General features: G+C 41.0%; 2 protein-coding genes across 3 annotated transcripts in view; both read right to left on the bottom strand.

Moving 5' to 3' along the window:
* Positions 1 to 5,210: 5,210 nt before the first annotated feature.
* Positions 5,211 to 24,703, bottom strand: ednrba (endothelin receptor Ba). Its single transcript, XM_054768756.1, has 8 exons — positions 24,480 to 24,703; positions 20,341 to 20,803; positions 19,625 to 19,737; positions 14,321 to 14,525; positions 13,739 to 13,888; positions 11,295 to 11,428; positions 11,105 to 11,213; positions 5,211 to 8,716 (listed from the first exon to the last, which is right to left on the bottom strand). The coding sequence occupies exons 2-8, from the start codon at positions 20,752 to 20,754 to the stop codon at positions 8,579 to 8,581; spliced, it is 1,263 nt and encodes a 420-aa protein (XP_054624731.1). The 5' UTR covers positions 20,755 to 20,803; positions 24,480 to 24,703; the 3' UTR covers positions 5,211 to 8,578.
* A 24,767-nt stretch (positions 24,704 to 49,470) lies between these two features.
* Positions 49,471 to 61,465, bottom strand: part of LOC129177614 (kidney mitochondrial carrier protein 1) — a 13,031-nt gene continuing 1,036 nt past the window's right edge. Inside the window, exons 3-9 of one of the 2 annotated variants that reach the window (XM_054768929.1) lie at positions 60,512 to 60,606; positions 60,278 to 60,363; positions 57,891 to 57,986; positions 56,300 to 56,424; positions 54,991 to 55,114; positions 53,779 to 53,859; positions 49,471 to 51,452 (exon numbers count right to left, since the gene is read on the bottom strand). In XM_054768929.1, coding sequence (XP_054624904.1) covers positions 51,411 to 51,452; positions 53,779 to 53,859; positions 54,991 to 55,114; positions 56,300 to 56,424; positions 57,891 to 57,986; positions 60,278 to 60,363; positions 60,512 to 60,606 — 649 coding nt within the window. In that variant the 3' untranslated portion in view covers positions 49,471 to 51,410. Of the gene's footprint in view, positions 51,453 to 53,778; positions 53,860 to 53,881; positions 54,235 to 54,990; positions 55,115 to 56,299; positions 56,425 to 57,890; positions 57,987 to 60,277; positions 60,364 to 60,511; positions 60,607 to 61,465 lie in introns of those variants that run through there. The other variant, XM_054768930.1, reaches the window with a different exon arrangement.

Raw genomic sequence — 61,465 nt, forward strand, 5'->3', positions numbered from 1 at the left:
CATATACTGTAGACCAGGGGTCACCAACGTGGTGCCCGCGGGCACCAGGTAGCCCCCCACGACCACATGAGGTGCCCGCAAGCCTGCTTTTCATTCAGGTTTCCAGTTAATAATGAAAGAACAGTAGAAAGAAATGCATTGTGAAATACAAACTGTGGGTTGTGGACACCAGCATTTTGTTAATGCTCTGGTAAAACAAGCATATTCGCTTTGTTTGGGTTTAAAATAAGCTCTGAAAATAAATGTTACAAAAATGAGAAGCTCTTGGCCATTTTCATTTTGTAAAAGTAGCTCTCACAAGGAAAAACATTGGTGACCCCTGCTGTAGACAAACCACCATTCACACTCACGGACAATTTAGAGTCGCCAATTAACCTAACATGCATGTTTTTTGGTTGTGGGAGGAAACCGGAGTACCCGGAGAAAACCCACACGCACACGGGGAGAACATGCAAACTCCACACAGAAATGCCCAAGGGGAGAACCAAACCCAGGTCTTCCCGATCTCCAGACTGTGACTGTGTGGCCAACATGCTAACCACTAGACCACCGTGCGGCCCTGATTATGACATGTTCTGATCAGAACTTTGATTCTGGTAATGGTGTGATGGGGTGATACTTTTACTGGTAATTTGTGCTCTTCTAGGCGGTGTGAGGCTCTTTTTTGAGTTTGGTTCCCATGAAGTATCTGAAGAGCATTCAGGCAAAACACACACACACACATAAGCACACGCCCATGAACGTACTCTACCAAATTCAAGCATATTGTTTATGTTCCTCTCAAAATATTGGTGCCAAGACTTCTCCCTGTGCCGTCATTCCAGAGTGCACATCTGAAGCTATGAAGCAGTCCAATATATTGTGGCAAACTGTGCTTTTAAATCATTGCTTTGCTGTCAGATGTGCTGCATTCAGGTAAGATCAAGCAAAGCCGGCAAAGGTAAACGACAGCTGTGTACCTTATGCTGATAGCACCTTAAATGTTTCCGTCTTTAAATGCCAAACATTGCAGTCTCGCACGCAGAATAAATCATCATTCAGTGCAAGGTTAAGAAAAGGACACATTCCTGCTTGGCAAATATGTAAGTGCAAAGTGGAATTCACAGGAAAATACACTTTGCTGTAAAGTTTTCAGCAGATCAGGTTGTGCAAATATGCAAATGTAACATTGTCGGGGAAGAAAAATGTGAAAGAATGTTGGGTGAAGGAAACTGTAGATTGGGGCCAAACCAAGTCTGTTTACACCCAGACCCTGTGAGCCAGAAGCTAGAACTGTCCAATCTCAAATCCCAACACTTGTGTGTTCTTAAGGGGAAAGTACATCATGTTTTGAGAACCATTTCATGTTGTGTTTCAACCAGCAATGCACTTGACTATTAAGTCGACAGCTGAGTGTGTCACTGCTATCATTAATTCATGCATGCCTGTTATCACAGCATTAACTGCTCTTCTTGGCATAGGCAGAATGTGTGAAGAACCAATCATTACATGACATTACTGCAATCGACATAATCAAACTGAACTGCATTAAGCATAGCTGAGCTAAATCTTCATTTTTCAGCATACCAAGCGGGAATGGGCAAATGGAGAATGAATTATCACAAAATTAGATGTTTTCTTCTTCGTGGCAGAAACATATCCCAAAAATCTTCCCTTTCCACAATTAAATGTTGATTCCAAGGGGGGAATAAGCTGGGGTATAGCCAAGCTACATGTCTTCACATTCAAATGAACAAGTCAACTGCAACAAAAATAACTAGTAACACATGCGTCAAAGGTGCCGAAGCCTGGAAGCATCCATGTTCCCTCCCCTTCCTTGCTGCTTCACTCTCCCTCCCCTCCCCATGTAGGATTCTCTCTGGCTGAAGTCAGCTATAAGTTGACTGACACTTGTTATTGTTTGTGTATGTAAATGTGTGTTCCGGAAAATTGTAATATGCCTCATGACCGCACATGCTGACTCTCACCCCCTTGATTCGTAGAAACTCGCACATGCGCAACAAGTCTCCACCCCCGGTGAATTGGATACTCGATTCACGCAGCGCGCATGTGCGATTTTCGAAAGAATCTGCACTCCTGAGTCAGTGAAACTCGAGACTTTGTCGCGCACCCGTACATGAAGCAGAAAAAGATGTAGTCTTCATCAATCCGTGGGTCACTGAAACCTTGTCTTCGTCGAATCTTCATCACTCCAAACTTGAGTCTTCGTCTATCACCAGTGAGTCAGTGAGTGAGTCATTGTCAACCCATGAATCAGTGAAACTTGGGCCTTCATTGAGCGCTCATGAATCGGTGAACCTCAATTATTGTTAACTCATGAGTCGGTAAAACTGGAGCCTTTGTCGAGCACTCGTGAATCAGGCAACTCCTGCCTTCACCTACCCGTGAGTCAGTGGAATTCAAGTCTTCGTCGAGCAAGATCCATGAAAATTGAGTCTTTGAGTATCCTTCACTCAGTGAGACCCAAGCCTTCATCACATCATATCATGAGTCTTGAGTTTTCGTCAAGCACCCGTGAGTCAGTAAAACTTGAGTCTTCGTCGAGAACCCGTGAGTCAGCAAAACTCGCACCTTGTTCAACCCATGAATCAGTTAAACATGAGTCTTCATTGAGCACTCGTGGATCAGCAAAGCTCGAGTCTTCATCAACTCATGAGTCATTGAAACTCAATTCTTTGACAAGCTGTGAATTGAGTCTTTGCCAAGCACTCGTAAATGAGCGTACGCAAGGCTTCATCAACCCTTAATCGATGAAAATTGAGTCTTCTTCGAGCAACCTTTAATCATGTGAAACATAACTCTTAATCACATCCCCCCATGAGTCAGTGAATCTTGAGTTTGTCGAGCACCCGTGAGTCAGTGAAACTCGCTTCTCCTTCTACGCATGAATCAGTGAAACTTGAGTCTTCATTGAGTACCCGTGAATCAGTGAACCTCAACCTTTGTAAACGCATGAGTCATTGAAACTCGAGTCTTCGCTGACCACACGTGAGTGAGCGAAACTTGAGTCTTCGTCGAGAACCCATGAGTCAGCAAACCCGCATCTTGTTCAACCCATGAATCAGTGAAACCTGAGTCTTCATTGAGCACTCGTGAATCAGCCAAGCTTGAGTCTTCATCAATCCATGAGTCAGTGAAACTCAATTCTTTGACAATCCGTGAATTGAGTCTTTGCCAAGCACTCGGAGATCAGTGAATGCCCGTGAGTCAATGAAACTGGAATCTTCGCCGAGCACCCGTGAGTCAGTGAAACTTGAGTCTTCATTAAATCAGCTCGCGGGAAAAGCTATAATGTTACCAGAATGAAGTCAAAATATGGTTTCATCCAAGTCATCATTTACAAGAAGAAAGTTGAAACAGTTCATTCATTTTCTTTGCCGTTTTTCCTCACAAGGGTTGAGGGGGTGGTGGTGCTGGTGGCCTATCCCAGCTGACTTTGGGTGAGAGGCGGGGTACACCCTGGACTGGTCGCCAGCCAGTCGCAGGGCACATATAGACAAACAACCACTCACACTAACATTCATGAGATGCCTCAATGGCGATACGAACCCAGATCTTCCAGATCTCTCACTCACTGTCTCACTGCAAGACATTTATAAATCTAGAGTCCTACGCAGAACACACAACCTCATCAAGGACAGCACACATCCACAACACTCATTATTCACACTCCTACCGTCAGGCAGACGCTACAGGAGTTTGTAGTCCAGGACCACAAGGCAACCAGCTTTTACCCATAGGCCATCAGGCTTCTCAACAAAGCACTCACACACGCCGCACGCAACACACGCACACACTCATAGCACTTTATTTATTTATTTGTATTATTTATCTGTATTAATGTCTCTTCTGTTGTTGTTGCTTAATTTATTGGTTCATATGTTTCTTATGTTCTTATTCTTTTTCTCGTGTTTTCTGTCTTTTCTTGGGAGAATGAACAGAATAAGAATTTCATTGCATAGTATAACTGCCTGTTTTACTATGCATATGACAATAAAACTCTCGAATCTTGAATCTTGAATCTCGTGACTGTGTGGCCAACATGCTAACCACTAGGCCACCATGCGGCCCTTTAAATAAAATAATTAAATAAAAAAAAAAATATATATATATATATATATATATATATATATATATATATATATATATATATATATAATATAAAAATGAAATAATACAAATAAAGTCATAAATATTGAGAAGAAAAAAGTCTGAACAAAATAAAGATGTAATTTTTGGAAAATTCGTTTGGGGAAGAAGTTATAATATTATGGGAATAAAGTCAAAATATTATCAGAAGAAAGTCGCAATATTACAAGAAGAAAACTGTGAAATATCATTTCAGAAAAAAAGTTGAAATCTTTAGAAAATAAAAAAAAAACAGCAAAAATGGGAAAAGAAGAGCACAGACCAAAGTTCATGCTAATAATAGGCTTTTTCATCCAAATCACAAAACTGAGATGCCGTTGCATCCTCATTTTTCACCCTGTGGCCCTCGGTGGAAAAAGTTTGGACACCCCTGGGGTACGGCTGAAGAGCAGATTGTTGAGGAGGGGTGCTGAGCGATCACAGGACAGAGAGCTTGTTTGGTTCTCTGGCCGCTAATGAGACATGCGTGACGCCGGATTAGCCCGCAGGAACATTCCCAGGTCAAAGCTTCCTGTGTGTGTTGTTTGTGTGTCATTGAGAAGGGAGAGATCACAATAATGTTCTGTGTTCGCCTACACCATCACATGATACCGCCTGCCTTCACACTTAAATCAATCACACACAAACACATCAGCCACAATAACAGGCAGCACTAAAACACTTTATGCAGACTATATTTATTGTAAAAAGATAGATCGTCTTGTTTCTTGTCCAACCAATTTATGGTGAACAAGTCGGATTAAAATGTGGCGATAAAACACATGAGATCGGGCTCAATAGTGAACAGGATAATACAAAAGCAGAATGCTCTCACAGCTGTAATCACACATCAGTAGTTCAGTCACAAGAGAAACAACCTAATGGCATACATGTAACAGGGGATTAAAAATGACATCAAGACAAAATATAGCAAAATACATGAAGAAAAGCAGTCCATGCAGTGCAGACTGAATGCTTTAAAGTCATTGTCACCATCCAGGCTGCAAACCAGATCAGTCGGGATAATAATTCTACAATGATATCGTTTGGTGAGTCCACACTGGCTGTGTATCTTTTAAGTATGCTTGAGTTCATTGCTTTTAGGGAGAATGTTGTTTTGAAGTGTTCTGTTTTTTTGTTGTTGTTTTTGCTAGAGTTGGCACAGATGGGGAAGAAAAAGTATAGAGGATATGGTACAGGGGTCCTTAATTACATTAGTCCAAGGGCCAGAATTTTTCCGGGCAGACACTGTGAGAGCCAGATGGTATTGTTAAAAAAAAAAAATTAAAAAAACAATGGAGATATTATGTTATATACTGTATACAATGGAACTTCCGTTAGCGCACATTTTTGCCTCAGTTTGCGTACATTTTCCGGTCAGCCTACAAAATGCCGCACATCTTGTCGTGTCATTAATACGCTGCGTGAGTGCAGCTGTGTTCTTAACGTATTTCTACCACACAATGTCCTCCCTTGTTAGTAGCTTGCTAATACGTGAAAACAGGAATCTCTGTGATCCATTTATGATGTCATCAGCAGCTGACTCTGTAGTTCTTTGCTCACAAGCGCGGTTTCGCCACAAATGCCAAAAATGTTAACACAAAACACATTTTTATGGGTTTCCAATTATAATTTTACATGCATCGGCCCGTTGTAGTGAAGAGGGAGCTGAGCCGACCTACGTTCCTACCCTCACTTATGGTCAAGAGCTTTGGGTGGTCTTTAACGAAGGTAAAAGTAACCATGTTTGTAAGTATTTATATACATTTTGCATTGTTTTCTGCATGTAAAACTATAATTATAAAACCAAAATCTAGGGATGTCCGATAATATCGGCCCACCAATATTATTGGACCGATATTGGCATGAAAATGTATCTGTCCGTATCGGTATAATGAAACCCGATAATAAACATATTGCTGTATATAGGGCTTTGAGCTCCTGTATTTTCCGGCACGCAAATGACCTCATCAAACTGCCTCTCAAGCATGTAAACAACCGTGAGTGGCTAGTACCAAACTAGCTTGCTCTGTCCATTCCATCCATCCATTCCTATGCCGCTTATCCTCACTAGTAGGAATGTTACAATTCCCGGAACTAAGCGGCGGTAAAATCTGACACTGTGGGTGCGCGCTTGATTAGGAGAGTCCTTGGAGATGTCCGTGAAAATGTTGCTTTTTCATATGATCTCGGGTGTATTTTCATTCGTATACATGTTTGTTAGGTAGATTACTTCTTCCCCTTCAATTTCTTATCGGATTTGTACTGAGTGCTCGACTCATACGACGGCTTTGAATGTTAAGTCCAACTTTAAGCCTTTCAAACTCATGGATCGGAGCTTCAGGACAAGATGAAAGTTACTTGTATGTAGGATATAAATTTACTTAAATATCAATCTACTCTGTTGACTTTTAAAACAAACGTCAAAGCCTAAGCGTTGTTTACAGCCATGTTGACGGGCTAATCGGCGATGCTGTATCCATTAGCTTTACAATAGACATGTGTTAATTCCACCACAGGAGATATGTGTGTTCCACATATCGGTATCGGCTGATATCGGTATCGGAAATTGAGAGTTGGACAATATCGACATATGGGCAAAAAAGCCAATATCGGACATCCCTACTAAAAACGTTTTTTGTGTTAACATTTTTGGCTTTCTGTAACGGATTCATTGGGTTAGAGTCGGGCCTTCTGGAACAGATTAACGAGGCTAACCAAGGTTCCACTGTGTTTATACACCATAAATGCCCCGCCCGTCAATAATCAGGAGGGATCGGGGACGAAATGTGTCAAAGTTCTAATGTTTCGTCTGAAAGTGCCTCCGCAGGTTATATTCCTTCGACACAGCGTTTACTTTGGCACAAAGTAAATTAGAAATGTCTAACTACGGATATTGGCATGAAAATGTAACATCGGTCAATATCGGTATCGGGTTTTTTCCCTATAATGAAAACCCATATGGCCCTTTAAGCACCACTAGCAACATTGCCGTCGCCATGACAGTCAACACGCAGCATAGACTTGAGACGATGCTTTGGTTCACCGTGTTCGGGGTGGCAGGACGTGGTGGGCTGTCAAAACACCGCTAATGGTGGGCGGGGTAGCTCGTAGACATATGCACATAGATGCCGCATCGAGTGCTGAGCCGTACGCCAACGTCACCACCATATTGGATTTGAGCGGAGAAGGTGACTCATTCATGTGCTGCAAACCAAATCCCAGGGAATTACATTTCACAGGTGAGACTTAACAGTTAGTATTTGGCCCATAGACTGCATGATTTGACCATTATAACGTCGTTTTGAGAGCATAATTTGCCGACGCTGCGGAAAACACTGCATTCCCGCACGCTATTCATTCATTCATATGTCTATGGGGTAGCGGGAATGTGAAAAAACGCAGAAATAGCGGCAGGCGGACGCTCACGTGAGGTGTTGTTTACAGCCATGTTGAGAAGCTAATCGCTGATGCTGTATCCATTAGCCTCACAACAGACATGTGTTCATTACACAAGGGGAGATATGTGAAGTTACACATATCAGCCTCGGTATCAGTTGATATCGGAATTGGAAATTGAGAGTTGGACAATATCGGCATATCGGATATCGGCAAAAAAGCCGATATCGGACATCCCTAAAATGAACACATCGTCTTCTCCACTGTATTTGTGGTAAATGCGGTGGCTGTTAAAAGTCCCAATTTTCAGTATCTACTATTTTCTTTAGAGTTGATATTAAATGCGAGCCTTGTGACGCGTACGCTTCGCTGTCGCCCCCTGCAGAGTGGAGGAAGCACTGCATGAACGAGCACTTCTCTCGTTAGACCAGCGGTCTCGATTATTTTCTGTCATGCCCCCCTCCAGGGGACAGAATTTTTTTTCTGCGTACAAGCTTTCTGATTATCAAAATAGACTTAAAAAACAACTTCCAAGTTAAGTTTACTCACGGCCCCCTGGGGGGCTGGCACCACTATTTGAGAAACACTGCGTCAGACTGAACGCTAGGCATTGCTTGGGTGATGTCTGGTGGGCCTGTGGGCCGCCTGTTGAGGACCCCTGATATCCTACCATGCAACTATGAAGTCATTTTGTACAACCCCGCTGCTGTTTCTTTATTATCTTTATCTACTTACCTACGGAGGTCCTCCCTTGTGTCTGACTTTCCATCTCCTAATACTGTATTCATCGACGTCCTTAGAACAACTCCTTGTCTTCCCCCTCACATTCTTTGAAAGAAACATTGTGCAGACTTTGTTCTGGGTTAGAATGAGTCAGATGTATGCATCCTTACTGCTGATATCTTCTTCTGCAGTGTATATACAGTATATAGAGGGGCCTGAAGTTAGAAGCGTATTCCCGGGCACTTTTTTGAAGATGTTGTGGGTGACGCCTGAGCCTCAAACGTGGTAATTCTTCTTCCTTTTTCCTTTCATGGGTAGCTCACAATCCTCATGCTGTAGTAGACTTGTTGGTCATGCGGGAGTTGCTCTGGTCAGATGCTCGTTCTGTGACCTTCAGCTTAAGGCATGACTGCTTCTCGTCCATCATCAGCATCTCGGCGGGCAGGCACCAGCAACACAGACAGGACTGGGAGAACGTAATGAGAGGGAATGTAAATCCAAACAAGACATTTTCGCATTTATCTGCTGGGTTTCACGTGAGGTCACATTCGCTGTCCTTGCATGTGGAAATAATTCAAATGTGTACTTCGGAAAATGTTACGACTAAGGTCTTCCTGATCTCCTGACCGTGTGGCCAACATGCTAACCACTCAGCCACCGTGCGGCCCCCTCATGAAAATGTGAAACGCAGAAAGAATTGCCTCAGAAACAGAAAACGATCAATTTGTCATTTCCTCATACTGCTTCAGCTAAATTAGTGGTGCCGCCCGGGGGCCGTTTGCGGCCAGTGGCTGTTTTTTTTATTGGCCCGCAGCACATCGTAAAAATAGAATTTAACAATAAAACTAAAAAAAACAGCAGAAATGAAAAAAAAGTTGTAATTATACAAGAATAAAGTCAAAATGTTAAAAGAAAAAAGTTGTATGCTAACGAGAAACATTTTACAAGAATTTACTTGTAATATTAAGAGTTAAAATAATGTCATTTTATTTGCAAAGAGTTGAAATATAAAACAAATATGGTGTTTTTTTAAAAGTTGTAATATTATTTAAAACAAAAGTATTTTGTTTTTGGAAAAATTTCCAGCATGAAGCGCCTTTTTAAGGTCATGCCACAGCATCTCAATAGGATTCAGGTCAGGACTTTGACTAGGCCACTCCAAAGTCTTCATTTTGTTTTTCTTCAGCCATTCAGAGGTGGACTTGCTGGTGTGTTTTGGATCATTGTCCTGCTGCAGAACCCAAGTTGGTTTCAGCTTGAGGTCACCAACAGATGGCCGGACATTCTCCTTCAGGGTTTTTTGGTAGACAGCAGAATTCATGGTTCCATTTATCACAACAAGTCTTCCAGGTCCTGAAGCAGCAAAACATCCCCAGACCATCACACTACCACCACCATATTTTACTGTTGGTATGATATTCTTTTTCTGAAATGCGGCCAGATGTAAAGGGACACACAGCTTCCAAAAAGTTCAACTTTTGTCGTTTCACACCACAGAGTATTTTCCCAAAGGTCTTGGGGATCATCAAGATGTTTTCTGACAAAATTGTTCAAAAAATGTTCAGCAGTGGTTTTGGTCTTGGAACTCTGACATGCAGGCTGTTTTTGCCCAGCGTCTTTCTTAAAGTGGAGTCATAAACACTGACCTTAACTGAGGCAAGTGAGGCCTGCAGTTCTTTGGATGCTGCGGTGGGGTCTTTTGTGACCTCTTGGATGAGTTGTCGCTGCGCTCTTGGGGTCAATTTGGTTGGCTGGCCACTCCTGGGAAGGTTCACCACTGTTCCGTGTTTTCACCATTTGTGGATAATGGCTCTCACTGTGGTCGGCTGGAGTCCCAAAGCTTTAGAAATGGCTTTATAACCTTTTCCAGACTGATAGATTGCAATTAATCTCAGTTACGTTATGTTTTAATGGGTGGGGGGCAATCACTTTTTCACACAGGGCCATGTAGGTTTGGATTTTTTCTCTCCTAATAATAAAAAGTTAAATTTAAAAACTGCATTTTGTTGTGTTGTCGTTGACTAATATTTAAATTTGTTTGATGATCTGAAACATTTAAGTGTGACAAACATGCAAAAAAAAAGAAAAATCAGGAAGGGGGCAAACACCTTTTCACACAACGGCTGTGGTGGCTGTGATCTAAATGTTTCAACTGTAGAAATGCCCAATTATTAAGATTACATCACGATTAGATCTGTTGAAAACAAAGAAAACAAAACAGAAAAGCAGCATATAAAAGAGGGGGAAAAGTCTGCACCACGTATTGGAATTTGTGAAGCAATCGCCGTGTTGACACATGCCCGCCTCACTGCCTCACTATGTTGGCTCAAAGGTGGGCAGGCGAGGTGTTCCTGCCACCCCATGATGGTTTTCTGCCAGGAAGAATATCCTCTATGGAGGACGGTGAAGTGTGGCGGGGTCTGCGGCTTCTAGCAGCCTGGAAATAGTGCGTAAAATCCATCTGGTGAGCGGGCACCATCACCCTGGAAGCCCGGGGGCTTGGCTGTGGCGCTTACACTTTGTGAAACAGTACTGATTTGGTGTATGAACGCAAATAGACATGTTCATTTTCATCTGCTACATTGATGTATGACGCGGAAGATACGCTTTGACTGCTGTTCAACCGTCTGGCCTTCATGCAACACACCATGCACACTCAATTTCTGTGGGATGCACTGTTATTCGCTTTAATCTGCCAAATATTGTAAAACCATACCGAGCACGTAAGCGGGCATAGCCAGTGTGTGCCTGACGGAAGTGACGCGAATGCCTCCTGGTAATGTGGTTGAAACCCAGCAATTCAGTATATCTCACTTTACGACACACACAACTCTGTGATTAAGCTGCAACTTACCCTGAAGCAATTTTTAAAGCGCTTGCTGACCATGTAGAGGGCAATGGGGTTGATGCAGGAGTTGACGGACGCCATGTTGATGCCGATGTAGTCTAACACTAAAAAGAAGCTGGAAATAGCGGATAAATGTACGTCATTAATACTGCACTTGCATCAAATGTTATTGCCCTTTATGCACTTCGTTACATACCTGAGCAGCTCACAGCGGTTTGGATCTTTCTCGTCATAGATGGTGAGTTTTAGAATACGGCTGAGGTGGAGAGGGAGCCAGCACAGAGCAAAGACCAGAACCAGGCAGAACACCGTCTTTGCCACCTCTCGTCGCTGCACACAAACACACATGCATCACTACGCTGACCGACGATGCCGCCTTTCTGGCACAGATGAGTCCCCTGGGGAAGTTTTTGTTACACAATAATAACTCATCTTGTTTTCATAGAGAAATAAGATTTGATGATGAAAAGTGGAAGTCTCATGTTTGGCTGGATGAAAAGTATAACAGGACATAATTGGATTTATTAATGGGACACACTTGATGGTCTGGTTCTGAGGAAAAAAAGCCTTATTTTTTTTAGCAGTGCTAAAGTGGGTTTTCATTTGGTTTGGTTTGTTATGTCCTACTTAGCTTGTCATGTTTACTTAGTTATGTTAGCCCCATTTTTTGTTTTAGTATCATCTGTTATGCTGTTATCGTTTCTATTTTAGTAAACGGCAGAGGTGGGAGCAAGTCAGTCAGTATTTAATCTCAAGTCTCGAGTAAGTCTCAAGTAAAGACGTGCAAGTCCAAGTCAAATCGAGAAAAGACAGGGTGGGAACAGGAGCACATTTTGCTCACCACACTCACTGAAAATCTCAAGTCAGCGGACTAAAGTCCAATTCAAGTCCCGAGTCATTGATGTCAAAGTCCAAGTTGATTTGCAAGTCTTTGATGATATTGTCAAGTCGAGTCCAAAGTCATCAAAACTGCGATTTGCGTCTGACTCGAGTCCAAGTCGCATGACTCGAGTCCACACTTCTGGGATGCAGTTTTGTTTTTAATCCGTGCCAAAACGTCTGACAAAAATCGAAACGTGCAAAAATTGAAGCAATCTTTCCCATAGGAGAAATATAAATCCATTCCCACAATAATTTAGTGAATTTATTCTTAGAACATTCAAGCTTTTTCTGCAAACAAATTTTCTTTATTTGTTGTTTTGTTTGTCTGTCATAATATTACTGCTTAAAAAAATGTCTATAATATTTAACCTTGATGCTACTAAAATGACTTTATTTTTCCTCATAACATGACATAGTTCTCCTAAAGCTATGACTTTTTCTCCTTATATTACAAGGTTTATATTCTTTATTCTTGTAAAATTACTGCAGATTTTTCCATTTTTGCTGCAGTTTTTTTTGTAAGTGTTCTCATTAAATTATATTTTTAGAATGTGTTGCAGGCCAATTAAAAAAAACAGGCGCGGGCAGCAAATGGCCCCCGGGCTGCACATTGTACACCACTGACTCAGCAGCACCTCTGCTGGTTACAACCGAGAAGTGCACTCCATTATGCCTCAGTTGCTTTTAATTACAGTGTTCTCTCGCTCTATTGCGGGTCACCTTTTGTGGGTTCGCTGTTTCGCTGAATTTTTTTTGTGCTACTTTTTCTTATTACAGCGTAGCTGTTCCAGGCCGAGCCTGGCCCTTTAAGTTTGTGGGAAGTTGAGTGTCTCTCTCTTGTCTGCACCGCCCATTGTTTTCTGCATCCTGATTGGCTGTAGACCATTGTCAGTCAATCTCCTTCGTACCGCCCTGCCGTGTTTCCTGTGTCCTTGCTAGCTTGCTCTCTTGCTGGCTTGTAAATGAATCTTCGGTTCGAAGGAGGAGGACTGCAACAGGCGTGGAATACACGTGAGTGACTTAATAAGTTCTTGTGTCCGACCTGTAGGTTGATCCTTAAAATTCAAACGAAGGTTTGAACTTTTTTGAGAGTGTTTAAACAAGAGAGAAAAGACAGAAAATGTAATTGCCTGTCTGAGAAACGTGTATAAAGTGTATGCTGAGGGCTTTTACAGCCTTAAAACATAAGCAGTCATGGAATAAATGATTAGACCATTCTTGCTCCTTCAGTTTATCAATCCATTTTAATGCCTGGTACAACTAAAGGTACATTTGTTTGGACAGATATAAAGATGATAACAAATATAGATCATAAGAGTTGAATTTAAGAGCTGATATCCAGCAACTTCCATGGTTTTTTTGATGATAACCAAAATCACTTAAGTTGTTACATTTATAGCTATAGCATTGCACTGCCAAAAAATGTAACTCTTGTGAGCTAGTTTTGTTGTCATTGTTATATTTGTCCAAACAAAGGTACCTTTAGTTGTATCGGGCATTAAAATGAACAAGAAACTGAAGAAACAAGGGTGGTCTAATGCTTTTTTCCATGACTGTAGAATCATTGTAGAAATATGAAGGTGGCTACTTCGTGGATTTCACTTATTGCGGGCTATTTTGGGAACCTATCCCCCGCGATAAACGAGGCAACACTGTAATCCACAATCCCTTCCACAACATCAACCTCATCCTGTACATCTTAATCGATGAAAAGCCACCCGGCAGCCAGCAGCCAGTTGAACAGAATAAGGTGCAAACCTGTTTGAGGTGGTCACTGAGCGCTATTTGAACCCCATTCTTCTTCCTCAGCATCTCGCAGGTCATCAGGGTGTAGAAAATGGCAGTGCAGGCCAACGGTAGACAGAAATATGCGCTGAACAGCCACCAGTCCTTCACTGATTTATAAAACTAGGAAGAATAAAGTAGATCATCAGCATGGCATCGTGAAGAAACACCGGAATCATTGCCTCTCTGACGCTGGGCGTGACTCAAAGACACTCCATTTGACAATTCATTTCTGATATAAACTCAGTGGAAAAGTTTAGTATTGATATTTCAAGCGATATCAGACACAGTTGAACAGTGTTTCAAGCCAGCAAAGAGAGTGATTGCTTCTGAGATGCATCGCTTCATTTTCCCTCAACTCTCTTTAACCTCGCTCTAACCAGGAAGTCGTCCCAGTGTGAGAGCACGCGGGACGGCTTTGTACGCCACCCGGCGCATCTGCATGTGTCGTGTGTCTCCGTGTGTATTATTCAATGTGCCCGTGCAGTTCAACCGCGCGCACAGCTGTGTCAACAGACCGCTCGTCCGCATTGAATTACGTGGCCGCGAGCTCACCCTCATAAAGTCGGTTTTCTGCATGGGATGCAACAAGCAGATCCTCAGCTGTTCGCCTTTGTAGTCCATGGTGATCATGTCAAAAGCGATGGCCTCGGGCACGGCCAGGATAATGGACAATATCCAGATGAGTGCGATTTCGATAGCCATCCACTTTGGAACGCCAATCCCTTTGATTCGGCTCCACGAGGCCACAGCACGATACCTGAAGGACGATCACATGAGTGAGGCAAGCTGACGGAGAACAAGAAGGCCTTTTGTATGTGCTGGGCTTAGAAGATACTCAGTGGAAGCAGTTTAAATGCAGCCTTGACGCTTTTCTGTGCTAAAGTTCAGATTTCTAGCTTCTTATAGAGTCGACGTGCTCACGCTTTTTCAGCCTGAAAGCTACTTTTAAAATCGCCATGTCCCAAATATCTACCTCCTAGTATAAACACAGGGGATATGTATTTAGTATATTTATAAATATCACTGTTTATGTACATCTACCTCTCATTGTAAAGCCTATTACATACAGTGGTGTGAAAAAGTGTTTGCCCCCTTTCCTGATTTCTTATTTGTCATACTTAAATGTTTTAGATCATCAAACAAATTCCAATATTAGTCAATGACAACACAGCCGAACACAGAATGTGTTATTATTTATAAACATCAAGTATTCAAACGCCATCCGTGGCCTGTCATCTCCTCCTTACAGTCAGTTTGTAAACATACGGACCGTCTCTCAGAAAGTAACACGAGGGGCCGTATTGATTGTGTTTTTCCTCTACGGAAAAGCGCTTTTAGTCAGAGTGCCTTTTCAGCCACAGCTGCACAGGAGTGGAACTCTCTCCCCCAGAACATTAGCGAACTGAGCTCATACACTTTGTCAAAGAAACATCTAAAAAACTGGTTCGTAACAGAGTCGCACGGTGGCCGAGTGGTTAGCATGCTGGCCACACAGTCAGGAGATCGGGAAGATGTGGGTTTGAATCTCCGCTTGGGCATCTGTGTGGAGTTTGCATGTTCTTCCCGTGCGTGCGTGGGTTTTCTCCGGGTACTCCGGTTTCCTCCCACATCCAAAAACATGCATGTTAGGTTAATTGGAGACTCTAAATTGTCCATAGGTATGAATGTGATTGTGAACGGTTGTTTGTCTGTATGTGCCCTCCAGGGTGTACCACGCCTCTCGCCCGAAGTCAGCTCCAGCATACCCCCGTCACCCAAATTAAGATAAACGGCATAGAAAATGGATGGATGGTTCATAACACATCATTCATGTAATCACCAGTGCTAACACTAATAGTACAGCGCAAGTCTTTTCATGTTATCCCACTTGTGTCTCCGTCGACTTGGTTTATGTTTTTGTATGTATTTTGGGTGTTTTAAGTGTTTTTGAAAATGTGTTGGTCATTTTATCCAATGTTTTATAAAAGGTCAAAGGTCAGTTTTGTATGTACAACAGGGTTTGTGTAGTTTCATCAATTTTTTTTTTTACTAAACTTTTATATTTGCATTGTTCTGTTTATAATCCTTTTAGGGAGGCAATTTTTAAACGTCTGTCCAGGAACAACAGATGAAAAATAGCCTTTGGCTAATTCTGGTGCATTTGCTGCAGTGCTATTGAATGTACACTGTCCGTGTCAAATAAACCATCCATCCGTCCATCCATCCATTTTCTATACCGCTTCTCCTCATTAGGGGGGGTATGCTGGAGCCCTTCCCAGCTGACTTTGGGCGAAAACCGGAAACCAGAGTACCCAGAGAAGACCCACACATGCACGGGGAGAACATGCAAACTGACATTCGAACCCAGGTCTTCCCGATCTCCTGACTGTGACTGTGTGGCCAACATGCTAACCACTAGACCACCGTGCGGCCCCTCAAATAAACCAATAAAATAAAAATAAAATATTAAGGGACTAAAAAAAAAAAAATCCAAACCACATTGCGCTGTGTGAAAAAGTGAATTGTAAGTAGTTCATGGTGTTATACATTGTCATGTTGATGTAAAACAACCCTTTTTTGTGTTGTTTTTTGTAGTTGTTTAGATGTTTGAGCTGTCACAAAAGCCCAAAATATTTGTGTCAAAGTGAAAGTTATGCTTGAAATGTATCTTTTGGGGAAAAAAGCTGTTTTTCTCTCTTTTTTGTTGAGAACTGATGTTTTCCTGAAACTTATCTATGTTCTACCGCTAAAGAACGGAAAACGGTAGACACAAACTTTCTTTTCTGATGAAAGACAAGAGTCTAATCTTTGCTTTATTTAGCCATAGAAAACAGTATTCTGATTGCCTTGAAAAATCATTAAAAATAATGTAAAATGGCCAGTATTGGAGGGGGTGTCTTTTGAAAAATGGCTGGGATTGAATGAGTTCACAATAAAAAGTTTCATCCAAAAATTGCATTTTGTGTTCAGTTATGTTGTCATTGACTAATATTAAAATTTTTGATGATCTCAAACATTTAAGTGTGACAAATATGCAAAACCAATAAGAAATCAGGAAGGGGGCATACACTTTTTCACACCACTGTATAGAAAATGTAACCAGGTCACATGAACACGATGATTAGTATTTCACATTCACAGTTTCAAAGTTTACAGGTCATCAAAATAGTTGCTGTCTTTCAGTAATTAAAAATGTTCTTGAATATGGGAATACGTATTTACACGTAATCCCTCGATAGTTCTGTACATAACCTCAGTAGTATGTCAAAATAGCTACGTGGCGTTCATTGTACGCACAGTTCATGTTACGTCCAGTTCGCATTTGCTCTCAAACATTACAGATATTCAAGAAATGAAAATGATTGTGCAAAGGAGAAGTCAAGGCAACATATTTAAAAGGTTTCAGCAATGGGCACATTTTCCGTTCAGTCATGGAATAATGTGTAGAAAATACACATTTGGAAATTGGAGTTCAGCACAGCCGTCAAGCAATTGACTTTTTTTGCAAAGATAAAGATGAAAGATGAACGTTGCATTTCCGTGCGTTCGTCTGTCCACCACTTCATCTGTGCTGCAGAGAAGCAGCAGCGAATCAGGAAGGGAGCTGAATGTCAGCTGACTGATGTCATATGACATCTACAAAGTGACGTTTACGACGTGGGTGACACGTGCGATCGACCCGCACTACCTTCACGTCACAAGGGTCGATCGCGATCGACGTAAGGAGTCATTTGTCATCAGTCCCTAAATACACGGGGGTGGATTTTAATTGGCCAGTCTGCTATATGCTGAGTGCCAACATGTCAAACGCACCTTGTGAATGAATTATCAGTACAGTCACACTTCAGTTTTGTACGCCACAGTTTTTGGATGATTCATTTGTAACGAACTAGTGCGTTTGCCCTGTACTGTATTGTTACGCGAAATCAAGTGCCCAAGCGAAGCACCCTACGCGTTGCTGACTCACTGTCGGTGCATTGTTTTATTGAGTGCGCCTGCTAAATAACCCGCCATGGGGTCAAATAAAGGTGCGAGTGGCAGCAATTTGATAAAGAAGGTGAGAAACACTATTGAATTCTGGATAAGGATTTACGGGAAGTCCACATCAACAATAAGTTCCATCAACTCGTCATTTATAATTATTCCGCATTGTTTTCTGCATGCAAACTATAATCATTCTCTATGAATTGTATTATTTTATTTTTTTTTTATGTGGAACCATGGTTAGCGTCGAAGATCCAACTTGAACCAAAATGTACTCTAACCGAATACATTTTTCCTGTAAAAAAATATGTAAATCAAATTATTCCATTCCAGAAAGCCAAATATGTTAACACAAAGCATGTTTTTAGTTTTATAATTATAGTTTTACATGCAGAAAAAAAATTCAAAACGCATATAAATGAAGAATAAAACAGATAAATGAACATTCAAAGTTGCTAGTCAATAGTGTTTCTCATCTTCTTTATCAAAATGCTGGCACTTTTGTTTAATGTGGTGTAACTGTGTTAGTTAGCTAAGAACTACAGAGTCAGCCGCTGGTGACATCATAGACAGGCGCCTGAGCTGACCTCTGGTTCCTGTTTCCTTGTATTGCCAAGCTAGTAGGCTGCTAACAAGGATGTTTTGTGTTAAAAATACATTAAGAGCACATTCGGGCTAATGCAGTATATTAATAAAACGGCAATGTTGTGCGCTAAACCGAAAATGTACGCAAACAAAAGCAAAATTTTGTTGTAAATTGTTGACATGCTAACTCAGGTTACACTGTATTTTCACTGGAAAAATTACCTTGATTTTTGTACACTTTGGTGTTCCTCAAATCTTATGGAACCAATTAACAGCGGAAACCTAGGTACCGTAAATCCCAGTGTATAAGCCGCACCCACAAAATTTAGAGGAAAAATCTGATTTGTACATATAAAAGCCGCACCGGATTATAAGATGTATGTGTCCACGTCATAAAATGGCATATTGTGGCGCATATGAGTCCGTGAGGACCGGGCAGTTCTTTATTTGACAGGAGCCAATCATGAGCTGTGAAAAAACTCACAACGAGCTTGTCAACCCATTGGAAATTGCAGGAGGTCATTACTCAATATATCTTGGAAAGAACATTCAACTCATCACACAGTAACTTTACACTCAAAACATATACCTAATAACTATACAAACATGTACCAATACAAAATGAAAAAAACCCCAACATTTTAAAGTTTTCCCATAATGCATTTCGTCGGAGCAAAGCATTTCATTGGATGACAAGCAGCATAGAAAATGGATGGATGGTGCTGCAATGCTGCTTCTGTCCACTAGAGGAGCCCGGAGAGAGGTTGACGTCATTACAGCGCCCCAATGAATGCGTTGCTCAGACACAATTCATTATGGGAAAACTTTAAAAGAGTCGTTTTTTTTCATTTCAAACTCGTATTGGTACATGTTGGTATATTTTTCAGGTGTACGTTTTGAGTGTTGAGTTGCTGTGTGGTGAGTCCAATTGTTATATTGTTATACTGTTACATATAATTACTTCCTGCGATTTCCAACAGGTTGCCAAGCTCATTGTGAGTGCACTGATAGCTCGTGTTTGGCTCCTGCCAAAGAAAGAGCTACCGTTTCCTCACTGACTCGTGAGCGGCACAGTATTTAAACAATTAGTAGCAGTTCTGAAGTAAAGGAGATCTCACGAGATTCGAACTTAGCCATTAATTAGCTGCATCGCTGTATAAGCCACAGGGTTCAAAGTTTAAGAAAAAAGTAGCGACTTACTCATGGGAATTTACGGTATTACACAGAAGTAATTGGTCACTGCCTTGACAGTGAAACTCGGGCTCATGTGATAAATCGGACTGAGTGAGCTTGAAAAGATGGGCTTGCCTGTCGATACTCAGAGCGCACAGACTCAGCACTGTGATCCCCACTGAGGCTTTCTGGACAAACGGCACCACCTTGCACAGAGCCACCCCAAAAGGCCAATCCTCTGCCAGGAGCTGCAGGGAGAGAGTCGGAGAATCAGCGTTGAACCACGGGAGGGAGCAAAGCAAATTTTCTGGCTCTGTGTTGTTTTTCCCAGCTTCAGGCATGCCGTTTAGACTAGTCATGCGTGAAGCTAAACGTATTGGTTGTTTTTGGATCTTATTCTGGTCAGGGCCTTTTGGCGTCTCTGGAAAACACAATGATGTTTTTGTCAGACATCAAAGCTCCTCCTGCTGTTGGAGGTACAGTAACCCCATGACACAACTGGACTGTGAGATTATACTGTATCTATTAAAATCATGTGTACTGCACTGTGCACATACCACTAGGCATTATGTTAGCCACCTTCCCCTGTTCAAATAAACACTTTCTTCTGGGACACAACTTTCTCAGAGCCTCACACACACACACACACACATTCAAAATATTGATATAATAACAACACGCCAGATACAAAATGGGATACAAGGGGCTTTGGAAGTAAAAACATGAGGAAAAAGGGATGCAGAATCTCTCCCTTTAGGCGTGAATACGGTTGGGCTTGCCATGTGATAATAAATCTACTCTGCATGAAAAATCTTAATTATTCAACCAATGTGTTTGACCCGCAGGCTTACCTTGTAAACATTAATGGGAATGCCAATGATGATGTGCAGCAGGTCGCCGAGAGCCAGGCTGGCAATGAGGATGTTCGGCCCGTTCCGCATACATTTATTCTTATAGATGATCCTCAAAAGCGTGGCGTTTCCAATGATGCCGATTACAAACACCAGGCAGGAGACAACCGTGTTGATGTACTTGAATGTGTCTCGGATTTCTGTGGGTGCGCTGCACATGGGCGGCATTCTGCGGCGCGGCATGGTGAAGTTGGGCCTCACTGGACCCGGAACGTCCCGCTCGATAAGCCCGCGTCTTTGTGTAGCGGGAAGGGGATCAGGAGGCATCTGGTTCTTTGATTCCAGCTGTCCACAGACTACCAGGAAATGAAGCCCCAGAAGGAGTAACCCCATAGAGTAGAAGGTTGTCTTCATTCTGGCGTTTGATTGGAAATGTGCTGCTATTGATCTTCTTTGAGAATGTCTAAAACAGAGAAACAGTTCTTTTTAACGGCTGTAGGCACTCTGGATTTTTTCACGTGGTTGAAACTGAAGTCACGTTACATGAAGTGGCACTGGTCAAATAACGTGGACGTATGTACAATAGTTGGAAATGATGATCTTGGAATGAGTGCTGTTCTTATTGTTGCTGTTTATGGAAAATTTTGTTTCAACAAAGGAGAGAAAATGAGACAAAATAACGAAAGTTCCACCAGAACTTTGACCAGCAAAAAAAAATCTTCCCGCCAGGGTGGAGGGGCGGGGTACTTGTGTAAAGACTCGTCTGTCTAATGTGGTGTGTTTCACGTTCTGCCACAGCGAGTCAATCAGATCAATGGTTCTGGCTTAGTTCTCATGCCGGATGTATGAGGTCTGTTTCTGCCACTGAAAGAAAAAATATATCCCAGTGGTGAGTCATCATTATGAGACAAAAAGTTGAAATTATGAGATAAAAAGTCATATTTATGAGATAAGAAAGTCATAATTATGACATAAAACGTCAAAATTATGAGATAAATGTCATAATTATGAGATAAAAAGTCACAAATATGAGACAGGAAAGTCATAATTCTGAGAAAAAAGTAATAATTATGAAATACAAACTGCACATGCGCTGCTTTTTTCACTGGAGCCTTCGTCACGTGTCACTCGGCACATGCGCAGTTTGTATCTCATTTCAACTTATCTGATAATTATGACTTTTTATCTCATAATTTAGACTTTTTGTCTCATAATTAAAACTTTTTGTCTCATAATTATGACTATTTGACTCATAATTATGACTTTTTATCTTGTAACTTTTACTTTCTGATCTCATAATTATGACTTTTAATCTCATAATTATGAGCGTAATTTAGACTTTTTGTCTCTTAATTATGAATTTTTATCTCATAATTTAGACGTTTTGTCTCATAATTATGACTTTTTGTCTCATAATTATGACTTTTTATCTCATTATTTAGACTTTTTGTCTAATAATTTAGACTTTTTGTCTCATAATTATGACTATTTGACTCATAATTATGACTTTATGTCTTGTAACTTTGACTTTCTGATCTCATAATTATGAGTTTTTATCTCATAATTATGAGTTTTTATCTCATAATTTAGACTTTTTGTCTCATAATTATGACTTTTTATCTCATAATTTAGACGTTTTGTCTCATAATTATGACTTTTTATCTTGCAACTTTGACTTTCTGACCTCATAATTATGACTTTTTGTCTCATAATTATGACTTTTTATCTTGTAACTTAGATTTTTCGATCTCATAATTATGACTTTTTGTCTCATAATTATGACTTTTTATCTAATAATTATGACTTTATTTCATAATTTTGACTTTCTTATCTCATAATTATGACTTTTTGTCTCATAATTATGACTTTTTATCTCATTATTTAGACTTTTTGTCTAATAATTTAGACTTTTTGTCTCATAATTATGACTATTTGACTCATAATTATGACTTTTTGTCTTGTAACTTTGACTTTCTGATCTCATAATTATGAGTTTTTATCTCATAATTATGAGTTTTTATCTCATAATTTAGACTTTTTGTCTCATAATTATGACTTTTTATCTCATAATTTAGACGTTTTGTCTCATAATTATGACTTTTTATCTTGTAACTTAGATTTGCCGATCTCATAATTATGACTTTTTGTCTCATAGTTATGACTTTTTATCTACAGTAATAATTATGACTTTATTTCATAATTTTGACTTTCTTATCTCATAATTATGACTTTTTATCTCATAATTTGGACTTTTTGTCTCATAACTATGGCTTTCCTATCTCATAATTTAGCCTTTTTTATCTCATAATTATGACTTTATCTCATAATTATGAGAATTATAAAGTCAGAATTATGACTTTATCTCATAATTATGACTTTCTAATCTCATAATTTGGATTTTTTTTATCTCATAATTTCAACTGTTCATGTCATAATTATAACTTACCAATGGGATATTTTTTTTCTTTCATTTCTTTTATCCCCACGGATGCCTGTGCAACCGTCTTAGTATTTAATTTGACTTTACTGGCAACACAGCGTGTCAAACTCAATCTCACAGAGGGCTAAAACTCGAAACTGACTTTAGGTCGCGGGCCGAACTAATGTGTTTTTATGTGCACATACTTTTTTTTTTAACTTCACTCGTATGAATAGACAATTTTTTTTTACCTCAAAATGAGAGGAATGTGCATTCTTGAAATAATGCGGGTTCATGTCCGTTCATTCCTGCTTGAATTTTCTACTTTCCAGGACCGTGAATGTGTCCTGACTGCTGATTGGATGAAGCAGGAAAAGTGAGGGGGTGACGTATGCGGATGTGCGACTATAGTTGTCTTGGCGAGGTTGTTGGTTTCAATAGAGTGATTGTTGATTGACCGCCTCTTTGTCATTCTCTCAACATCCGTGCAAAAGCTACGGCATTTTATATCAACACAAAAACACCACAATCCATGAGATGTGTAACCCGAAAGAGTTTACAGCGCATTATGAGTTTCCTAGCATCCTTTTCTGTTTGTTGAAATAATCATTTTTGACTGTCTTATGCCTCTTTCAAGTGTTATTTTGTACAGACAGGTTGTAATAGTTTTAAATTGACGTCGTTTCTAGTCGTGTACAGGTAAATGTTTGCTACTTTAAGTCTGAGCGTGGCACCTTTAGTAATAATGGTTGTGCATTTTGTGCTATGTATAATGCTGTGGCCACACTTTAACAAAAGTCGAAACCGCACGTATTACTTCACCGTGCGGATCGTTGTTGGTATGTTGTTTGTTGATTCCTGGCTATTTGCCACATGGTTGCAGCTGACCCGCGGGCCTGAGTTTGACACATGTGGGGTGCAGAGTTCATTACACCGATGATTGCCGAGGACGCTGTGTTGCTATGAAAGCTAAAATATGGGAATCCGTTGAAACGGGAAAGAAAGGGCAAAATACGGGCGTGACCGGGAGAAAATGAGATGGTTGACAGTATCGTCAATCATGATTACACAAGTTTGTTTTGCAAGTCTCAAGGAAGTCTCAAGTTTTTCGTTTCAGGTCAAGTCTCAAGTAAAGATGTGCAAGTCCAAGTCAAGTCATGTCCAAAGTCATCCAGGTGTGAACCACTGCCGCTCACAGAAATGTAAGCCACGCCCTCGCTGTTTGTTCTTAAACTTGATTAGATGTTAATAGATGCATTCTATGAGGCAGAGTTTGTGGGGAAAGGTGGTCTTGCTGGAAATGACCTCATCACGATCACGTGAGTCGAACACTTTGATAAATCAACACACTCACGGAAAATCTCAAGTATTTTCAGGTCATCAGAAGTCCGAGTCAACTCCTGAGTGATTGATGTCCAAGCCTAAGTCGAGTTGCAAGTCGATGCCAAAGTCATCAAAAGTCGCATGAGTCAGGTCCACACCTCTGCCAATTAGCCAGCGCATACTGTATGACCTCTTCAATACTAGTGATGCATAAAAATGACAATACTGTGTAGTGTAACAGTGTTCATCACAAGGGGTGGTCATTGTGCTGAGGCTGTTCTGTGTACAGGAGTCATTTTGTACTTTACCCCAGTTTAATATTGTTGGCCTCTTTCTTTTGTCTCCTTTATTCCACTGTAAGTATCAACAATAAACACTTGCTAAAGCTGATACTTACCTCACTCTGCCGAGGTAGAAATCCTCCAAACTCAAATTTCAAACGTCCTCTGTAACTCTGACCCTGCCGCCACAGAAAAAGATTCCCAAAGTGGAGGGAGGCTGTTCTTGAAGTGACAGCCGAGTCATCTCCAACCAAAGCACCTTGTCTTTCCCAGGTGGGTATCCAAGTCAAGCTACAAATCTTGGCCCCGTGAGCAGTTTGACCCGCTTCTGTCCAGCACTGGCTGTTGCGTCTCTGTGCGCACTCGCAAGAGTCAGCTGGTTGGATCCCTGCCCCTCAACCACGCCTTGTTTTATTTTAGGGAGGGGTGGAGGAAGACAGAGGAAGGCCAGCAGGATGCTCATAAATTACTTTGGGATAAAAACTCTGCAGGAGGGATTTTTAAAGTTGATTTCAGAACCCTTTTCAAGTGCAAAGCTTCATGGTTTGTTTGTTTTATTAGTTAGCTGCACTCTGCAAAAGCTTCACAACTGATTTCTATGAATGGTGGCACTTTAGCTGAGCACAAGTCCTTTTGATTTTGTTGAGGATCCCTACAAAGGTGAAGAATTTATTTACACTTTATGCCACTTCAGTCCACTTATACTGGGGACAAGTGGGGCATTGACCAAAAGAGCTTAGATTAGCATGTCATAGGTTAGGCATACCAAAATGCTGATGATTATTATTGCATAAGTCTGCCTTCGATTGGCCACTATAAAAGGCCACTCCAAAATGTGCAGTTTAACTGTATTGGGGATGGTCCGGAGGGGTCCGAAAACCAGTCAGTATCTGCTATGACCACCGTTTGTCTCTAATACCGTGCGCGCCAATCCAGAGCATCCCAAACACACTCAATGGGCGACATGTCGGCTGAGTAGGATGGCCATGCAAGCGATGGGATGTTTTCAGTTTCCAGGAATTGTGTACAGATCCTTGCAACGTGGGCGTGGGGTCATGGCATGGGCAGGTGTGTATGTTATGGACAGCAAACACAGGTGTGTTCTATTGATGGCATTTTGAAGATAGCGAGCATGTGATGTTCTGGATCAGTGCATACGGTATTTGAGGCAAGTGGTGGTCACACCAGATACTGACTGGTTTTCAGACCCCTCCTGCCACCCCCCAATACAATTAAACTTCACATTTTAGAGTGGCCTTTTATTGCAGCCAACCTAAGGCACACCTGTGAAATAATCATGCTGTGTCATCAGCATCTTGATATGCCACACCTGTGAGGTGGATAGATTGTGAATCATGAATGATGAACGCTCGCTAACGGATTTAGACAGATTTGTGAACAATATTTGAGCGCGTTTTCAAAGAAGTTTTACATCTTTGAGTTCAGATCATGAAAAAGGGGCGCAAAAACAAAAGTGTTGCGTTTATATTTTTGTTGAGTATATTTGCAATTCTCACATTTGGATCTGAACCGTGTGCATGCGTGTGTGTGTGTGCTTGCGTTAAAATTTCACTACAATGCGTAACCTTCTGCACGCTCCGCTCCCCCACGTTCTCCCACTTCGTCCTTGCTGTCATGTGTGTTTTTTCCATTCAACTTCACATGCCGAGCTTTTATCACATGCCCTTCTGCCACCTTGTGGCCGTTTTTATGCCTTGAAACTGCTCTAAAAGTGACATCAATTAGTGTGCAGTTGCGTCATCACCTCTGTTTGCCCCCCGTGCAAAAAAAGGTAAAAGACGTATAGATACAGTACGTCTATGTGTAAATACATAAAAGATGTATACGTCTTTTACTAAAAGAAGTATAAATACATCTTTGGGATCAGGCGTTCGGGTTAATGAAAATGTACTACATCTTTGGTATTGAATGAGTTAAGTGACACTGTCCAGTGAATCTCCACTTTTCGCAAGGGTTACGTTGCGGGATGCACCTACAAATGGCAAAAATCCACGAGTAATTGGTACTCCCCAAAAAATTTCAATTTTTGACAAAGGGATTTTCCCCCCTCCACACTCTCCTGCTAGCTTGACGTTGATGTTCTCCTCCGAGTTCAGATCAGCATGTGCAGTAAAAGTCACTGTTGGATTTGTCAGATTACATTCAGAATTCTCCTCTTTTCTCTTTTATATGCCTCACACACTTACTGAGCACATTTTAAAGTTCCTTTTATCAGCAGATGTAATCAGGCTTCCACCATGGTGTTTTTTGAGAGAATATACAGATGACTGGCAAAAAAAAAAGCATCCTAATGTTTTTGAAGGTGTTGGGCCACAATGGTTCTCCATGAACACCGTGAGTTGCAACATTTTGCATTTAATGGTGGTTGAAAGCTACAGCAACAATATTCAACTGGGTTAAGGTCACTGCAGATGAGTCACATTACTCTTTAAGCCCGTCACTGAAACTTCTGTTTGGGAGTATCACCTGATAATATTTTAAAAAACAACCCCCCCAACCTCATCCCATATTCAGCATGTGCTCTAATATTTGAGGCTTTATAATGCGCTAAATGCCATGTGATGTTCATCACTTGAAGGACCTTGTGAGCTGTTGTAATGTCCTCTGCACCAGCAGCCATAAAACTCTCCCTTACTTGAGACCTTTGCTCTCTTTAGCAACGAGGAGCACTTTATGTCTTGAGGATACACCACAATCTATCCCACAAAGGAGCTTTTTCAACATTTAAAGCTATGGTGGGGCCCTCAGAGTCGAACAGCATAAACCAAGAGGGTCTCCCAGTGTTTTAAAGTGTACAATCCCCAGTCTACCTCTCGAAACTGTTTTTTTTTCTCTGCTGACAAAGGGTCGTCTTGTTTTGGTTTTATTGCCTTCAGTGTCAACGTGAGGGTGCACGGCACACCCGCAGAGCTCCAACGCGTAGCAGCAGGACAGCATTTACAGCTGAATGATGCCCTCAGGTGCTTTACTCCCGATCAAAACTTTAAGACCAGTTGAGAAATTGTAAGAATTTACACTTTGCAGTGTTGGAGGTTCTAAGTCGAGCGTCGAAAGGCAAAAAGAAGAAATGGAAGTGAGGCCAAAAATGTTTTAAGTAAGCAATTTATTGCAAATAAGCGTCAAAGTAAAATGGGCTGTTCATCAGCTGATCAAAAATTTAAGACTGCAGCCTTTAAAAGCCAAAATCTTGACCAAAATGTGGATTCATTGTCACTTTCTGCCAGGTATTCACACTGTCCTGATCTCTTGATGGCAAAGGCATTGAATGGGGTGAGATTGTTGAGCTGCATAAGCAAGGCCCCTCACAGCACGCAATTGCTGCTGAGGTTGGAAGCAGTAAGACAGTCATTTGAAACTTCTTCAAAGATCCTGAGGGTTATGGAACAAAAAAGTCAAGTGGTAGACCCAAACAAATGTCACCGGAGGATCTCACTAGCTGCCCGTCAAGACACCGGACCATGCTCGACCTAAATGAAGGTTGTTACTGGTGCTGAGTGCAGTCCAATAATCATCAGACGGCATCTGCGAAAGAAGGGTTGTAAGAACAAAAAACATCTTCAAACTAAACATGGGACAGTTTTATTCTCTGATAAGGAAAAAATGTAACCTTGACGGCCCTGATGGCTTCCCAGGTTGTGCAGGGGCGTCAAACTGCAGATGGTTATGTGGAGATGTTGCAGGGGGCACCCTCATGACTGAAGGTCCTTGTCTGTGGTGTAATGACCGGCTTTTTCAACAGGACAACGCTGCACTTCACAAAGGACTTCTTCCAGAGGAATAAGCTCACTCTTTTGGACCATCCTGCATCCTGTATCCTGTATCATGCAGTGCATGAGACGTGTGCGTCCTTGTCTCTAAGCATCACCAGAGGACCTGACCTTTGCACTGCAGCCTAGTGAACTGAGCGGTGTCTTCATAGAGACTAATTAGCTGCTACGTACTTTATTAGCTCCATAAAGGAAGAATCTACTGGGTGAGCTTCACCATCAATCTATTTCAGTGCTCTACACCTCTTCAGTTGCTTTCATTTCCCAGAGAGGCATCTCATAACGCGTCGCACTTCAAAACTTTATTTTTGTCTCTTTGAAATGAATAAATATCAAAACTGTTTGTTTTTTTTTGTGGTTAAAGTTAATTTTTTTTTTATAATGCAGCCTTTCAGTATCTGTTCTTATAATCTGTCCACCAGTTAAAGGATGACAACCTGACAGACAGCATTGTGCACCATTTAGAAAGTAGCAGTAACACTTTAATACAACAACAACCAGCTAATATCTTACAGGATGAGACATTCAAGTAACCCCCTGCATACTTTTCTCCACAAACATTGCTGGCCTCTACACGAAAAGGACATTCTTGGCCAAACGGTCGGAATTGGTGAGAAAAGTCCGACATACAGTAACTGTAATATTAGGAGGTTGAAAGGGTAGAGACCCTAACATTATTCATTTACACAGCTGCAGCACACTGACCCTTAGCCCGCCATAACAATGTTCAATGCAGGGTTAGCACGTTTCAGCAGACATATTGACAAATGTGACGCAGTCACAACAGAAGCCATCCTCCTTGTGAAATGAAAAATGCTTGGACTTGAAAGGTCAGATAGTGCCCTAATGACAAGCTTGAGGCCTAATGACAGGTGTCCAGGGTGTTGCGGTTGTCATTAGGACCTCAATACACAGGTGGGAGCCTGGTGTAAAATATATCCCCAATCTCCTTTCTTCCTTTTCTGTTCCCAATGCCACACAAATACAATTCCTTTTTTAAAGGAAATATATTGAGTAGAAAGTCAATATATAAAATGATCAACTGTGAGATGTAATTTGTAATTTGCTGGAAAACCCTCCAATGTGGCTGAATGACAACAATTCTGCAAAGATGAGCGGGCCAAAATTCCTCCCCAGCGCTGTAAGAGACTCATTGCAAGTTATCACAAACGCTTGATTGCAGTTGTTGGTCACTAGCTGGTCACCGGGAAAGATGAAATCTCAACACATGTAAGATACAGGTACATACATTATAGCAATCTGAGTTACCTTATTTAAAACTATGACAGGAACAACATCAAATTAAAAGCACTAAATGAATAATGAGAGCCACCATGCACCAGTCAAGCTTGCAGGGCTCGTTTTTTTCAGAGAGATGCACCAACAAATATGTATTAGCACTCAAAAATGGCCCATATTAAGAAAATTTGTATCCCTTTACAAAAGAAATGATGCAGTTATTTACAAATCATTTAATTTTTTATTTTTGTGCTGTTTTTTTTAGCATCGCACCTGAATGTTTTGGGGACCCCTGCCTTACAGCAAGCTTGGGGCTTTGATGTGCTCTTTTACACATTTGAAAATACTGTAAAAATGACACTTTTATACAATTGGCTTCTTTTTGTGTTTATGTTGTTAGATTAACGTCTACATCCGCAAATGTAATCACTGAATCATATCGAATCGAATCGTATCGTTTGTACGCTGTATCGAATTGTTCTGTTTTTAAAATCTAAAATTTCTGACTCACACAGTACCTTAACTCGTGTATCTAGATGCGTGTGGACGCGTTTACCGCAAAGAGATTTACATTCCTACTTATTGTGGTAAAAACTTCTTTCTAGTTGTGATTAATTGCGATTAATTATGAGTTAACTATGGACAAAATGCGATTAATCCCAATTACATATTTTAATCGATTGACAGCCCTAGTTTATACAATAGAATGAGCTTTCGTGAGGTGCACTACGGAGACGTCATGCATGCTGACCGAAGAGGCGGATTTCTCTCTCTCGATCATTGTGAGCAAATTCCGAATTATACGACGAATTATACGAGGAGCTTTAAACTTTAGATGGCCCACTGTACACATCAACGCAAAAATTACCACTTGCATGGACAGTTTGGATGGTTGGTTTCTTCTTCACACCAGAGGACACGATGAACACCATTTCCAAAATCCTATTTCATATGGTCTTGATTTGCTCTGCTTTGGGTTGGGGTGAGTTGGGTTGACTGACATTGCGTAGCATCCTATACAGATTTATGACACGCTGGTTCCCAGCCTCGCCCATTATGTGGAGACATGTCTGTGGGCTTTCTGAGTCTTGTAATTATATGATGGACTGTAGGGTATATCATCTCCTAATTCTTTGCATTTTTGCGTTGGAGAAAGCTTCACTATTTGTTCAAAGTTTGAAAGTGGGCACCTTCCTGACGAACAACAAAGCCTTTCAAAGATTCTGCTTAATTTGTCAAGAAACGATGTCGTGTCACAACATAACTTTTCTGTGTAAGCATGTCCCCGTGCTGTTTTCATTTAGGGTTCCCAACCTTTCCGCATTCAGAACGTGTACGTGCCACATGTGGTCTTTTGACATGCTTTCCTTTTTTGTCTGTCTGGCCCCCATTATTTCTTCCGCCCCCTAACTAGCTCCACGTTTCTTTGCTTTTCCCGCATCTGCTGAGAGATAAAAGGAGGAGTTGTTCCCCCGGACAAACAATATCTACAGTGAAATGACACGAGAGGCCTCAGGCCTCGAGTGTATTTCTATATGAATATGACAGACATGTACAGAATGAGTGTGTGGCTTCATTTGGCATGTTTGTTCTGTGTTTAATGCCTTTCCAATGACCAATGAGCGGACAGGATGCTAATCAGCACTCTATACTTGTCAGATTTCCCAGAGCTATTTGACATGTCTAAATAAAGAATATAGAAATATAAAAACAAAAGCAGCAGCTTGGGAACTCATTGGCACCAGAGTAACATATTTAGTAAGTTTACATTAATTTACACGGACATTTATGCAAGTTTATATTCAATACTAGCAAGATCTGGTACTAGCCTCCTGGTTCTCGATCAACACCGGCCGCTTTTCCTCCTCTGAACTACTTTGATACCCCAAAATTCCCTCCACATTTGACAGCCAATCAAACTGTGGGAGACTTGTACAAATCGCTCCGGATGTGAATGCGTCGCTCACCTGTGTAGCTGCTCACAATCGCTTGTCGCCTCCCGTGTGCATGGCCGTTTGTCGCCTCACATCCTGTGGCGCCCGTAAGCCTGATTGCAAGTATTTCTCGCATGTGGTACAACGTTGTTTACAGCCACGTTGAGAAGCTAATTGCCGATGCTGTATCCGTTAGCTTAATGACTGATATGTAGAGATTTGTAATGTATATCGATATTGTAAATTAAGAGTTGGACAATATCGGCATACCGGTTATCGGCAAAAAAGCCCATATCGGACATCGCTAATTTTGTCTCTCTTTTTTTTTTCACTTTCGGTTTCAGGGGTTGCCACAGTGAGTCGGTTTTGGCTTAGTTCTTTACGCCGAATGCCCTTCTTGGGCGCAAACCCATGCTCTTTTCTATGAAAGGCAGAAGCGTGTGCTATTACCCCACCAGGGATAATTGTATTTCGTTTGATTAACTTAATATTTTTATATTTAATCAATTTAATAAGAATATTTTTATGGTGAACACAGTACTGTTGTATTGTATGGAACTATCCTGTGCTGCAGCCTACCTCAGCTGAGGCTACACCCTGGACTCAGCGACTTGTACGGAAGCAAGGATGAAGGATGGATGATGTGCAATCATAAAAGTAATAAGCTGTTTTTGAATTTTATTTCAATAAAAAATAATACATTTAACATTTCGCTTTTGAATGTGTGTCGCTTCTACAGTGTTTGTCTGGTTTTAAATAAAGTTTACATTGAAGCACGACACAAACTCGCAGATCTCTCTGGCTTTCCACGAGTTTTCCAAGCAATCGCATTCGGAGTTTTCTTTGCAGCAAGTGACGAGTCCGGCGATTTTGCACAACCTGTGCATGAAAGGATGTTGTCGGGTTGACAGCTGTGAGCAGGTGCAGACAAATGCTGCACAAAAGTAAGAAAACACCCGCGCGCACACATACACAGAGGTGCAGGTATAAATACGAAAGGGTGGAAAGCTGTGTTTCATGCTATTGCTTTCCCGGCATACAGACCGTGCTCGTGCGTGCTGAGTGACATTTCACTGTCGTTTATCGCCCACGTGACAATCTAAACAGAACCTTTCTGCACGGCTTCAAGGGCTGTTGCCCCACTGTGGTTCTCTTCTTTTCCCTTAAACATTGTGACCGCAGACAGTCCAGCTGAGTTCGCAAAGTCATCTTTATTCATCGCCCTGCGCCCTACCTGGCCGTGGAGGCGGAACTGCACCTTTGACAAGCCTCTACCGCTGTTCAAGCACCCATTTGTGAACTTGTTCCTCTAGCTGTGGATCATCTAGCTTTTAGCCCGCGATTAGCTTTGTTTGTTTTCCTCATTGCAGTTTGAGTATCAACACTAATTCGTCGTTAACTCCAAACTTCGATTACCGTTTTCGGCTGCATATTTCACTACTTGCAGCTCGTAGTCTGCAGAATCTTTTTGGGGGCATTTGTGGCTGTCAAAGTAGCCATAGACTCTTAAGGCAATTTTAGAAGCTGCATGTGGACTGCTAGCGAAGTAGCGTTACTTTTCAGTACGTTATTTCACATTTGACAGCAAAATTTGGTGAAAATAAAAATGAAAATGGATGAAACACGTTCTTTATTAAAATCTTCACCCTGGTCGGAGTTTTCCAAAAGCTCCGTTTTTTTTTGGACAAAAACCTCCGTATGCGTGTGGTTTAAGATCAGCCTCAGTTTTCTTTATAATTTCAAGTTTACGTTGTAAATTTTCAATGGAACAGGAGCGATAGGAGTAGCAGATACTGGCACACAAGCCTAGAGCGCCCTCTCGCGGCTGTCAGTGTGAAAAAAAACATATACAAGTCTCTCCGGAGTACAAGTCGCAGGACCATCCAAACCATGAAAATCGTATAGTCCGGAAAATACGGTAACTCTTGGAATTTTGGCTTTTTTGCAATACTTATTCAAAAAGATGTACAATGGAACCTTGGTCAGTGTCATTAATTTGTTCCGGAAGGTCCGACTAACCGAAACGGACGCTAATCGAATCCATTTTTTCCATAAGGAATCAAGTAAATCCAAAAAATTTGTTCCAGAAAGCCAAAAATGTTAACACAAAACACGTTTTAATAGTTTTACAATTATAGTTTGCATGTAAACAATTCCAAATGAATACATACAGTATAAATGATGAATGAAAGGGATAAATGAACATTTAACTTTACTTTTACCTTCATTGAAGACGTGATTGTTGATGTGAGTGTTCCCAAAGACACAATGTGGCGGCGAGACACCACACGGACACCACCTTCCTGTTTTGCCATGAGTTAGTTCTTGAATTCAATAGTGTTTCTCACCTCGAGAAAGTAGCAAGTGCCAGCATTTTGATAAAGAAGGTGAAAAACACTATAGAGTTGAATTGAATTCAAGAAATAACTCATGACAAAACAGGAAGATGGTGTCCGTGTTGTGTCTCGCTGCCACATCAAGAATCACGTCTTCAGTGAAGGTAAAAGTAACCTTAAATGTTCATTTGTCCCACTATAAAAACGTGTTTTGTGTTTTGAGAGGCAACCGCTGATGACATCATAGACCGGCTATTCCGGTGGCCATTTTGTAACTTAGCAAGCTAGCTTCTTTGTCAGAAGCTAAGGACATTAAGTGATAAAAAATACATTAAAAAGAGAGTTGGACTCACGCATTGTATTAACAACACGACATTGTACACTAACCGCAAAATGTACACAAACCGAGGCAAAATTTGGGCGTGAATTTTCAAGGTTAACTGAAAAACGCGCTACCCGGGGCGGACACTAACTGAGTGTCCACTGCACCGAGACAACAGTGTGCTCCCCATTACGTATGTGTCATGACAGCTCAGACTCTAAAACTGTTGCATTGTTGTTGCCATGACAGGTTGGACTCTTGGGTTGCTTTTTCTCTGTTCCATCATTATTTTATTTTGTCATTTCTGTTTCCTGTTTGCACCGTGTGTCTCACCTTTGCTCTTGTTTGGGATGTTCGGAGCGCACCTGTTTCTTATTGGTCATTAGGGTTCCAATTTAGGTTGAACTGAGGCTTCAGGACAGTCATTTCTGTAGAGACTCTTTCTCCTTGTGTGCTCGATGCTCCCCATTGCTGTCACCATTTTTTTTACTGTTTCCTGGATTTCTTCTCCATTTTTCTCCACCTCCCATGGTGAGTTCCGCGTTAGCCATAGATGTGCCCCGTAGCTTTTCTTCGTTATTTTGCTAGTGTGGATTAGTTTGGATGTTTAATAAAAGACTATGGATTACATCGGCCACCCCGTCTTCACATCCTGGCGTAACACTACACAAAATAGTAGCGAAGCTTACCGTTTTTTTACGTTTTGTTATTAACCATGGTGCTTATTTTGAGTTTTTGCGTTAATAAAGCTTTTAGACGCTGACCCTAAATTGATTCTATACATTTTCGCCACCGGAAAAGTGTTTTAAAATCAAATCACCGACCATCGTCCAGTGAGTCATTGTGTTCAACCCTCGACTGGATTCGTTCTTCTCCACCGCCCTTCTGAAAAGCAAACGTTTACGTTTATAAAAAGCCGTGTTTAAAGTTAAAACGCATTTCATTCATTTGCAGATTTGCCGTAACCAGGACAACTGAACCAATACAGCAAGTGCTAAATTAGGGGTGTCAAGCTCAATCGCACAGGGGGCCAAAAACTGAAAGCCTACTTTAGGTTGTGGGCCGATCTGGAACCTTAACCCCCACCCCACCCCTCAAGTTTGTTGTTATTATTTATCCTGAAATTTTCAACTCTTAAAAAGGTTAAAACCTTCTTGTCCTTTTAACCAACGTATAATAATCCAGGCTCAAAAAATAGTAGTTAGTATGGTCAGATTTTGAGAAAATGTGTCATTAGCATCGACGAATAGATAAGTAAGCAGCCTTCACAGCCTTTATCCCGGTTCCCTGCGCGTTGGAACATACCGATATAATGTATGCAACCACATTATATTCGGGTTGGGACAAAATGCGCATGCTAGCTGGTGAATGTGTCTTTATGTGGACATACATTTTTTAAACTTCACTCATACGACTATGGTTGTTTTGGCGTGGCTGTTAGTGTGTTGAATAAGGTGATTGTTGATCGACCACCTCTTCGTCACGCTCTCAACGTCCGCGCAAAAGCTACAGTATTTTATATCAACACAAAAACATCACATTCGTGAGATTTGTAACCCGGAAGAGTTTGCAGCTGTGGATTGGGCAGATTCCGCATTTCCCAGCATGCTTTGTTGTAGTTAAAATGACCACTTTTGACTGTCTTATGCCTCTTTAAGGTGTTCTTTTGTGAAGACGGGGTGTGATAGCTAAAGTGCTGCCGTTTTTAGTCGTGTACACTTAAATTATTCTGACTTTTGGTCTGAATCTGGCACCCTTATTAAGAATGGATGTGAATTTCGTGCCATATACAATATTGTTTTCATACCATGTAGTTCATACCGGAGGGATCGCTTAATTACACAGACCGCTGTTGTTTGATAAGGTCCGTGAGGGGGGGGCCAACTCAGTGCCGTTTTCCAAACAGTTCCGCGGGCTGGATGAAATTGCAGAAATTGTGCAAAGAAGTGATTTGGCCCCCGGGCCTGAGTTTGACACAAATGACCTAAATGTTACATCGTTTACATTCGAGAAGCATTTTTTCACCGCCACAGAGTCACGGTGTAATCTCATTTATGCCTCGATCCATGGAAAAAAATGGTGGCCAATCAAGATCCCACTGAAAGTCCAGGCTATTAGAGTGAGGTCGGCCAAAACCAAACCATATTGAAGAAAATTCCGATGTTTTAATTAACTTTACTTTTCTTTAAACTGAATTTTTATACCCCCATCCAAAGCGAACACATGAACAGCTCTATCGCGCGTGAATACAGTAGAAGCCTATGGCATGACCTTTGTCCCAGAGGACATTTTGTCTTTATTTTCTGATATTTGTTGACATACAGTCATTTATCACGGTTAATTGTTCCAGACCAGACTGCGTTAAATGAATTTCCACGATATATGAGTCAGTGTTCCATCCAATCCGTTTTCTATGCCGCTTATCCTCACTTGGGTCGCGGGGGTAGGCTGGAGCCTACCCCAGCTGACACCCTGGACTGGTCGCCAGCCAATCACAGATGAATCAATGTTAATAAATTGAATATTTTTGTAGTTAGAGCATACAAAACCGTTTTTACATTATTACAACTCTGTAGGCACGAAGTAAGACCATAATAGTCACTTTTACACTCCTATTATTCTTTGTTTACATCACATTGCTCAGGCTACAGGATCACTTGGGAGTAGACTTTTTTGTCCTCAAGGGACCTCAAAGGCTAGAAAATTTGACCGAGGAACGAATTTGAAATTTGAATTTCTATGATTTTTCATGAAAAAAAACATCTAGGGAAAAATCACGCCATATGGAGTAACACAGCCAAAGTTGTGAGCAAAAAACAAGCAAAAATTGACCTGCAAAAACCACCCTAGAGGGTTAAGGTCAAGAAAGATAAGCTGTTCCTGTGGGAATACCAAAGAAGCAATGTTATCACTTGTCATGTGAACGGCTATACTGCGTTGGTGAGGATGCTGCAATGGGCTCTCTGCCTTTGGCGTTTAGTTCCACATAAAGTCTTACAAACTAGCTATAATCAAGCATAACGATACGTACATGCTGGCGTTAAGTTAACACAATTTAGGGTGATCACGTTTGGGAATCTGACGCTTGGGGGGGGTTCTTGGCACTAAAAATGTAAAAAAAAAAAAAAAAAGGGTTGGTATGAGAAAATGCTTTAGGCAGAAGAAGGTGAATACATGAATCACATAGGAGCCTGACTGTTCAGATTATGTTGCCACTTACCAATTACAAGCCTCTATTCACAGTAATGTACTTCATGTACTTCGTGGCTTTAATATTTGTGTACTTTAATGACGTCACGTTTTCTCGCATCAGTGACAATGACCCAAGTGTGCCGTATGTCAGCTAAACCATCAGATTTGATATACTTCTTTACTGAAGCAACTTTGCAGCTTCTGCTGTTGTTGAATCGGACTCAGGTGAACAAGAAACCAGTCCACTCCAGAGCTGGAATGGTATGCAAGCACAACTTGCCAAGAAAATCACAGCACAAAAAAAAAGAATAATGATTTCCAAATGTTGATACTGGATAAAAAGTTCCACCACAAACAAAAGTGTATCTGTGCTTGTTTGTCTTAGTCTACGTAGTCCCGAGTAGTCGTCCAACGTGATGAGCAATCAAATGCTGAGCCATACCTGTCATCATTCGCATTTGATAAGGAAAATTGTGGTCTTTGCACCAGAATTTCGGGTTCTGGTGCAAAGACCTGACTGTTTACGTTGGTTTGACTTTGGGCCACAGCAAGTCAATCAGATTCATGTTTTTAGCTTCCTTTTTACACCGGATGCCCTTGCAATTGTGTTATTTTACTGCCGTGCTTTTAGTTTGAAGGCCTCACAGGATGCGTTACACCAATGCTGCCCGAGAGCTGCCGTAAAATGCGGCAACAATATGGGAAACGATGAAAACGGGAGGGTGCTGGGAAAAAAGGGCAAAATACGGCAGTTTGCCGAGGAAAACAGGAGGGTTTATGCATAAACCAGAAAGAAACAAAGCATGCGGTGATAGCTAGGAACGTTGGTGAAACTCGGTTTCTTATTAGCTGTAGTCATCAAAATTAAGAAATACTTTCTTGAAATATTTCATTCTGTGTAAAGTGAATGTATAGAAAATATAATATATCATTCATTTTTGAGTCTTGAACCACTAAAATAAATAAACTTTTCAAAGATATAAGATATATAGATATTCTTATTATACACACACACACACACACACACATACTGTATATATTATGAGATGTCCGATAATATCGGCCTACCAATATTATCGGCCCACTATTGGCATAAAAATATAATATCGTTTAATATCGATATCGGTTTTTTTCCCGATAATGAAAGCCCATATAGCCCTTTAAGCGCCACAAGCAACTTTGTTGTCGCCATAACAGTCAACATGCAGCATAGACTTGAGCCGATGTTTCGCTTCACCGTGTTTGGGGTGGCAGGACGCGGCGGGTCGTCAAAACGCCACTAATGGTGAGCGGGGTAGCTCATATACATAATGTGGACACCGTATCGAGCGCTGAGCCGTACGTCACCGTCACCACCATATTGGATGTGGCCTCGTTCATGTGCTGCAAACCAAATCCCGGGGAATAACATTTCACAGGTAAGACTTAATTACCCTTGTATTTGGTATGTGGCCCATCGACTGCACGATTTGGCCATTATAGCAGAGAGCATAATTTGTCGACGTTGCGAAAACACTGTATTCCAGCGCAAAATTCATTCATTCATATTTTGGGGTAGCGAAGCAGATGTATTGCCTCAGTCTTTGGAGTGTAAATATGAAAATACATATTTTGCGAGTGGAAACAGGCTTATTTTGCAGCACCCATACTCATTTTTACACTCTCTTTTTACACCCATACTCATTGTTCACTACATTATCACATTTGAGTAGATCATTTCTTTGCATGAACACTAGACTAAAGACAATCAGCACGTATTGAGTGCACACAAAGCGTGGAAGGTATGGCCGTGCTAAATGAAAACCAAATGTGGCTACACGTTCCTCTGTTTAACATGCCGGATTCCTGTAGGAGCAAACTGAAATCTCCTCAGGGCAAAACATCTTCATGATTGTTATTTAAAGGCAGAGCATTTTCTCTCTTTTTCTGCTTTTCCCCCCCTTGGGAGGTGTCTGGTTTGTTACAGAAATTAGTTCGAGAAAATTGTTGTTTCTTTTATGTTCATATAACCAAGTTTTATGTGTCTGTAAAAATATTTGTGCCGTGTTAAAACAAAATAAACAACAAAGCCAAGTAGTTTCCAAGAGAACCGTATAATCGAAAAATGAGTGTGACACCTGTATAACACTGGAATGGGGGTTTGGTACTTCGATCCCCACTCCTTAAAGGGGCCTTGTCCAACTTTTCAGACTTATGTATACGTTTAAAATGTTGTCACACGGTGAAATGAACAGGGGGCTCACTAGACAAAACACCAACTACAAAAGTGACAGCGCAACATGGAACAGATGAGTAAACGCACATAGGACAGCTACTACTGCTACCGGGAATAATAAATGATAACTATGTTCATTTTAAACACTTTCACAACGTTTTACAAAACACGTGCGTCAAGGCATGCTGGGAAGCCGGAATGTCAGCCAGGAGGAGAAGAATGCAGATTTACCCTCTACACAACCTTGAGATTTATGGAGTACGTACTCCAGTACCCCACTGGGTTCCAATATCATTTTAAAAGCCCCCGAAGTGAGCAGGATTGATCCACAGCGGCAACAAAGCGTGTGACTTGAGGGTTGTGACTTCTTCTGAAAAGTAAATAAAGCCAGCGGCTGTCAGAGAACAGTTTGTATGCGTCTCTGTGTCCCAATAAATGGGCTTTTAAGAGCAAGCATGCAGTAGAGGAGGTTCTTTGTTGCTTGCCTTGCGGATCTTTACAGATAAGCATTTATTTTCCACAGTGTGTGTTTCTATCCATTAATCTGCACGGGTGTGATCTTCTATTCTCGTTGTCATTGTGGTGATTCCCTTATTTTTATTTATTTATCAGCGTTGGGACTGACGGCATTAAAAATAGCGTTCTTAGTAACGGTGATGTAATTCATTTCTGTTTCAAACGTTGAAATGCCGACAGTGAAATGTGACACGTTATTATACGCTGACAGGAAGCTAATTAGCTAGTCAGCAAGAGTTGCAGTTGCTCAGGAATCTTTGGAAAACGCCGCCTCCTAGCGTTTTAGTGGATAATTACAAGTCAGCCCTCAGCTTTAATCTCATGGAACATCTTTCAACGGCACACGCCGCTACAAAGATAAATCCCAGTTCTTATTTCACTTATGAAGGCGTATTTCCATCACAAATCCAACAACTTTCTAGGGAAAGTAACTCGTAGTTATAACTAATTACAGTAATCCCTAATTTATTGTGGTTAATTGGTTTCAGACTCGAGTGTGATAAGTGAATTTCCCCGAAGTAGGGTTCTTTATATCTATGGGATATTTTTCTAATTAGCATAGAAAACCTTTTGAGGACCTTCTAAATATGTTTTTTAACATTATTAGAACCCTCTAGATATGAAATACAACCCCCATAATCATATTTACCCAATATACATAGTAAGAGAAAATAAAACATAAGACTCATGCTTGTGTGTGTTGCTATAAATGTGTTCCCTCAGGGAGCAGAATGGCGGGCGGACAGGAAGTGACATCAGGGGTTCAGAGTTGAGTTTTAGCGGGGCGTGTGTTACCGCCGCAATAGTAGGGATTATTGTGCCTGTTGTGAGATAATTCAAACCAGCAATAAAAGCCTGTTGTGCTGGCGATCAAGTGTGGCGCTCGTGTGTCTCAACGGACATTACAATAACATTACTGACACCTAGTGACCACTCACTGTCTTTCAATGCATCTTCTGAATACCCCATACAGTATAATCCCTTGTTTATCGCGGTTAATGGGTTGCAGAGCTGACTGTAATAAGTGAATTTTGAAGTAGGATTATTAATAAATGAAATATTTTCATAGTTATTGCATAGAAACCTGTTTACAATCTTCTACATACATTTTTTAACATTATTAGAGCCCTGTAGACGTGAAATAACACCCCTAAAACTAAAACACAACGAGTCATGTGTGAGTTTTCCTTGACGAGACAAGACTGGAAGAAAATGTTCGTGGATGGTCTATCACGCTTTTAAAAAGCATTACATTTCTGCCTACAACTAAAATGTAGCAATGCATCCTAGCTTAGCATGTGCCGCACGTCCTGCTCAGGGGTGAGCACTTTTGGTGGGAAACGACGCACTGGATTGTGGATGTACTTTAAAAAGGACTGAATTTACAGTCGTCCCTCACAATATCAAGGTTCGATGATCGCTCCCTCGCTATTTTACAGTTTCCCAGAAAATTAATTAATTAATAAACGATGGCTGTTTCCTGGTAGACTATGGTCTATTATGTCAAAACATATTGAGATGCAAAGGGTCTGTAGTATTCCGGTGATGAGACCAAACACTGATGAGGCATTACCTTACATTACCGTACATTACCTTAACACTGCATGAAGTCATGAAGTTAGCCATGGCATGTCCGACATGATAGAGTGAAAAAAAGTTATCCTCCCATTCCGTGTGGAAGTGGTTTGTTTGTGGCTTCTTAAGTTGAGAAGAAATTCATTTAAGGCTAACTTTTTAGCTCACGAGCTAGCGGCCGCCTGGAGTCCCTGCGTCATAAGAATTGCGCAATGTGTTGCGAACAATGAATAATAGGAGTGTCAGGGTGACTGTAGGGGTGTTATTTCATGTCTTGAGGGATCTAATAACGTTAAAAACTGTCATTTGAGAGCCATAAACAGGTTTTCTGTGCTCTAACTGTGAAAATATTCCATTTATTAACATTGGAATTAATTTATCGCAATCTGGTCTGGAACCAATTAACCGGCATAAACGAGTGACGGCCGTGCATGGATTTCAAGGCCAGTTGAACGCGGTGTTGTTCCCTCAGCAGATGACTGTGTGATGTGAAGTCATGTCTTTACAAGACATGTGACTCTTGTTTGGCACTGTTTATCTTCCCGCTTGTTCTTAGAACTATTGAATACAGTGCAGCATTGTGCAAAAGTCTTAGGACACCACTAGGTTTGTTGTTTTCGTAACGTTTTCCCACAGCCCCACAGCCCTAACTCGACTCACAATTTTGATGACTTTGGACTTGATTTGACAATATCATGAAAGACTTGGACTTTGACATCAATGACTCGGGACATGGCACGGACTTTAGTCTGATGACTTGAAAATACTTGAGATTTTCAGTGACGTTGTTGAGTAAAATGTGTCCCCGTGCGAAGTACTCAACTAACGTGATCGTTCTTATGTCATTTCCCGTAAGATACCAGATTTTCCCACAGAATCTGCCTCATCGAATGCATCTATTTTGTCGAATCAGGTTTAAGAACAAACAACGGGGGTGCGGCTTACATTTCTGAGTGGCAGTGATTAACGGTGTCAACATGCTACCGAGGAGTATGTTCCATCATTTACGTATTTCGCAAATTTATTTGGTAAACGCTTAGCGGTGTTCATACTCGTAAGGACTCGGAAGCCTATGACTTGGGACCTGACTTGTCTTGACTTGAGACGTGACTTGGACTTGCACGTCTTTACTTGAGGCTTGACTTGAGACTTGCAAAACACTGACTTTCTCCCGCCTCCAGCATGCGGTAGGCCAGATGCAGTTATAAGGATCACATGAATAGAAAAGAAATGATTTCCTTGAACTGCCAGCTCGTCAAAAGATGCAGATTGGTCCACACATTGTTTGATTGGCTGTCATTGTTTCAGTCTTGGAGGTTTGCAGCAAATGGGGTTTCTTAGAAGTTGTAAAAGTGGCAATACTACTATAAAGACCTCATTTAGCGGCAAGGCGTTTCTTCTTTCTTGAGCATATGCATTACTGGACGTGCACTAACTCGGCTGGTGGCTGGCAGGTTGCTTATCTACAGTCGTCGCTGTGTTTGAAAAGTTTTTCTCTTACAGTTGCTGCTTATCTGCGGTCTTCTTTAAACTCACAGACGACTTAGCGCTGAAGGAAAAAGTAAATAGTGCACAATGTGGCCACCGCCACAGATAAGAGTACGAAACTCAGTGAAACAGGAGATCCCTGCGTGATGTGATTTAGTGACGGTTGCGATTCCTGCTGGCAGAACAGATTTAAAAACCCTGCAGGAGGAAAAAATGTAGTGCTTTTGCTAACGTTGCTGGAGTTCCGTGTGTGCCGTTACAGTTCTCTCCTGACGGAGATCAGTACTGTAAAGATGACGTTCCTTTGATGATTTTTTTTTTTCATCTGAGAGCATCAGGGTCTGCTTTCAATTTAAAAACGTAAAGGTGGTGGTGGTGGTTGCGATCAGGTGGGATTTAAGATCAGTATCCTCGTTGGAGGATGATTATTGTTGCTTTCATGTAATTGTGCGATGCAGTGTGATGGCTGGTAGACCCCATCCTCACAGCCCACCTGTATTTGCAGAACAGAAAGCAGTGAGGTCAGTGAGGCTAGTCTCTGGGAAGTCAGATAGTCGTCCCTCGCAATGTCGCTGTTCGATTATATGATTTTCAAAAATGTGTTATTCCGTTCATTAATACTGAATCCTACGTCACGGAAACGGGTCTGGAACCAATTAACCACGATAAACAAGGAGATGATTGTATTTCAAAGCTCTGTTTCTGAAAAGTTAGTTGGATGGAGTTCCAACATGCAAAGTATGCATCGTTTGCTCCAACGACAGCTGGAGGGGAATGATTCCAATACAGTTGTGTGCAGAAGCCTTAGGTCACCTGTCACACCCAAACTTTGTAAGAAGTTAGTGAGGATCTGGATAAAGATGCAAAAAAGACCGTTAAATCCCATGGAAGTAGCCTGACAACCAAGTAAACTAGAACACTTAGTTAGGGTTGTATTTTAAAATTATTCTTATTTTATTATTATTATTAGTTATAGTAATTAATTTTTTTGGCCACGTAGTACTTAATTATTGTCTTTTATGTAACACTTTATTTAATGTAAAGTGCATTATTATGATTATTTACAACAATTGATGTTTTTAGCCAGTGAATGCTTATTGTTTTAAATGTAAAGTGCCTTAAAATAAAATGTATTATTATTGTTATTATTATTATTATTATTCACAACACTTTATAGTCAGTTTGTACTCTTCTATTGTTAACCATTTACTTTCTTTTCTTATTAAACTGAACTATTTCTTTAAAATTCTTTTTTATGAAGCAAATTCCTTTTTTTAGTGTAATATGTATTATTAAGTACATTATTTAAAAAAAAACATTATTACTATTATTATTATTATTATTGTTATTTACGGCAAGCATTTTAATGAATTAATTTAAATAAAAAATATATATTTTTAGCCAGGTAGTACTTAAATATAATCTTTTATGTAGCGAGTTGATTTTTTTTGCATTATAAATAAAACATATAATTGTTATTTCTTTTATTCTTGTTAGTCATTTACTTATTTTAATGAATCTGTATTGATTTTAGATTCTCTTTCATGTACTAGTTTAATTTTTAATAACATGTACTATTATTATTACAATGACACACACACAAATCGTACCTTTTTGAGGCAGTAAGCCATCTTTTTTGTTTATGTTCAACTGTAGCATTTTGAAGTGTGATATTTCCTACAGTCTCAAATGCATCACAAACACAGCAGTGAATCAGGACACGAGCCATGTCCGCTCCTCTCCACTCAATGTCTTCTTGTCATCTTCCAGTCGTGTTCTCGAGGCAATGACCCCAGCCTCCACACGCAAAGACTCCATAAAAGTACCTCCCCGGTGACTCCACGTAACATCTGATCCCATCCCTTCACGTCGATCCCCGCTCCCCCACACCTCGCCATATTCCACTCATCTTCCCCACTTCCTAAATCATCATCCATTCTGCTTGTTCTTTTCCAAAAAGGAGTCAGTGCCAAAGATGTAAGACCTGGAACTTCAGACACGAGTCTGCACCTGGGAGGGCTGCGTGCGCAAACCCACCCACACGAGCAGCCCCGCGTCAGTCGCCATCTGCAGAGAGTTGGAAATCAGTACATTTATTGCCAATCAGAGACGGCGTTACTAATAGGGGAGCTGTAACCGAGCACATGATGTAAAGAGAGACGTGATTGTGACGGTGGGGGACAAACAGATGGTCGGTTGTCATGTCTGAGTGGCGATGAAGCACGTGAAGTCCTCCCGGTGTTCATCCTTGGGAGTTACGTAAAACTGAAGTTGTCTAACTCGGATGTGCAGATGTTACCCTGACAGCATTCCCTGCTTTACCTGCTCTCGACACATTTTCTAGCATAGCTTTGTCGGTAGTCTGAAATGTTATACAAATAGTTGGTACATTAGCTGAGAAGAAAGGCGCAAAATGCCTAATTTGGGCTGGGTCACAAGTTCTAATGATGAAAAGGTCACTAAAGCTAAAGACTAAAGGTCACTAAAGCAGGGGTGTCCACAGTGCGGCACAGGGGCCGTTTGGGGGTCATGGAACAGTTTTAAAAATATAATTTAACAAGAATACTAAAAAAACAAACAAACAACAGCAGACATGGAAAAGAACAGCTGTAATTTTCCGAGAATTAAGTTAAAATATTAAGAGAAAAAAGATGTAATTTTATGAGAATAACGATGTGATACGGTATTATTAGGAAAAATAACAACATTTTAGTAACATAAAGTGGAAATATTTTTAAAAAACAACATTTTAAAAAAAGTTTCAATATTATGAGAAACAAAATATAATGTTGTAATTTTTGGAAAATTGCATCGGGTCAAAATGTGTAATATCATGAGAATAAAGGAATAATATTACAAGAACAAAATTTACAAGAAGAAAGTTAAAATAGTTGGGGGGGAAAAACAACAGCAGAAATAGGGGAAAAATAGCTGTGATATTACGAGAATAAAGTAAAAATATTAAGAGAAAAAAAGTTGTATCCTAAGAAGAAAAAAAGTTGCAATTTTATGAGAATAAACTCGTAATGTTATGAGGAAAAATGATGTGATTTTATTAGCACAGAGTTGAAATATTGAAGAAAAAAAATGTTTTTTTGTTTTTTTTTAAGCCGCAATAATATGAGAAACAAGCAAAAGTAAATCACAGGGATGTCCGATATTTTTTTTTTGCCGAGATCCGATATGCCGATATTGTCCAACTTCATCGGCAGAGGTAATAACAGCGATCCAAATAAGAGTACGCCGAGATAATAGTGATCCAAATAGAATTTCAGAACAAGCAATGTGGACCAACCAGGAGCTATGACTTGGCCTTTTATAAGACGCAAACTGGATGTAGATGGACGTAATACAGACCATTTTTAGCCGTTTCAATCAATACTTTCAATGTTCCGTAAGCTCGGCTGAATCGAGATGTTAGTCATACTGAAGCAGATGTTTTTGAGACGTATTTAGATGTTAGTCATGCTGTTCTTTGGCCTTAAAACTGTGAATTTGCTGCCGTATGACACTGTCTGATGTAAATGTTTAGACCAGGGGTCTCCAGCGTTTTCTCTTGTGAGAGCTACTTATACAAAATTAATTATTTTCATAGCTTATTTCAAGCCAAACGACCCGAAGTCGCATTTTGTATTTCAGAATGCATTTCTTTGTATTGTTCTCACATTGTTAACTGAAAAGCCGAATGAAAAGCAGGCTTGCGGGCGCCTCTTACCTATTTTGACAAACAAAAAAACCCTCAAAAAAACGCCAACAGTGTTCCATTCACATAACTGACCTGTATAACCAAAGTACAGTCATATTGTTATCATAGCAGCTAACATGAAAAACTATATTTATCTGGCGTCGCTCGTCTCAGCGTCACTCACAACGCCTCAAGCCACTGCAAAGGTACAGACGGAAGAGTGGATACTACTGGCTCTCGATTTCGCTACAAAAACTCAACAAGATGCTCGTTTGCTGTCTGCATTTTTGACCTGAGGACTGGAGCACAAGTCTTGTGCTGGAAGACACAGCCATCCCAACGAGAGCGGACATTGTAGGTGCTGTTGTTGACGGACGTCGCATTAGCTTCTGTGGGCTACGTCAAACCAATGAGCCTAGGAAAGATGCTGTAAGTATTACATGTTATCATCAATGTACTTGTTAATGCATGATCACAGCACGTATATAAAACGATAAAATGTTTTTTTCAGAGGGCTTCATAGTCGAAATAGGAACATCACAGAATTCCCCCCAAAAAGTGCAGTTTTCCTTTAAGGTTGTGTCAGCAATCAGGTCTGTAATTCACGTGTCTGCATCTCTACTGTCTCCAAGCAATCATGTTTTTATTACTAAGACTTCAAAGCGACAAAAAGTTTGCTGATTGTTGGAGTTCCACAATGAAAGAACGCTCCTCCCACATTATCTCTTTAAACAGTCACTGTGTTGGCCTCTTTCCGTCTTGACGGAACAATCGGAGAGGCATTACCAGCGGCTCATCCTTGTGATCCTGTCCCCCTGGGGTCCACGTCCTCGTCTACTCTTGTGTGAATGTAGGTCGACCGTGAGTTAGTGGGCCTGCCAGTTGGTTGCGATCTTGGTCAAGATGAGTCGTCGACTCGGGCACTGACTTCAAATAACGTGTACTGAGAACAATGCTGTTTGATTATACTACAATCTGGAATGTCTATTACATTAGTCTATAAGCCCGAGCAAGCCTCACACACCGAAGCTTGCAATGTTGCGAGGGAACACTGTAAGATGAACACGATTTTCATATTTACAAACAGTGTGTAAAAATGCAGTAAATATAAGTACATTTATACTTTATACAAGAGAGGGCAGACAGTACAGCGCAGTAATGTTGTGAAGTATGTGTTACAGACAGGTGAGGTATTGTAGAGCTGAATGAAGTCCTGTAGCATTCACTGTGGGAGCGGAACTGGAGGAGTCTGTTGAAAAAAAAGAGCTCCGCTGCCCCCCTTTTGTCCGATGGAGTGGGTGGGTGGGTTTGTCCAGTGTCCTCCTGTCTGTCGCTCTTACGAACGCCTCCAACTGAGTGCCGATAACTTGTTCAGCTTTGTGTATCAGTTTGTCCATCCATGTCCTTTTTTGCTGGCGCTGCTCTTCCAACAAGCCATAGAGCAGCTTGCTGCACACATTGAAGTACTTAAAACTTCCTCAGGAAGTAGAATCTTTGTTTCGGTTAATGTCCGTTTCGGTTAGAGTCGGCCCTTCTGGAACGAGTTAATGACGCTAACAGAGGTTCCACTGTACTGTATATAAATTTTTGTTGTAGGGAACATTTGAAATTTCAGAGGGCTTCTTTATTTTCCTGGCTTCCTAAACTTTGTTTTTTTTTATGTGATGCAGACGAAATAGTTCATAATAATCATTTTTCCATAATTTTCTAGGGAAAATAGTTGCGCTAAGCACCAACATTTATTCACAGCTGAGAAAAAAACTGTTGTGTTGAATAGCAGACTGTAATCTAATGGCAATAATGAGCAGTAATGACAAGAAGAAATGTCTTTTTCAGCATTGTGCAGCCCAGAAACACTGCAGACCTTCCAAATGGAGCAGCAGAGCCCAATAGATTTGTTTCCTTGTCTAAATTCCCGTTTGTTTGGCCATTTATTCCTCCGGGTGTTGGAGTGTGCCGCATTTTCATGCGAGCGACGGCTGAAAAAACAAAACAAATGAAAGGACAGAAGGAGTTGAGGGGTTTGGAGCAGAGCATAGCCTTATCCTTTTGACACAAAAGCTCACTCTGATCCCTGGAACACAATAGAGCCAACCCCCTGCACCCTTGGGCCAGGCAGCAAATAAAAGCCACAATGCAGCATGGCTGTGACTGCCGGAATCCCTCTTGGCCAAACTTGTCCAGCTTGTAGAAGACGTGATGCCAGGGTAGAGTGCCAACGTGGGGTAGAGGCCAAATCCCGAAAACCGCACCATTTGTGTTCTCTAACTGGACAAAGATGCGGGCAGCAGGTTTAAACCACAACCAGGAATATGCACAGATGTGTATGTTCACACATGGTATGGAAACATTGTCAATAAAGTTACGGAACCCAGCAGCAGTCACCCAGAAGTACAACTTGTGGTGGCTTTGTCCAAGTTTTCATAATATTCACAAGTAATAAGTCCCACGGTGACACTCCCAAAATAAAAGAACAAGGCACACAAACACAACACAGTTGGAGTTCACCACAGTGTTTCTCGCTGCGTTCCCTGGAGCTGTCAGCATCTAAACAGCTCTGATGAGGGAAAACTGGGAATTTACCCGCTGAAACAAGAACAATTACATGTTCGACTCCGCCTGAATAATTCATAGGTCGATGTTTTGTGGGATGCCGCGTATTTTGAGACAGGCCGGGCAATCCCTCAGAAGCAAGTGTGCTAGATCTGTGGCCTCAAAGATGAGGGCTGTGAGGGGATTGAAGTGGGCTCCAGAGCGCCTGGAATCAACCGAGTCGAAGCGACACAGCGCCACGCTGTGGTGAAAGTACTGAAAAGCAACAATTTGGTTTCTTTTATTTAATATCCAACCATACAGCAGCCTTTGCAACAACATTAAAAGACAAAATGATTGCAGTTTGGCAGCAAAGAACAGGAAAGCCGGGAGATATATAAAATAGACAATGGAATAAAAGGTTATAGTTGGCGGTAACAGCAATTGTAGTGCAAATAAGCAGTAAACAAACATTATCCACACAAATACACTCCTTATCAAAAGGTTAAGACCAGTTGAAACGTTGCAAGAATTTACATTTTGCACTGCTGGATCGTAAAGAGGTTCTAGATAGGGCTTCAAAATGCAAAAAGAAGAAATAGGAGTGAAACAAACAAAAAAAATTGAGTTTGCAATTTATTACAAAAAAAGCATTAAAGTGAAATAGGCTGATCAAAAGTTTAAGACCACAGCCTTTAAAAGCCCAAATCTTGGCAAAAATGTGGATTCAATGTCGCTTTCTGCCAGGTATTCACACTGTCACGAGCTCTAATTAGCAAAGGCAAAAAAAGCTTTCTCTCTTTGAATGCGGTCGGAATGCTAAACTGCATAAGCAAGGCCTCTTGCATCGCGCCATTGCTGCTGAGGTCGGACGCAGTAAGACAGTCATTTGAAACCTCTTCGCCATCATGATGTGGGGTGCTTTTTCTTCAGTAGAACTATGGAGCTTCAGGTTGTGCAGGTGCGTCAAACGGCAGCTGGCTATGTGGAGATAGATGCTGCAGGGGGCATCTCTCATGACTGAAGGCCCTAATGGAACAGCCTTTTTTAACAGGAAAGAGCTGCACTTTACAAAGCCCGCCTGACAAAGTACTTCTTCCAGAGGAATAAGCTCACTCTTTTGGACCATCCTGCGTGTTCCACTGATCTAAATCCAATGGAGAACATTTGGGGATGGATGGCAAGGGAAATTGACAAAAATGGACATCAGTTCCAGACAGTGGATGCCTTCCGTGAAGCCATCTTCACCACCTGGAGCAACCTTCCCACGAGCCTCCTGGAAACACTGGCATCAAGCATGCCCAAACCAAAATTTTGAGGTGATTAACAAGAATGGCGCCGCTACTCATTACAGAGTCCTTTTTTAAAATATTTTATTTCTATGTTAGGGGGATTTCATGTTTTCTTTTTAGCTCTGGTCTTAAACTTTTAATCAGCAGATGAACAACCTATTCCACTTTAAATTGCTTACTCAGTTTTTTTCCCCTTTTCTTCTTTTTGCATTTTGAATCTCTACTTAGAACCTCCTTAAGATCCGACAAAATGTAAATTTCAATTTTACAACTGGTCTGCGGGGTCCTCCTAGCTGACTGAGATCACATTTGTGTGGGTTTCCAGCTTCAGGATGCTTTTATAACGCAGTGCTTTCTAGCTTAAATAGCTCTCAATTTAGAAATAGATTTGGGGAAAAAAAAGCACACACCAGATCCTTTTTGAAGTGTGTTGACTCAAAAGCGCGCTTGCTATTTCAGAAGGGAATGACTGCAGTGATTGTCAGCTTCTCTCCAACGTGTGCAACGTCCTCTCCTGGCAAACTTTAAGGCCGCTTTGAAATTGAACATTATTCTGGTGACATTCAAGCCTCAAACAATCATGTATGAACAGAGGCCACTGTGGCATCCCGGAGGGGGGAGGAGGGTCGGTACATGGATCTGTCAGTTGATTCTTAACAAAATGTTTGGCTTAACGAAGCATTTGCTTGAGCTAAAAATATCAAATTCAAGCGTCCCTTGCGGAAGTCGCAGCCATTTCCACAAAAGCCACAGCAGGCTTGAGGAAACACGTAGCCCACACGAGACTCCATGCCACAGCAAAGGAGGGTGTCCATCAATCCCTGCGGACCCAGCGGTTCCATCAAGGATCCATCCCAGTCCAGAAGGTCTTGGTCCTCTCGTCTCGGAAACTGTGCTCGTCTTCAACCTTTCTGTATGCTCGCATGCCTTCGCTCAGATGTTGATCTTCTTGAGCTGCTCATACGTGAGGAAGAACTGGACGTGGAGTAAAGGAATCAGTGTTTTCCCGTTACATTCGTTTATCGTGGCAGCCCGAGCTGCAACAATGAATCGATGATTAATCAATTATACAATTAATTGACTACTATTTTGGTATTCAATTAACTTTTTTTATTTATGAAAAAAATGTAAATATACTATGATTTCAGCCTCTCCAATGTGAATGTTTCTATTTCCTAAGTCATCTATGAAAGCAGACCTATAATAGGAATATAATAACAATGTTGCTGTAGCTTGGTTAATATGCACGTCACCTTATATGGAAATGAAGCCTGGTTGGCCCTTTTTGGATTTTTTTTTTTTTTTCCCTCAGATGGCACGCTTAGCTGTGTCTTTTTAGCTGTTTTTATAACTTTACAAGGCACAGAAAAGAGAAAGACATATGTGTTCCTGTCTCACATAAGGATTGTGGATGATTGGGCAAAATTCCAAAAAGGGTGAGGTTTTATTTTAAAAACATGAGATAATGTAACACTTTTCTTATGACACCAACCAAAAAACTTTACCCGCCCACACGAACACCGAGCCTTAGTTTTTGAAAAGCTAAATTTTCTTAAAAGACAAAAACCTGTTTGCACGTGGATGAGGCCAAAACGCATAGAAAAGTATGAGTTTCGATAATATCTGTATTCATGGCTGCCAAGGGTGTTTAAACCTTAGTTACCTGGGTGGTGCAAGACCACATTCCTCGTGTATAAAGTGCCTGCACCTGCCTACCTGACTACTCTGTTTAAAGGGTTAAATCTCATCCCTTGAGGGGTCAGGGGAGCTCACCCAGGTGTTCACAGAGGTAGGTGCAAAAGTGACCCTGCTACATCCAAACCACGCACAATAGAGTAACCCCTTAAATTGGACACAATATTTGACCCTCTGCTTCATGACTGCTTCCCTTCTAAATGGTTTGTTGCTCTTAGTAAGGACCTTTGATCATTTTAACTCATCTATTAGCAATCAGAAGGACCTGTTAGTTATTGTTGGTAATCATGCGACATGCGTTTTGGTCAATCATGCATATCATACAATGATGATGTCAATGGTGTAGGCCCTGGTTTTCGTAGGACTCTTTGTTTGTTAAAAATGTCTTGGATTTCGTACGGCCAATCAGTGCGCCTAACAAACTAGTCTGTTCGCCGGTGTATCATTCGATGGAACTGAGTGCTGAAACAAAGCATCCACGCATTGGTGACTCAGTCTCTGTGAAGAATGGATAGTGGTTCTTTTAGAGTTGGGACCCTATGGATAAGACTCCGGCCAAGGAATCCTTTAATTATCTTTTTACGTGTATGTGGGTGGTTTATTTGTTCATACAACACACATAGAACGACAGACAGCTCCTATCCGTCTCCTTCCTTCGTCCTAATAAGCACAGTATATATTTCTGAGTGTTGGAGCATTCTGTACTTTTTTTCTTATTAAATACGGCTGCAAAAAAAGTTTCAAGTGCCGAAACTTTGATCATGGAGGTGAGAAACACTATTGAATTCACTTTTTGTAACTTTTTTTGAGGGATTTTCTACTTTTGAGCACTATTTGTCACATGGCTGCATTTGCATTGCGGCCATGTGACAAATGGTGCTTTTTACTTATCTTTGCATGGACACAGTTTAGTCACAACTCCCTCTCTCACACTTTGCGGATGTTTCGGACGGCGTTCGTTTTGAAAGGATCCTCATGGTGTTTTTTGTGGCGCTACTTAGGATGCGCCACCGCGGGGCGTTGCATTCGGCTGTGACGTCTTTTTCGCTCCTGTTTCTTACAGAGCATGCTGTTGTGATAATGCGAGCTCTATACAGTAAAAGTGCTGGAGTGGTGTGTCGAATGGACTGCGGAGAGTTCAGATGCAGGCCGACATAAACAGATACTTGTTTTTTTTGCTGATATTAGACCGATATCCCATATCTATATCAGATCGGGACACCCCTAATGGGAACCAACGTTCCGCTGTATATTTTTTGGCTTGGTCAGAGCACGATGCCAACATTGCGGTGTTATTTTACCACCATCTGTGACTTTCTCACCTGGCAATCACTACCTTGAATCAGACCTTGGCATTTGCATGAAGGCTTTCAAAAAGCTCACACTCTTCCCCCTTGCTAGCAGCAGTGGGATACTGAGGCAGTAGTTTACCAAGGTTATATAACGGTCTTAGCGTTAAACACAACCACACGGCTCCCTATGAGCTCGTTACATCACCAAATACATGAAATATTATTATTCCTGCCGATTTCTACCGCACCAAACGACATTGCATCACAGCAGATAAACGACAGAGTGCAACACTAATGAGATGTTTAAAGGATACAATGATGTTCCACGGTCCCAGACGAAGCCAGTTGGGGAAGAAGCCCTTGTAGAGGGCCATGAAGCCCTCCGAGCGCCATGTCTGAGGAGGAGGGGGCGGGAGCAAAGACAAACAGGTTTGAAACACACTTGAGCTTGTTATCCCTTGATCATTATTCAACAATCCTTTGGGTGCTTTTACGTAGCTGGGAAATCGGCATCATGAGGGCTTGAGCTAAATATTTAAGCACGCTGCAAGATATTCAGCACTGGCGTCAAATGTGAAACAAAGCAATTCACCTCAAGCTGAAGGACTCACACGAGGCGACACGGGCTGAGATGTCCTGACTCAGAGTACTTAGTATTGATTTAGCTATAAAACGCACACTTCCCTGGTTTTAAGCATTCTTTTGTCACATACAGCCTCTTGCTCTTGTTGGCGTCATCATTATTTTTGAAAAGACTCCTTTGGACGCAGCTACAACAAGAAGGCCAAGAATTAATCAAAGTACTGAGCGTCAAACTGGGACATTGCAGCCCTCAGACATAAAGGCATAACGTCGTGACAGTGGATATGACTTGCAAATGTCACCTTCATGTTTCATTCAGGAGGTGCTTTTTATTGACCTTTTAAGGTTGAAAGTGGGCGTACATTTCCAGGTGGAGTGTGATGTGTGATGTGTACACAAGTCTGACTATTTTCGTCTACAGGCCGTTAGCACACTTTTAGAATCAGTTTGAGCAACAATATGTAGACTAGGGATGCGGACCGCAGCTGTTTTTTTATTGGCGCATTCTAAAAATAGAATTTACTAAGAAAACTAAAAAAAAAAAAAAAAAAAAACAACCCCCCCACCACGAAAAAGGTCAAAATATTCAGAGAAAAAAAAGTTGTAATCAAACTAAAAAAAATAATAATTTAATGACATAATGAAATGAAAAATAGTCATTTTAGTAGCATTATGTTGAAATATTAAAGAAAAAAGTGTTAATATTATGAGAAATAAAACAACAAAGTTGAATTTTTTTTTTTCAATTGGGTTGCGGAAAAAGTTCTGATATTGAGCTGCAATTAATCGAACACCCAAATAATCAACAACTATTTTGGTAATCAATTGTTTTTTTTAATCGAAATATGTAACTATCCTCTGATTTCAGCCTCTCAAATGTGAATATTTTTGAATTTCCTTAGTCAAGTTTGGAGAACGTTTGGATATCCCTAATGCAGACTGACCTGCAGCAGACAGTCCAGTGTTCCCTGGTACAAAGCTCCTCCTCTCTGGTTCATCATACGTGTTCGGACTACGTCCACAGGGTTGGAAGCCAACGCTCCCGCAAGGCCACACACAAAACTAGACCTGCATGCCGTAAGACCAAGAAAGTGGTTAGTGTTATTTCCCCTGATTTAGTTTTAATTGTTACCATGTAAGCAACAATTGACATTTTATGACAAGAACTGACTTTACAGGCCGCTTAAATCGATATCAACATACAGTGGTGTCCAAGTGTTTGCCCCCTTCCTGATTTATTTTCACACTTAAATGTTTCAAATAATCAATTGCAGTTTTTAAATGAAACTTTTTATTATTAAAAGGGAGAAAAAAATCCAAACCTACATGGTCCTGTGTGAAAAAGTGATTGCCCCCTAAACCTAATAACTGGTTGTGCCACCCTTAGCAGCAACAACTGCAATCAAGCGTTTGTGATAACTTGCAATGAGTCTCTTACAGTGCTGGGGAGGAATTTTGGCCCACTCATCTTTGCAGAATTGTTGTCATTCAGCCACATTGGAGGGTTTCCCAGCATGAAGCGCCTTTTTAAGGTCATGCCACAGCATCTCAATAGGATTCAGTGATGTTGCTAGACTATACGGCCGTTCCCCATCGACCATTATACCTTATTTTATATTGGAATGTTAGTCTACTATGTTTATGCTGTTTTGTTATATTTTCCCACCATATTTGGTGGACTTTGAATATTTTGAAGGCCCAAAGGTGTGAGTTTGGGAAGATCTTGGAACGGATTAGGCTATTTACATGCATTTTACGCTTCGTGTATATATATATATATAAAAAACATAAAATCCCTATAACATAAAGGTTCTTTGAACGGATTATTTACGTTGTAGGGGTGTCTACTGTATTTAAATTTGTTTGATGATCTTTAACATTTAATTGTGACATACATGCAAAAAAATAAGAAATCAGGAAGGGGGCAACCACTTTTTCCCACTCCTGGAGATGGGTGCATCGATGCCCGATGGCCAAGAAATAACACAGTTACTGGTCCAACCGGAATGTAGCGTAATAGCGGGAGCACAGCTGATCCAATTTGCCGCTCGACTGAGCGAGAGCAGCAAATAAAAATCAGACACCACCCAGCACTAACTGAAAGTAAGCGTAACAACCTGGAGGCACATAACTGGTTCCACCTTAAAAACATACTTGATCGTCTTGCTGTGTGCCTTCTAATTTCCTCTTTGCAATAAAATCAAGCGCCGGGGCAGGCGGATCCTGTTCTGATCCAGTCCTACTCTCACTTACAAGAAATGCGTGTACACTGTGTCGCCCATGTGACCCGACAGGATCAAGTGCTTCTTGGTGATGTCATAGACCGGCAGTTCGACGCCGACCACAATGGCCGCTCGCTGAGCAGTTAGAGACACACCCTGATGGAGAAAAAGAGGAAGGGTTGAATATTTAAATGGCAAAATCATACATGATCATTTTCTAAGCTTTTCCAACTACAACTGTGGTAGATTACACCCAGTTTATTCCTATAGGTGTTATTTTATTTCTCCATCTCACAACGAACTATTCGGATTAGCTACTTGGTGTGAGACTAATTAAGGGCGGGTTTAATAAGTGCTTTTGATCGTTCTGAATTTTGTTGGTACACTGATGTTATTTATGCAGTGTAGTTGCTCCATTTTTATGTAATGCACTTTTTTGGCAACAACCATCAGCAGGTGGAATGAGTTTAAAGCCAAATTAGGCTGCAGAAATCCCATCCAAAAAGGTGCAAAAGTGGTTGAGGGCAACCTGTAGTGCTGGGCCATTTGGAACGAAAGGGTGTCAAGTTCGTTTTGTACCACCACATTAGTTGACAGAGTGGTGGAAAGCAAATAATGTGGCTGTCATACACCACATATCACTCAACAACAACCAGAAAGCTGATGTGAAGATGGTTAACGTAGGACTGCCTTTCTGCTCCACCCTTACCGTACTGTCAAATCAACGTTTGTCCAGGGGTGTCCAAACTTTTACCACCGAGGGGCAAATACTGAAAAATGAACGGATGCAAGGGCCACTTTGATATTTTGTAATATGCTTTGTGATATAGGTGAAAAAGTGTATTATTAGTATGAACTTCAGTCTTTGCTCTTTTTCCCCCCCCATTTTTGCTTTTTTCACATTTCTTTTGAAATAATCTTCGTAAATTTTATTTTCGCAATATTATGACTTTATTCCTATAACGTATTAACGTATAACATACCTATAAATATTTCAACTCTATTCTAAAATGACAATTTTTCCTCTTAATATTATGAGTTTATTCTCATAAAATTGCGACTTTTTTCTCATTCGAATACGACTTTTTCTCTTAATATTTGGACTTTATTCTGGTACAATTAAAGCTGTTTTTTTTTCATTTCTGCTGTTGTGCTCTTTTTTTTTTTATTATTCAACTGTTTCAGCTTTTTTCATGTAAATTTTAAATTCGTAATATTATGACTTTATTCCCATAATATTTTTACTTTATTCTCGTAACATTAAAACTTTTTCCCACAACCTAACTTTGCAAAAATGCAACTTTATTTTGTTTGTTTCTATATTTAAACGTTTAAAATTAACGTATTTTTTCTTTACTATTTCAATATGATGCTAATATTTTGACTTTTTTAAAGTTTTCTTGTTAAGGTATGGCTTTAGAATGTACCACAGGCCAATAAAAAAAACAGCCGCAGGCCGCAAACGGCCCTGTGGCCACACTTCGGACACCCCTGCTTTACACAGTGTGGTTCATGTTAAATTATTATACAAAAAAATGGCATAATTTCATCTTGGACTCATTAAAACAACAGCGTAGAAGCTAAAGCCAGGAATGGTAGCAAGTAAAACAAGTGGTTTGTACCTTCCATAGTCCCCTAGTCCCTTCCTCCTGATAGATGTTGATGAAGTTGCCCATCATGCTGCCCTGGATCACATTTCCCTGGGCTTGCATGCGGATCTGAGAAAACAGACACACACACTTTAGGATGAGACAGTAAATATCTACAGAACTCAGTGCTTAAGTAGGAAACATTAGCATGCATTAATAAGCATGGCAGCCATTAGAGAGCAAAGACTAAAGTTTAGAAGGGCTCTCCGGCAAATACTGTAAGTCTGCATGCATTTTTTTTTCTTCTTCCATATTTGTTTGTGGGAACATTCTTTAGCTGAAGCGTCCCTTGCTTTGCTTTCACTGGCTGCTTGTTTACATATTAGTCCTCTGTCTTGCCTCATGACCACTTGGTCACACACACTCACACACACACACACACGCACACACACACACACACACACACACACACACACCGTGATAAAAACTCCTCAGCTGCTGCCAGGCCTATCATATCGGTTAACTCTTAATAAAGGCATTCCGCACACAGGAGGTCATCCTGCCATTAGCAGTCCCTTCAACATGTGCACACAAATCATATTCATGCAACCATATCATTTACAGAAGACTATGTTCAGCCTTGAAGGCCTCACGTCTATTAATACGCCACCAGTGAGGGTTTAACGTAACTATGTCTCAGCACCAGCACAAGAACACTGGTTGGCCACTTTATAAGGTACGCTTATGCACTCTAATATAATCCAATGCAAGAGGTGAATTGAGAAAAAAAATCTGCCTTTACAAAAAGTTAGGCTTAGACTTGATTGGCACAGGTATATTATATTATATAACTACGGGTACACGTGATAACATGACTTCCCACAGCTCTTACAAGCGGTCGGTATCACATTAATGTGAGTTTATCTGCATTGGTTTTTGTGGTTATGGTGGACCTCAGAGGCATATATATACAGTATACACACAGTGGTGTGAAAAAGTGTTTGCCCCCTTCCTGATTTATTTTTTTGTGTGCATGTTTGTCACACTTAAATGTTTCAGATCATCAAACAAATTTAAATATTAGTCAACGACAACACAGCTGAACACAAAATGCAGTTTTGTTTTTCAATTAAACTTATTATTAAGGGAGAATAAAAATCCTGTGTAAAAAAAGTGATTGCCCCCTGTTAAAACATAACTCTGATTAATTGAGATCTATCAGTGTGGAAAAGGTTATAAAGCCATTTCTAAAGCTTTGGGACTCCAGCCAACCACAGTGAGAGCCATTATCCACAAATGGCGAAAACATGGAACAGTGGTGAACCTTCCCAGGAGTGACTGGCCAACCAAAATTACCCCTAAAGCGCGGCGCCGACTCATCCACAACAACATCCAAAGACCTGCAGGCCTCACTTTCCTCAGTTAAGGTCAGTGTTCATGACTCCACCATAAGAAAGACACTGGGCAAAAACGGCCTGCTTGACAGAGTTCCAGGACGAAAACCACTGCTGAACAAAAAACATTAAGGCTCGTCTCAATTTTGCCAGGAAACATGTTGATGATCCCCAAGACCTTTGGAAAAATACTCCATGGTCTTACGAGACAAAAGTTGAACTTTGTGGCGTAAAAGTAACGCTGCATTTCAAAACGACCATCATACCAACAGTAAAATATGGTGGTGGTAGTGTGATGGTCTGGGGATGCTTTGCTGCTTCAGGACCTGGAAGACTGCTGTGATAAATGGAACCATGAATTCTGCTGTCTACCAAGAAACCCTGAAGGAGAATGTCCGGCCATCTGTTGGTGACCTCAAGCTGAAACCAACTTGGGTTCTGCAGCAGGACAATGATCCAAAACACACCAGCAAGTCCACCTCTGAATGGCTGAAGAAAAACAAAATGAAGACGTTGGAGTGGCCTAGTCAAAGTCCTGACCTGAATCCTATTGAGATGCTGTGGCATGACCTTAAAAAGGCGCTTCATGCTGGAAAACCCTCCAAAGTGTCTGAATTACAACAATTCTGCAAAGATGAGTGGGCCAAAATTCCTCCACAGCGCTGTAAGAGACTCATTGCAAGTTATCACAAACGCTTGATTGCAGTTGTTGCTGCTAAGGGTGGCCCAACCAGTTATTAGCTTTAGGGGGCAATCACTTTTTCACACAGGGCCATGTAGGTTTGGATTTTTTTGTCTGATGCCTGATGCATTGCATTACACTGCAGCTGTCTACAACCATGCACTTGTAGTAAGCTTTGTTAAGGCGTATGGTTCGATACTGCTTCAGTCTTGGAGCTCAGTAGCTCGTGCAGTTGTAGCTCATGTTGTAGCCTTCCAGTGTGTGTTTGACATTCTAAGAAAAGCATAAGTCAGTCCAACCTGTTCTGCCGCTACAACAGAGTCGTAATGTGAGCCTCTAGCTACCTTCAGCACATCCGTGGGGTTGGCGATGGAGGAAGAGATGACCCCGGAGAGAACGCCACACAATACGTTGGTCAACAATGTCTCATCTGATAGGCGGAGAGGAGCACAAGGTAGAATTTACATACCGGTTGTCATGCTTTTGCATAAACACTTCAAAGGTCGGCATGTTTTGTTGAGCAGTTAGGCAAACTGTTCAGGCAAGCATGTGCAAGTCAGACGGAAAGCAGGCCTCACCCTCGGGCCTGTCAACCAGCAACCTCTTGAAGCTCTGGTATGTGCCGATTTTGATGGTCCCATAGGATGCCTGGCGCAGCATGGCGGGAGCAATTCTGAAAAAGTTGCATTTATATATTATCCAATGTCTGTGGGGGTGGGGGCTGAAAAAGGAATGGAGAACATGACCACAAAGATCAGAATGATGATGACAGATGCATTTTTAATCATAGATACAAAGGAGAGGCTCAGAGGAAGACGTGGGCGAGACTGCCAATTGTGGTATCGACCCGTACCAAGTATGCCAGCATTGCCAATGGCCATACATTTTACTGTGAAAGAACATTGAACGAGTTCATGATTTTGCCTTTAGTTTGTTGTTAATGATCATAATTGCAATAAAACACACAAAAATCATATTTTTAATAACAGAACAATCTGGGAACAACTCAACAATATACAGTCGTCCCTCGCCACCTCGAGCTTCGAATTTTGGGGCTTCGCTGTATCACGGTTTTCAAAAATACATGAATTGATAAGTCATGCTGTTTTGTGGTTGAATGCGCCCTATTATTAGTCAAAACACATTTAAGCAAATTTGGCATATTTTTTGTCTAAAAGAAGCACTTTCAAGCATAAAAATGGCTCAATTAAGTAAAATACAAATACCTGTATAAGGCATTCAGAAGATGCATTCAAAGACACCATCCAGCTATGTAGTATTGTACACTGGTCACTAGGTGTCAGTAATGTTATTGTAATGTTCGGTGAGACACACAAGCTCCAGAACAACAGGCTTTTATTGCATGTTTGAATTACAGTATCTCACAACAGGCACAATAATCCCTAACACCAAAGAAACTAAACTATTGACCCCAACGTCACTTCCTGTCTGCCCACCACTCAGCTTCCCTAGCACTGGAACACGTTTACAGCAACACGCACAGCCTTACTTATATCTTATTTTCTCTTAGT

This window comes from Dunckerocampus dactyliophorus, chromosome 2, assembly GCF_027744805.1.
Source record: "Dunckerocampus dactyliophorus isolate RoL2022-P2 chromosome 2, RoL_Ddac_1.1, whole genome shotgun sequence".
Classification (NCBI taxonomy): domain Eukaryota; kingdom Metazoa; phylum Chordata; class Actinopteri; order Syngnathiformes; family Syngnathidae; genus Dunckerocampus; species Dunckerocampus dactyliophorus.

What these genes read in the sequence shown, in the direction of transcription:
- ednrba (XM_054768756.1), bottom strand. Translation starts at nt 20,754, where the DNA reads ATGAAGACAACCTTCTACTCTATGGGGTTACTCCTTCTGGGGCTTCAT. An exon ending in TGCGCTCTGAGTATCGACAG is followed by an intron (nt 14,526 to 19,624) that starts GCAAGCCCATCT and finishes ATCGTCCTTCAG; the next exon opens with GTATCGTGCTGTGGCCTCGT. An exon ending in TCAGTGACCACCTCAAACAG is followed by an intron (nt 11,429 to 13,738) that starts GTTTGCACCTTA and finishes GTTTGTGTGCAG; the next exon opens with CGACGAGAGGTGGCAAAGAC.